This window comes from Papaver somniferum, unplaced genomic scaffold (genome assembly GCF_003573695.1).
Source record: "Papaver somniferum cultivar HN1 unplaced genomic scaffold, ASM357369v1 unplaced-scaffold_107, whole genome shotgun sequence".
Taxonomy (NCBI): domain Eukaryota; kingdom Viridiplantae; phylum Streptophyta; class Magnoliopsida; order Ranunculales; family Papaveraceae; genus Papaver; species Papaver somniferum.
Genome location: NW_020619603.1, coordinates 1,429,108 through 1,501,196, shown reverse-complemented (window position 1 = coordinate 1,501,196; position 72,089 = coordinate 1,429,108). Strand labels below are relative to the sequence as shown.

Genomic DNA, 72,089 nt, shown 5'->3' with positions numbered 1-72,089 from the left:
AGATTGACAACCCCTGTAATCGAAGCCAATAGCTCATCCACAACTGCAGCTGCTGCTCTACTCAATGCGTCAATTAAATGCTGAGCACGCAATCCATCCCGGCCACAAGAAGTACCTTTGGGGAAACCTTTTATGGCGCCAAGGACTGCTCTAGGATCGACCGTGATGGGTGCACTGCCAACTGCCACGGTTGGTATAGAGGGTGGAAGGGCATCAGGATGTTTAGAACGCAATTCCTGTAATGTATTCTCGTCACGAGGGGCTACACCGTTCGACGACAGCACTCGGATTGCAGCTGCATAGTGGCCTTGACCTATCTTATTTTGACAAGTAATTATGTTAGCACATAACGGCTTCTTCTTATCCACCTGTTTTGAGGATCCCTGCTGAATGGGCATGTGTAACATCCTGTTGATCAGTGTGTAACAACCATTGGATGCCTTCCAGGCCGTGAGAGCTTGATGTGTAGCCGCAATCTGAAGTTTCCTCCTGTTACCTGACTTCTCCTCTCTAGTCTATTTAGGTTTATAAACCAGCAGAGTACATAATGGCAGCAATAACAACCGTATCCAGGCAGTCGTGTCTGTAGGTTTACTCAACACTCTATCAAGGAAGACTTTCAATGTCCTAGAGAAGTGCAGTCTGCACTGATGAGGGATGCTGGAGACAGTGGTGAAACGTCTCTGAAACGCGGCATTGAGCAGGTCTGTTGAAAGATAAAAAGAATCATCTTCCACAACAATATTAACACCACTGTCAACAGCAGCAGATACCTCTGCAGGTCTGTCCAAACCATGAATAAGAAAGTCCGGTGAAGAGCCATTGATTGGTCCGGCAATGATATCAGTATGAATCCCCGGATGACCCTTACACGGAATTCTCCAAGCATGCAATTGCATGCACTGACCACAAAGCCACATGCGCAGGTGAAGAAGAACTCTCTCCCAGGCTCGATAGACTTTCAAATCAGTGGAAATTAAAGCTCTGCAACTGCTCCTGTTGTCCACAGAGTGAAAGTGATTTTCTTCCAGATGCTTGAAGAAAGACCCCTTGACGTAGCCTCCGCCAACCATTAAAAAATTTGAACGGACAATGGCAATGTCGTCAAACAACACATCATCTTCATTTGGAATCTAAGGCGCGACAGGTGCAGGAGATAACCCAGGCGCAGAAGAATGTAGTTGTGAGGTGCGGGATGATCTTGTTGCAGCAGGCATGATTGAAGCAACTCGATTGAAGAAAATAATAGTAAATAATGGAAAACAATAAAACCCTAAAACGTAAAAAGAAAACCTAGTTTCTGAGGCGGGAGGGCAAATAAAAAAAATCAAAAGAAAGACTCAAAAGAGGCGAGGAAAATCAAAGCAAGTAATCGTGGAAAAACTAACCTAATACTGAATCGAAAACCGATGAGAAGCTGCTGATGAAGAATCCTGGCTTTCAGTCGCCGGGAAAACTACTAATAATACTTTTTTTTAATAAATAAACAGGACTAAGCCCGAGGTTACATAACAAACAAGAACACACATACAATACGTGACAATAAGTGATTTCCGAACAGAACCAGCATTTTGTAACTAGAATCCAATCGAATCCGAATCTAATCGTAGCCAGAATCCTGTAACAAAAATCTAGTAGTAGTGACCGGGTTATCAGATAGTAGCCCTAAAATTAACGGTAGCGGTAACATCCACTACACTAAATCAGGAAATTTGTAACGCCCGGCTTTATAACGGATATTTTTTAAGTAACGTCGTATCGACGTTGGTAATTTTGTAATGTTGGATAATCGTTGTAATAATTGGAATCTCTTACATATTTTCGAACGGGTTATGGATAATTACCTTCTTATCCTCAATTTAAATTGTCAAGTTACCTTTTATCCTCTGTTATTACTATTAGCTCCCAATTACTACTATCAGCTCCCAATTACTTCTCACACTCAAGGGCTACCCAGCCTCCCTACGATTCTGTTTTTTTTCTCCAATTTTTTTTCCATTATAACTCTTCATTTTAATTACCGAAAATCAGAAGACAAACCAAAATCAATGAAATTAGTTTTTCATTTCATTTTTTATAAGTCTGAAAATAGAAGAGAAAAAATACGTCTACTTCGCCAGCAAGATATTGTGAGGCTTTTTTTTTAAAACCGTCATGATATATCATTTTGCAGGCTCTAACTGAAGGTGAGCAAAAAACCCGACCAAATGTACATCATCAATCTAAAGGTTGATTCTCTTTTAGTTCTTATTTATCTCTAAATTCTTATTATCATGGCCATCCTAAACCAAACTACCTCAGAAACACAATCCGAAAATTGTCGCGAATGAAGAGATGGGATGAAAGAACTTAAATTTGATTGGAGCAGCATGGGCAGGTACTTCATGTATTTGTATTTTAGTTATTTTAGTTCTGTCTATACATTCTTATTTTTTCTAATTGATCTAATGATGATGAGAATCAAAAGGGGAAGTAATTACTCTAAATTCCTAGATACCCATAATACTGGTGATTATAGAGGATTAGCAGAAGAACCCAGAATCTGAATTTGATTCAAGATTCAACTAGGTTCACCATAAATGGTGAAAGAGATGCAATACTAATACATTTACAGATTTCATAAACCTAATATATTGAAGATTCTTAAACCTAATACGATTCCAAAGAGAAGCAAATACAGAATCCAGTTAGAATGTTTCCTAGACAGAAATCCATTTATTATTCCATTTTGCAATTTTAAATCAGAAAAAGAAGGTGATGTATTAGTGTGAATTTCGAGTCGTTGATGTGTTGACCCGCCGAGGTTCCATAAGCCTGTAGCAGTAGTTTGAGGTGGTTGGTGCCTTCCGGAATAGCTTTATATGTTATGAAGAGATGAGCATGATCTAAGGCTATTCGTGGAAGGTGTATGATTCCAGCATGTGGGTTGGTTGTTCTCCATTGTAGATTTGTTACTGCTCTATCAAGTCTTTGTTGGATGTTGTCAGGACCTTGTTGGTTGTTAGGTGAACGGGTCTCCTCTGAAGATCAATGTAGTCCATCTGATAGAAATAATATGATTAGTTTGTACATTGATATAAGTCGACTAAGGTGTTGAATGGTTGGTGATGGTTCAAACCTTGATAGTTCCACGCGAGAATAGACATATCTTACTAATTGAAAAGCTAAGGGGAGAAGGTAAATTAGGTTGGAGAGAGCTTGACAACTGGAACGTTGTACAGGGTGATATCGAGTGTGATTGAATGGAAATGGTAGCGGGTAATGGGCTTGGGTTCTGGGCCTCATCACTTTGAAGAGATGCTAACATATACTTTTGCAATTAGTTAGACATCGCCACACAATGAAGAACATGAAAAATAGAGATATCCAGCCACCTGCAAACAGCAGTATCCAAATATCAACCCTCATAGCGTCATATCACTTTTTATAAAGAATAAATCAAGCAAGTTATCATTTCAGAAGCTAATACGAAGCTGCAGTATACTACTAGACTACTGTCGCATTTATAACTCGACACCAAAGCCGAACTGCCCTTGGTTGTCAGTCTATGGATCGAACAAACGTACAATTTGAAATTCCAGAATATAAACCTCCCTAGCTACTTGATTGCCATTAAATTAATGTAATACAGCAAAATCCACTAGCAAAATTCTAACATTTTCAACTACAGTCTGTCCAAATTTGTATGCGCGGAATAAGACGGTGCATATATGGTCCCAATAAGACGTTGTAATGATCAAGTAACGTTCACAGTTTCAAATCTCTAAACATATAAGTTAAAAGAGTTCAACATCTGGGGGAACATCTCTACACCTATGCGAACTGTCATTGCATTGAGAAGAAGTGGAATCTGTGAATATGAGGCACGACTAAAAACTGCACAAAGGGAAGGAGAGATACCAAGTTGTTTACAGAAAAGCCTCTTTCATCGTGATTTCCTCACTGTGCAGAGTAGTTGCCAACTGCGGGACCAGTTGCAATCCAGCATGATAGCATTTGTTTCTAGACATTTTGTAAAAATATGGGTACTCATGCTTTAATATTAGATATAACTCACTCCACCTGTCATGCCAAAAAAGAATAGCCTTTCAATTTCAAACAGTGCAGGTGTCGTTCTCGACCATGAAATGCTAACAAAAGTGACAAGTGGGGAGAACATCTATATCTAAGCAGTGGCGACTAATTACACTAACCCAAAAAATATTTCTAAGCAGTGGCGAACCATTAAAGTTCTTGACAGCTGTAAAAAGTTCCTGAAATGTATTGAAAACTAAATTTACAAATCACCAACACCAACACCAGCAATGTTCACCTGATGATGTAATAAACCTCAAGTCAGTTTGCATACTGGTGAAAAAATATTCAAGTAAAATTCATGGTAGAACAAGTGAAAACAACAGGTATAGATCAACACAGAAGAAAATGGGACAAGCCTGTACATAACAAACAGAACTAATTACTGATCAGGACATAGAGGAAGGCACAGAAAATGTTCATCAGAACTAAGCTTATGGTTCAGATGTATGATGTGTTGAGCAATACTTGTAGCGAGAATTTTCACCAATAATGTCACCAGTGATATACTGGGCATTTAACAGTTATAGAAACAACATAATATACTCAAACCACTATCCCAAAATTCTCATACTAGTGAAAATATAATGCCATATAAATTGAAAACAACCGCATAGTTAAAACCAACAGAAATATGAGAAAACAGGAAAGTAGATGATATGGACACAGGGCAGAAATCTTTAGTTTGAACAATAATGATTCCCTATTCATAGTTTCAAATACGAAAAAAGTAAAAATGAAATCAACCGACTTCCAGAAATATTGCCCTGTAAGAAATTTAAATAGTCCCCAGATTCTCCCAATTTAACAAATCTGCACGAGTTTATAAATATGAAGAAAAATAGGCTGAATATAAGATGGTTTTCCATGATACTAATCATGTATAACTCTAGCTTTTGTAAACTACATGCCTTGATATACCGTAACAAGTATAAGCAGATATTAAAACATACCTTGTAAATCAAGAGTAGATTCATCTACATTATTCAGCTCTTTCTTAAGGAATCTTAGATTTTCCTCATGAGCTTTGATTTTAAGCCCCAACTTCGTCAGTTCATCTTGTAATCTCTGCCATCATCAACAAGTGCATCAATTCAAAAACTCAAAACCACGACTTACACATATTAAATAGAAATGTGTCTGGCCATGGTTCAGATGACCAAACAGTACTTGCATATAAATATCGTAACCACCAAACTAACAAGGAACAAAAAGTTGCATTCATAAGGAGTAAAAGACTAGCAACCTTAGTAATGTCTACGACAGTTCCCTGTTTACTGAAACTTGCAGTTTGCATATAAGCGCCTCCAGCTCCAGGACTTGCATTCTGCGTAGAAGCTCCAACAACTGCAGGACTTGCGTTTTTCATATAAGCCCCAGGACTTGCATTTTGCATATAAGCTTCTCCTCCAACTCCAGGACCCGCATTTTGCGTATAAACACCTCCGCAATGATTCACATTGTCTTTGAAATCTATCGACGACGGGTCCTGAACTTGTAATGGTTGTCCCTGAACATGAATCTACATATACACAACACACACAAAATCACACATATCATTTTCAAACACCCATGATATAGAAAATACCAAAAAATCACATCATTTCTCATATAATCACAAGAGCTTGATAAAAATCAAAAACCCATCTCAAAAAACTCTAATCGTACCATTTTGATTGAAATGTGGTACAAAAAACATGACTCCCGAACCTCACATTACACAAACCCAGTGAAGAAAAACCAATCTAAATGCACCAAAATCAAGATCAACAGTAATTAAAACCCATAAAACAACTAATAAGACTGAATTAAACAAAAAATTCAAACATGCAGTAGAGTTCATTACAAAACCCTAGAGAAAATTCAACAGTTTTATCAAAATTGAAGAGAATAGGGGGTCGGGATTACGGTTCAAGGAAACGAACGGGGTGATGGTGCTGCTTAGGTGGGTACATGGTTAACCCCCAAAATCTGATTCTACTCAGCGAGTCGAACTAGATTCTGACTGAAGAAGATGATGATTTAATATTCCCCCTAATTTTGACCCAATTTTAATCAACAATCAATCCTCACCTGATAAAAGATGAAGAGAATCCAATTTTCAACCAACTGTTCACCATCATCTTTTCAATGGCATTGATAGATCAGCGTAATCATCTTCCGTTGCATGAAATTAACGAATAAGTCTTGATGTTTTTGACGAAGTCTTTGTCCAGTCTTTTGTATTTTGTCGGAACATAATCCAAAATAACCGTCATTAGGGGCGACTTTTTTATTCCCAATCCATAGACACAGTTATGTGATGTCTTAATTTTTGGAGATTATCTAAGTGCCCTTACACAATCGGTAGTTAGTATAGCGGTATTATCTACCGATTGTTAAAGTATAACCTAGAAATGGGACTTCTGGCCGTCAACAACCGATAGATAGGTGAAGTTCATAAATAACTTCATAAACTGCCGATTACTCTGACCCAATCTGGAAATTTTTGCCAACTTATTAATCGGATGTTTGGTGAAGTTTGTATACTACCTATTATTGTAGTTTCCAAATTCGAAAAAAAAAAGACATTTTGGCAAAAACAAAATTTGGGGCAACTTCATAATCGGAGGTTACGTTACCTTATTAACCTACCGATTATTGTAGTACCCAAGTTCCAAAAATTAGAGTGACTTCGGTAGAAACAAAATTTGGGGCAACTTTATAATCGGAAGTCAGATTAACTTGTTAACCTACCGATTATTGTAGTTCCAAAATTTGAAAAATTAGAGATTTCGGCAAAAACAAAATTTGGTGCAACTTTATAATCGGAAGTTAGGTTAACTTATTAACCTACCGATTATGTAGTCGGTCATCTACAAAATAGAGCCGTTGGTATTCTAAACTATATAAGGATGGTATCCTTTTACCCTCTATGCAACACAAATACATTTAAACTCTCTCTAACATCATTTTCAACATAATGGCCCAACCATTCATTAATCCTACGGAGTTCACGATAGAAGAAGATTTATCTTTATGTTGGCTCTATGTTCAATTTTATCCGAGACGAGGTGAAGAACATAGGCAACGAGGCGTAATGAGTATCAGTTATTTGGGGAGAATTCACGAAAAATTTTGCACCGACACCGGTAACCCAAATAACCGTCACTCCGCAGATCTTTTCTGCCGAGTTGGTTCAATAAACGGACACGCCGAAGAATTCGTCCATTTAAATTATGTTGTGAATCAATATCGATTGAGGGGTGAAACCAATGATGAGGTTATAGCTCGATCTCTCGGGGAATGACGGAGATGGAAAATCTCGAGCTTTCGTTATGAAGCTCATTTCAGAATCATTAAGGCGATGTAAAGATTTAATCCGTTTAGGGCTCGTCCAACACGTCAACGGCGTTAATCACAAGACCTTGTAATAGAATTATTGCTGAAGCTCAATCAATAGTTATGATTGTAAAATTATTATGATTTGTAAGTGAGATCGTTATGATTTTCAAATTATTTATAACACTCGGAAGTTTTAATTCTTTACCTAACTCCCTATTATACTCCAACGGCTAATTCGTTCAAAATAAACTAGTCGTGCCTCGAAAACCACACACAATCGATGAATAATACATATTGATAATCCTCCGATTATAGGTGATGAATGAAACGGAGAACTCTGTTAACAAAACTGCAAATAATCGGTAATACATAACAATACATAACGTCTGATTATGGATAATCGGTAGGAAGTTCAATCCTTGTCTAACGATTATATGTAATCATTGTACGTAATTTCAGTACACTCTTGTAAAAGTACGCATCAATGGCCATATTTTCAAAAAAAGAAAAACGTTGGGACTCTCATCTATATAAGGAGGAGGGTAAACTCTTCTTATTTATGCACCAAACAACACATATATAGCGTCGTGTATTACAAATAGATTTTCCACCATCTACTCTTTTTAATTCATTATATATCTCAACTTACAAGCATGGAAACGTTTGACGCAGCTGAAGATTTGGTCATTGTCAAAACATGGTATCACGAAACAAGACGTGAAGATGTCATAGCCAGAAGGATCGCACCCGAAATCTTTTGGGGGAGGGTATATAGACAATTTGTGTGAGAGTGCGAGAGTATGGAAATCCAAAGCAAAGATCACTCCAACAAGTTCATGATCGTATCCGACTTGTCCAAAAATGGTTAAACGATTACATAAAGATACAAAAGAGGATCTTTAACACTAGACACTTAAGCTTGTCGATCCAACAATTTGTAAGTACTTGCATACTTCTTTTACATAACACCGGGTGGCTAAACTATACGAACTTGGTATTCTTTTGTATTGTTTTTTTTATGTAGGAGACACTCGCAAAAAGGCACTACTTAGAGCAAAAAGGAGAAGAATTCATATATGATGGAAGTTATGAATTCCTGAAGTCCGTTGTCACAGTTTAGGGAAAAATGGTTACAATCGGAAGTTTTTATGTAATGTATTCTACCGATTCTGGGAAATTTTCCAATTTTAATCTCAAGTTTGGTTACAATCGGAAGTTATAATGTAATGTATTCTACCGATTCTGGGAAAATTTTCCAATTTTAATCTTAGAGTTTGGTTATAATCGGAAGTTAGTATATAACGTAATCTACCGTTTTTGGGAAACAATTTCAATTTCATTGTCAGAGTTTGGTTACAATCGGAAGTTAGTATGTATTGTAATCGATTCTGGAATATCTCAAAAATGTGGAATTTCTTTACAAAAGCTGATACAATAGGTTGATATATCATATGATATAACTACCGATTATATCATATATCTTCCCATTTTATTACCAAAAACATGTACAAAAAGGGAGGTTCAAAATACATCTTCCAAACATAACGATCATTCACCATCATCATCCAAGGGGACCAATTCGAGTAGGCCTTCCGGATAGTTGTTCATGACACGATCCCAATCCAACATGTTAGTTTCATATTGTTTCACCCAATCCTTACAATGATTTGTTGGGAAGTAATCCGTCCAACCACTCAACGGAGGTAATGAACAATCTCTCTTTACTCTTAAACCGATAAAATGCATCTCAATCACAATTTCCATAACAATTCTTCTATCTTTAACCGATTCATCGCAAATTTTCCCTGTAGGTGCAAACATCAAACATTATCCATACCTAGGAGGAACAAAAAAATGTACCACGCAATTCAAAGCGTCCGCTAGGAGATATCCGCATCTAGGCATTTTCATCCAATACTTGGCTCCGATTGTCTTCAATCCCTTTTGGCACTTTACACGTGCACATAAATATTTGAACTCTTGTTATTTGTCGTATCTATCTCCTCGGCTCATCATCTTCATATATAAATCCTTGTCCTTTATTAGTTGCACCGCCATCTTATTTCTTAAATATTGGCATTGGGTGACATCTTCGATAAACGCCTCGTCAAAATGACCCATTTGTTCTGTAGCAACGTGAAACCCACAATTTCCATCCCTATCAACCTCGTCGGTGGACAAAACAAATGGAACAATGAGTGGAGGGAGTTGTTCCATATACTCTTCTATAATCGTATACATTGATCGAATTGGTCTTCCATGAAGATCCCTAGGACAACAAAGAGTACCATACTTCTCTTTTATAGTCATCATTTCCATTGATTGGGTTAGTTGCGAGTCGCTCATTTGCTCAACAACTCCTGAGCTAGTTTGGGTCTCCACTAACACAACTTCTTCCACCACCTCGGATTGACTTACTTTAGAAGGCTTCGTAGAGACCTTTGGTTTCACTTTTCGTGCGGTTGGTCCACCTTGATCCTTTATTGGACATCCTCTTTTCTTAGGTTCCGGCTCACCTTCAAGTTCGGCTTGCACATGCTCGTGCTTATACCAATCTCTTGTTTTAGACAAATGTTCCTTCAACTCTTTTCTTTGGATGGTCCTCGACACTTCGATGTTCCGCCTACCCTCCCCCTTTTTCTTAATAAGTTCATCAACCTCCCTTAAACAAGGGTGAAGGCCTTCCTCCAAATGGTGCATCAATATTTGCTTTTTAGTGCCATTTGATGTAGAGTAACGCTCGGATATTCTTGCATACAATTCCGACTACAAGAACGACGGACCATTAACTATCGGGGTGCTTGGAGTGAAATTTAATTGCTTCCAAAATGGATGAATGTCGTTATCATATCCTTGCAAACACAAACCGTATTCTCGTCATCGTAAGCTCTATATGTTAGAGCATTGCTCGGTCGAACTCGCATACGTTGCTATCTCAAGCATGTTTGTCAATGTTAGTGATCAAAAGTATAAGTCTTGATTTCTCGCCTATTTAGCTAAAGGTCTCGGACTAGGATAAAAAGTGTAATTGAGCTCAAGACTCTATGGCAATCATCATACAAGACGAAAGACTACTCAAGGAACAGGTGGATCTTCATCGACTAAAAGGTATGTGGAGACTTGAACTTATCTGTCACTCAAAAGTCTATCTACTCTATCTCCTATTCTTGAGACAAAAGTCGTTTTGATATATAGACTTTCATTATACACATTTTCTATTTCGAGCCGAGTGTAACTCGCTTATCTATTCCTCGAAATATGTGTTGGTAAGCTTTCTCTTTAGCAAAATTCATCTTTACCTAGTGACGAGTGTCATGTTATGTTTCAATCACTTTGGAAATTTCTCTGACGAAAATGGTTTGTGAATAACGGCTATATAACGTCCTCTGAGAATGTTTCAATGATTGAAATGAGAGTTTAGACTACATAACCATTGGTAGGATATGAGCATTGTTGTGGAAACACATATATGTATAAGACCTTATTCCTTGAACCAAAGTTTGTGAACTTTGTTGATCAAGAGAAACGGAATGTGGCGTGAGCCAAGTCCGCGAACTGGCGGAAGTTCTCGACCCGAGAATTTCTGCTGGAGTTTGTGAACTCCTTCCGTGAGCTTAAGTCCGCGAACCCAGTCCGCGAACTTGAGCAGGTATGTCTAACATCAGTTGTTCTTGAACTCATGTTTATATAAACTAAGGAATGCTTTTGCAAACCGTGGATATAAAGTTCATGAACCGATTTGAGTGAATCAAACCGTTTTTACTTCGATTGTTTCTTGTGTAGTTACATAAGATCTAAGCAATTGAACAACTTTCTAACTAGTTCATTTGAGTCATTTGAACTAGTTATGGTGAAGAAGAATATGGTGGATATGAAAGTAATCATATGGCTAACCATTTGGTTAACTATTGTTGAACCAACAAATGTTAATGTTTGGGAACGGATACATAAACCCAAAATTGGACATTTCATTTGTGTGTAACAAGCTAAGTTTTCGATCCAACGGTTGAGAAATATTATCTTGAGTCTAATCAGGTTTTCATCTAACGGTGAATATTGAATGCTTTTATACCAAGCTAACATTGATTGCAAACCCTGATTTGAAAGAATATATAAAGGAGAACTCTAGCAACTGGGAAACCGCATCCCCACACCTTACGTGTGATACTAGTTGCATATCTAGAGTCGATTCTCCTTTAACCTTTGGTTTCTTCTTCTAAAACCAGGTTAACGACTTAAAGACTTCATTGGGATTGTGAAGCCAGACCGATACTACTTTTCTTGTAGTTGTGTGATCTGATCTTGCATCTTCTATCGTTACGAGTACAATTGTAATAATTGGCTCGAGATTTATATCTCCGATAGGCAAGATCGAAAAGTAATCACAAACACTTCGTCTCATAGTTTGTGATTTCAGAATATCTTTTTTCGCTGCGTCGATTAGGATTATTGTGAGGTGATTGATAATACTAGGCTGTTCTTCGGGAATATAAGTCCAGTTTATCAATTGGTTCCTGTTCACCTTGATTTATCAAAAGACGGAACAAAAATCGTAGGTATATTCATGGGAGATGGATTTATCTATTATCGTAGACTTTTCTGTGTGATACAGATTTGTTTATTAAAGTCTTCGACTTTGGGTCGTAGCAACTCTTAGTTGTGGGTGAGATCAGCTAAGGGAATCAAGTACGTAGCATCCTGCTGGGATCAGAGATGTAGGAGAATAATTTTACCTTGGATCAGTGTGGATTGATTGGGGTTCAACTACAGTCCATACCGAAGTTAGTTTGGAGTAGGCTAGTGTCTGTAGCGGCTTAATACAGTGTGTGTTCAATCTGGACTAGGTCCCGTGGTTTTTCTGCATTTGCGGTTTCCTTGTTAACAAAATTCTGGTGTCTGTGTTATTTTCTTTTCCGCATTATATTTTGTTTTATAATTGAAATATCACAGGTTGCGCATTGTTCATTCAATTAGAATATCCGACCTTTTGGTTGTTGATTTAAATTGATTAACACTTGGATATTGGTCTTTGGTACCATCCAAGTTATCTCTCTAGTATTTGATAAAGGCTCACAGATTTCTATTTGCTTGATTATATATCAAATCGAGAGATTGAGATATAAACTCTTTGATATACTTTTTATCTAGATTGAGTCTGGCTGTCTAGTTGATTCTCTAGAAAGTATATTGGAGTTTGTCCATACAGATTGCTAAGCGAAATATTGGGTGTGGTTGTTGTACCCCCACTTTTTCAATTGGTATCAGAGAGCAGGCAAACACGTTCCAAGACCTCACAAGTCTGTGTTTGTAGCGATCTGACTCTATGGACCTTCACCAGGATTAAAAATCAATCGTAGAAAAAGTTCTAATAAACTGGTTATTCTCCAGAAAAAGTTGGATGAACAAATCCGGATCAACTCTGATCTCATAGCAGAAATTGCAATGCTTAAGGATTTGAAATCTGTTAAAATCCCCTTGAACGGATTTGAATAACTCCAGTTGCTTCTCTCTGAAGAACAGTCATAAGTCAAGTAATAAACAACGTTCACATGTTGTCAAAACTGATATGACTCAGAACTTTTCTGGCGATTCCAAAAGTGATGGCCCATGTTTGTTTTGTGATTCTTCGAATCATTTTCAACATTCTTGTATGTCCTTCCAAAAGAGACTGAAAGTTGCAAGTAATCTTCACACGAAAACTAGACAACTTAGTGCATCTCTAAAAGGACGTACAAAACTATCAGGAAACCCTAAACAAGAGCTTTTTCTTTTAAATCAACATCACCCTTTCAATGGTTTCTTGATAGTGGATGTAGCAGACATATGACAGGTGATATCACATGGTTTGTTTCTTCTGAAGACTATGAAGGAGGACCAGTAACTTTCGAAGATGGGAGTTGTTGCTACATTAGCAAAAAAGGGACGATCAAACTGCACGGCGTACCTGAAATCCATGATGTAGTATACGTATAAGGTACGACTGCAAATCTTCTTTCTATTAGTAAAATTTGTGACAAAGGCCATCTAGTTGTCTTCAATGCAAATGGATGTGACATTGTAGAAAAAACTGGGAAAGTAATTTAAGGAACTCGTGGTAAAAATAACTGTTATCTTCTCGATACTCAGTTTAGCAATTGTTGCAATTTGACTAAGGTGGAATCAACACATCTTTGGCATGAACGTTTTGGTCACATCAACTTTCGTCTTCTAACTAAGATCATTAACAAAGAACTTGTTAGAGGCGTTCCCAAAATCAATGCAAAGATTGAAGGTGTATGTGGTGCCTGTCAAAAGGGTAAACAAACTAAAGTTCACCATAAATCATCTCGAGATATTCTCACTAAAGCTCCACTTGATTTAATTCATATGGATCTCATCGGACCAATTCAACAACCCACGGTTGTTGGTAAGAAGTATGCTTTATTTATGGTAGATGATTACACCAGATTCACTTGGGTTGCGTTTCTGTCTCATAAAAATGAAACCCTTGATGAATTCAAGATTATTGTTAAAAGAATCCAGAATGAACAAGGTCGCAAATTAAAAAAAATTAGGAGCGAACGTGGAACTGAATTCAAGGACACTAAGGTGTCTGAATTTTGTGACGAACTGGGAATTATTCAAAAATATTCACCATCAATTACTCCTCAAGCTAATGGAGTTGCAGAAAGAAAGAATAGGAACATTCAGGAAATGTCTAGGGTAATGCTCCATAACAAAAACCTACCTCTAAGGTTTTGGGGAGAAGCTGTTTTTACGGCATGTTATTTGATCAACCGTGTTTACTTACGGTCTAAAACCCTAAACACTCTTTATGAGTTGTGGTATGGAAGAAAACCCAACCTGCACTATCTTAGAGTTTTCGGAAGTAAATGCTACATTCTAAAAGATCGAGAACAGAGAGGGAAATTCGATACCAAAAGTGATCAAGGTATCTTTCTTGGCTATGATTCTGATAGCCGTGGTTTTCGAGTGTTTAATCTCAGAACTCAAGTCATGATGGAATCTGCTAATGTCATCACCGATGATATTAGTGATTTTCATCATGATAATCCTCCTGCTGAACTGCCTCCAACCGAGATAATTGAGAAAGTCAAAGAAATACAAGAATCAATTGAAGTTATTCAACTATTGCTGATCCTGATATTTCTAGTGACGAGGAGAAGAACACTGATTAGGCTACTCCTGACGAACAAGAACGTGTCCCTCCACGACACCTCTGGGTTCAAAGGAATCATGATCCCAACAGTATTATGGGAGGAAGAGATTTTACAGCTAAGACTAGAGGGAAACTTCAAAACATGTGCAATTTTGGTTGTTATCTGTCACAAGTAGAACCGAGAAATATTGATGAAGCTCTGAACGACCCCTTTTGGGTGAATGCAATGCATGAAGAGTTAAATCAATTTATAAGACAAGACGTATGGGAACTCGTAACTTGTCCCTCCAATGTTAATATTGTTGGAACAAAATGGTATTCAAGAAAAAGTCTGATGAATTTGGCACAATTATCAGAAATAAAGCCAGACTTTTCGCTCAAGGATATTCATAAATTGAAGGTATCGACTTTGATGAAACCTTTGCTCATGTGGCACGCCTTGAGTCCATTGGACTTTTATTAGCTCATGCTTGTTATGTCAAGGTTAAACTTTTCCAAATGGATATAAAATCCGCGTTCTTAAACGGAATTCTAATGGAACAAGTCTATGTTGCTCAACCTAAAGGATTTGAAAACCTTGATTTCCCAGATCACGTTCTTAAGCTCAAAAGGGAATTATATGGGTTAAAACAAGCACCTAGAGCCTGGTTTGAAAAACTTACCACTTCTCTTATTAGAAAAGGTTTTTCAAGAGATGAAGCTGATAAAACCTTGTTTACCAGATGGAGTGGTAAAAATGTTGTCATTGCTCAAGTATATGTAGATGATATCATCTATGGTTCAACTTCAGAGAAGCTTGCAAAGGATTTTCAAGTTTCACTTGCTAAAGAGTTTGAAATGAGCAATGTTGGTGAGTTAAAGTTCTTTTTAGGATTACAGATTCAACAACATAAGGATGGAATCTACTTATCTCAAGAAAAATATGCAAGGGATCTTGTTACAAGATTCGGTCTAGATAAGTCAAGTCTGAAACTGACACCTATGCCCACTACTGGTAAACTACACAGAGATGAGAAAGGAGTAAAAGTAGATCAAAAATTGTATCGATTTATTATTGGTAGACTTTTATATCTTACAACCACTAGACCTGATATTTCTTTTAGCGTTGGTTGTTGTGCTAGATTTCAGGCTAATCCAAAGGAATCTCATCTTGCAGCTGCAAAGAGGATCATACGATATGTCAATCACACTGTCGGGTATGGTCTTTCTTACACTTTTGATACTAACACTGACCTTTCTGCTTATTCACATGCTGATTGGGCAGGATGTGTAGAAGACATAAAAAGTACATCAGGGGGTTTCTACTATGTAGGACCGAATCTTGTGGCTTGGTATAGCAAGAAACAGAATTCACAATCCCTGTCTACATGTGAAGCAGAATATATTGCAGCTGGATCATGTTGCACTCAACTCCTTTGGATGAAACAAATGCTAGTTGATTATGAATTTGAGACTGGAATAATGAAGATCTTTTGTGATAACTCTAATGCGATTCGAATCACTGAGAATCCCGTTGAGCACTCAAGAACAAAGCACATTGATATAAGGTACCATTTTATTCGAGATCTCTGTGAAAATGGTATCATAAGTATGGAATTTGTGCCTTCCGAACAACAATTGGCTGATATTCTCACCAAATCATTACACACTGCTACTTTTCAACACTTACGGCAGTCTATTGGTGTTGTTTCGGTTCATTAATTGTTTCTATGAGTCTTGCCCCTGTGCTTATCTCAACCTTTTGGGAAATTGAGTTTGAAACTCCAGTAAGTGTTTACTTCAATTTTGTATTTGTTTCCGTAGGGTTGATTTTTCTGTCAGAGTTCTTTGTGTGTTGTGTCAAAAGAAATCCTTCTTTTCCTTCGAAATTAAGGTCGCTCTTGTTGTTCTCTCGGGAATGACATTTTATGGGGGAGAGTTCTTTTGAACTTGCGCTTAATTGCCAAATTTTTGTGGGGAGTGCGGCTGTGAAATATTATAGGGGTTATCTTGTATCTTTACAAACTCCTTGATGAATGCATTTAGCTTCGGCTTTATGATTGCATCTTAATAAGATGATATACTTTTGCTTTCTTTTGGTCAAGAAATGTCTCTTTCGGAAATTTCATTAGGATCTCGTTCTTGTACCTTTGCCAATTTTATTGACAAAAAGGGGGAGAATTAATATGTAGTTCACACTACAAATACATATGGTTTTCGGATCATTATGTAAGGGGGAGTGGTTTCCATGTGAGATGGAGTATTGACTAAGGGGGAGTGATACATATCACCATAGTATTGTTGTTGAAGTTGTGATACAATTGGGCTTTGACGTTGTATAATGATACTATGACATTGTATAACAATGATTGAGGACTATTGTTTTCTTGTTGTTATAGCTACGTATTTTCAACAACGATGATACTAAACTTACAACCTTTGGGATCATTGGTGTACTTGGAAGTGACGAATATTTCGAGTAATGTTGAAGATTAGGCATGTGGAATAGGAGCTACAAAAGTTTATTTATTTATTTTTTGTATTCCATATGTATTAATAGTTTTCTCACTAAAATTGACAAAGGGGGAGATTGTTAGAGCATTGATCGGTCGAACTCACATGCGTTGCTATCTCAAGCATGTTTGTCAATGTTAGTGATCAAAACTATAAGTCTTGATTTCTAGCCTATATAGCTAAAGGTCTCGGACTAGGATAGAAAGTGTAGTTGAGCTCAAGACTCCATGGAAATCATCATACAAGACGAAGGACTACTCAAGGAACTGATGGATCTTCATCGACTAAAAGGTATCTGGAGACTTGAACTTATCTGTCACTCAAAAGTCTATCTACTCTATCTCTTATTCTTGAGACAAAAGTCGTTTTGATATATAGACTTTCATTATACACATTTGTTATTTCGAGCCGAGTGTAACTCGCCTATCTATTACTCTAAATATGTGTCACTAAGCTTTCGCTTTATCCAAATTCATCTTTACCTAGTGACAAGTGTCAAGTTATGTTTCAATCACTTTGTAAATTGCTCTGACGAAAAATGGTCTGTGAATAACGGCTATATAACGTCCTCTGAGAATGTTTCAATGATTGAAATGAGAGTTTAGATTACATAACCATTGGTAGGATATAAGCATTGTTGTGGAAACACATATATGTATAAGACCTTATTCCTTGAACCAAAGTTTGCGAACTTTGTTGATCAAGAGAAACGGAATGTGGCGTGAGCCAAGTCCGCGAACTGGCGGAAGTTCTCGACCCGGGAATTTCTGCTGGAGTTTGTGTACTCCTTCCGTGATCTTAAGTCCGCGAACCCAGTCCGCGAACTTGAGGAGGTATGTCTAAAATCGGTTGTTCTTGAACTCATGTTTATATAAACTAAGGAATTCTTTTGCAAACCGTGGCTATAAAGTTCATGAACCGATTTGAGTGAATCAAACCGTTTTTACTTCGATTGTGTCTTGTGTAGTTACATAAGATCTAAGCAATTGAAAAACTCTCTAACTAGTTCATTTGAGTCATTTGAACTAGTTATGGTGAAGAAGAATATGGTGGATATGAAAGTAATCATATGGATAACCATTTGGTTAACTATTGTTGAACCAACAAATGTTAATGTTTGGGAACGGCTACATAAACCCAAAATTGGACATTTCATTTGTGTATAACAAGATAAGTTTTCGATCCAACGGTTGAGAAATATTAGCTTGAATCTAATCAGGTTTTCATCTAACGGTGAATATTGAATGCTTTGTTACCAAACTAACATTGACTGCAAAACCTGATTTGAAAGACTATATAAAGGGGAAATCTAGCAACTGGGAAACCTAATCCCCAAACCTTACGCGTGATACTAGTTGCATAGGTAGAGTCGATTCTCCTTTAACCTTTGGTTTCTTCTTCTAAAACCAGGTTAACGACTTAAAGACTTCATTGGGATTGTGAAGCCAGACCGATACTACTTTTCTTGTAGTTGTGTGATCTGATCTTGCATCTTCTATGGTTACGAGTACAATTGTAATAATTGGCTCGAGATTTATATCTCCGATAGGCAAGATCGAAAAGTAATCACAAACACTTCGTCTCATCGTTTGTGATTCCAGAATATCTTTTTTCGCTGCGTCGATTAGGATTATTGTGAGGTGATTGATAATACTAGGCTGTTCTTCGGGAATATAAGTCCAATTTATCAATTGGTTCCTGTTCACCTTGATTTATCAAAAGACGAAACAAAAATCGTAAGTATATTCGTGGGAGATGGATTTATCTATTACCGTAGACTTTTCTGTGTGATACAAATTTGTTAATTAAAGTCTTCGACTTTGGGTCGTAGCAACTCTTAGTTGTGGGTGAGATCAGCTAAGGGAATCAAGTACGTAGCATCCTGCTGGGATCAGAGACGTAGGAGAATAATTTTACCTTGGATCAGTGTGAGATTGATTGGGGTTCAACTACAGTCCAGACCGAAGTTAGTTTGTAGTAGGCCAGTGTCTGTAGCGGCTTAATACAGTGTGGTGTTCAATCTGGACTAGGTCCCGGGGTTTTTCTGCATTTGCGGTTTCCTCGTTAACAAAATTTCTGGTGTCTGCGTTATTTCTATTCCGCATTATATTTTGTTATATAATTGAAATATCACAGGTTATGCGTTGTATCGATCAATTGTGAAATCCAACCTTGATTGTTGATTGGAAATTGATTGATCCTTGGATATTGGTATTTGGTACCATCCAAGTTTATTATCCTTATATTTGATAAAGACTCGCAAATTCTTATTTTCTTGAGTAAAGATCAAATCAAGCGAGAGAGATATTAACTCCTCAATATACTTTTCTCTAGATTGAGTCTGACTGTCTAGTTGATTCTCTAGAAAGTATATTGTATTTTGTCCATACAGATCGATATTTATTCTCTCGGATGAAGAAGAGAAGGGTTGTTGTTGAATTGACGTGGTGAAGCTTCTCTGGTGTTGAATCGAAAAGTTAAGGTAAATTAGAAACTCTAATTTAGGGTTCCTTCGAATTGTTGAGTAATTCATTTTAGTTTATATTTGATTTCGTAAATCTTTGATGGGTTTACTCTTAATTGAAGTTGAGTTAGGTGTGTGTGATTTAATTTAAGTTTCTTAATGAAATAGAGTCTCAAATTAAGGTTTTGAATTCTTTTTGGAAATAAGTTGATTGGGTCTGTGAAGAATAAAATTGGGTTATAGGGAACTGTTGATGATGAGTTGAACAAGGGTAGTTGCAGTGGCGGTTGGGAGTATGTGATAGGGTTTCTAGTTAGATGTGCTAAATTACAAGTAGTGGTGGCGAACTGGAAGATACAGTAGATTGTGGAATTGTAAATGGTGGTTGTGTTATTGTGATAAGAGTTCTGATTGGAGAAGAAGATGATGGTATGAACTGAATTACAGTGAAGTGTAACTAAATATTGTTGGTGGTGTAGAACTGGTGGTGGTTCTAAGAAAGGATGAAGTTATGTTTGAATGGGTTTGTTGTGCTGGTGCCGAAATTGCTTAGATTGCAGTCTAGAGGTGGTGATTGAGATGAATGCTAAGAGATGGGTTGCAGGAAAAGTATTAATGTTGTTGTTATTGCTGTTAGGAAGTATGGTTGGATTACAGGGGCATGGTTTGAGTTGAGGAACTGTGTTATTACTATGATGTTTAAATTGAAGAAGCAAGGGCAGTGGTGGATATTCAAGTTCAATATTGAAGATTAAGAATCTACTCAATATGAGATGATAATTTGGATTGTAAACATCATATTAATCTTCAACAACATTCGTAAGAGTTCTCCGATAGGCAGGTTTAGTAAGTTTGAGAGTTCTTTGACAATTGAATAAGACTTATAGGTGGCATTTAATCATGATTTAACTCCAGACTTTTTAGGTACAACTGATTAAAGTACAGTCGCGTAATTTCGAGAAATAGTAATAACAAGATAAGGATATAAATACTTTTCACTCGCAGCGGAGTAGCATCGACCTATAATTCATAAAATTACATCATGAGTGGTTCTAATAGATAAATTAGTACAAACCATATCAATCTCCTTACGCGATTTTCTAGGTGCCGACCACTTGAATTCCTTAATTAAATTATCAACAAAATACTCAACATGAAGCATTGCCAAACCAGAAGCAGGGCACATTCTTCTACCAGCTCCAAATGGTATCATCTTAACCTCTTTGTTCCCTGTTACATCTGATAATTCTTCATTTAAACTACCATCATCTTCATTTAAAAATCTCTCTGGTCTAAACACCATTGGATCTTCCCATATTTTTGGATCCCATCCAATTTCTGCTACCATGATATTAATTGTAGCTTCTTTTGGTACCACATATCCATCTAACATTACATCTTTTGTAGCTGCATGAGGCCGAACAAAATGCCCAGGTGGATGACTTCTTAATCATCCAGAATTACAGCTTTTAAATATGACAATTTCTTTAAATCTTCTTCTCGTATCTCATCAGAATTTAATGTCCTGATTTCATCAAATAATTTGGATTGAATTTCCTGGTATTTCACCAAATTAGCCATAACCCATAGTAAAGCTGTTGATGTAGTATCAGTACCTGCATCTAAAAACTCAGAACACAGACCAACAATTTCTTGTTTAATCAATTTTCTTCCACCTTCATCAGGTAACTCAAGATTAAATATAACATAACCATAAAGATTTATCCTCGTGATGATTTTTGTTTTCGTTTGTTTTCTTCATCTATTCTTGTTTTCTTGATCTAATTAAGGAATTAGCACCTTTTGTTGCTCACTTCTCAACTTATAAAAATCTTGCCATTTCTTCCTGAAAAATATCTTAGTGAAGGTTGGGAAAAAATTTAGAATCTCAAATCCACCAAACCCCAATAATAAATTTCTTTGAACAGATTCAATTTCTCTAATCTTTTTCTCATCAAGTTTTTCCCTGAAACACATAAAAACAAGTAACCAAAGGGCATGTACCTAAAAGTGTGACTGAAATGTGGGTTTCTTCCAAAAGTGTGACCAATTTTAAAATCCTTCTAAAAGTGTGACCATGACCAGTCAACGGACATGTATACCCTAGTCTTTTACGGAAATACCTAATTTTGTCCTGTCCGTACGTTTAATATGTTGACATCCGATTTTTTTATTACTACTTTTTCTTTTTTATAATGTTATGGTAAGTTTGTTTTTGACTGAGGCCCCACCATTTTTTTACTGATGCCACGTGGATGTGTAGTGTGGGTATGTAGATATCCAGAATCTAGGCATAATATGATGTTTGAAGTGTAGACAACCATGTTTTTTTCTTCTCCACATCAAACACTAATCATAATTAACAAAAATATTAATCATAATAAAAAAAAGATTAATCATAATTACAAAAAGATTATACGGTATGGTACAAGAATAAATGATTATACAAGAATTATACGGGATTAAAGAAGGATTATTAGCCTAATAGTGACATTAATTTAGTCTGGGTTTCACTTCTATATCTTCGACTTCAGCTCTCACAAAGAGCTAACTCTTTTTCTTCCACAGAACACACCACACACCTTCAGAATCCTTTTTTCCTAAAGTGAAGCTCATCTATGAGATCTACATATCAGGTATGGGAAATCCCGTTTTTCAGAAATCAAAATAATGTTTGATTTTGTAAACCCTGGAAATTTGATTTCTAATTTTTTTTTAGATTTTGAACTGTAGATCGAAATATATTATGATCGGAAATTAGGGTTATCCATATAGATCGAAAATAAGTCATTTTAGGTTATGATATAGTTGATTGTGGTATTTTGTCGATATTAATTTTGCTTTAACAAATGATGATAATGTAAAATTGGATAGAAAATTTCATTTTGATTTCATGAAATAGGTTTCAAATAGGGGTTAATAGGAAGTTTCTTAGTGGGTTGGATACAGATTCTATTACGGTTTTTAAAGATGATTTAAGCAGAAGAGTTAGATTAATATCATTGTGGATCAGCGTGTTAGACAGTCTCCTGAAATGCCAGTTTCAATGTGTAAGCACTATTCTGCAGTAGTGAGAAAATGAATTTGGGTTATCTTCAGTTCACAATGAAATTTTGTTGAAGTAGTTATTCAACACCCTTTTTGTTGCACCCTTTTCTGTAATTACCATTGAAGTATTTATTTAAGCCATATCTACTTATTCAGTGGAGGCCCTTATTGGGGTACTAGTCATCTCATAGTTTGGAAATCAAGTATGTAGCATCCTGATGGGATCAGAGACGTAGGAGCATAACTGTACCTTGGATCAGTGTGAGATTGATTGGGGTTCAACTACAGTCCAGACCGAAGTTAGTTTGGAGTAGGCTAGTGTCTGTAGCGGCTTAATACAATGTGTGTTCAATCTGGACTAGGTCCCGGGGTTTTTCTGCATTTGCGGTTTCCTTGTTAACAAAATTCTGGTGTCTGTGTTATTTCTTTTCCGCATTATATTTTGTTATATAATTGAAATACCACAGGTTGTGCGTTGTTCAATCAATTAGAATATCCGACCTTTTGGTTGTTGATTTAAATTGATTGACACTTAGATATTGGTCTTTGGTACCATCCAAGTTATCTCTCTAGTATTTGATAAAGGCTCACAGATTTCTATTTGCTTGATTATATATCAAATCGAGAGATTGAGATATAAACTCTTTGATATACTTTTTATCTAGATTGAGTCTGACTATCTAGTTGATTCTCTAGAAAGTATATTGGAGTTTGTCCATACAGATTGCTAAACGAAATATTGGGTGTGGTTGTTGTACCCCCACTTTTTCACTATATAACTTTAATTTTTCCATCATGTGATTTATTGTCCATCTTGAAACTTTATGAACTACGCCCCTTAAAAGAAATCTTTCTCTATCATGTTCCATAGGGAATCTATGTGCACTAAATTGCATACAACCCCTAATCTTTATGAGATCTCGATTGGTGTATTCATGGATTGTTTCTTAGATCGACACAACTCCATTTTGACTACCAACTAATTTTTTCTTTAATCGGCCATGAGACCCCTCCGCAATGCTTGTCGCCTCATTCTTGAAATTCATATATCCATGCAAACACAAACCTCTCCTTATGCAGTTTTGAACTACCACGCACATCTTCTCCTTTGCCTTTTTGATAAGCCATTCCTTTGCCTCCTCCGTACTTTTAAATGCCTAAATGCGCATATAACAAAACAAACCTCATAAGCATAAGCATTTAACATATATTATTTGAGGAAAAGAAAAGAGTAGTCATGAGTATACCAAATAGTTTGCATAGTGGTGAGAAGTATCAGGCCTCAAATAGAATTCATCATCCACCTTTACAATAGCCTACAAACAATAAAAACAAGTTAGGCCACTATAGACGTTGCACAGTTAACAACGTTAATATCCGTTGCGCACCAGATTATCCGTTGCACAAATTATTTATATTTCATTTATTAAAGAAAATTAGTGGTGCAACGTATGTTAACGCGTACAACCGTTGTACATCGTATGGTTTTCTTGTAATATGCGAATCTTCTATGGGCTTTTAGTATTTCTTTTTTATGATTATTAATTTTTTGATTTTCAGATAAATGAAAATTGATAAGTGTCTAATATACATCAATTGAATATCGATTTTTTATGTTTTTTTCGGATATTTCTCTTGTATTTTTTGTATATTATGTTTCTTTTGAGTTTTATAGGTGTTTGGAGTCATACGGCGCAAAAGAAGAAGAAATAGGAGCAAAGATGTCACTTCATGCGAAAGTTCTGTTGGGAGCCCAGACGAGGTTAAGGGTAACCAGCTGAAGTCCAGTTGAAGGCTGCTAAATACATCCAGACGTTGGCTAAGGGCCACCTGCTTCTTGGTGCCTTAACTACAGAACTAGGTCGCGAGACTCGTGACATACACAGGACAAGAATGCCTTGGGGTTTTATCACGTCTGTAGCTTGCCTCTGCATCTATTTCTTTCTCTCATGACTGCAACAAGGGTCGATGCCGGCAAGCTCAACTCGTGGGTGTGAACGAGTTTAAAAGATTGGCTGGCAACAGAACTCAGAAGCGAGAACATCACGGAGAAAGTGGTACGAACAGGGAAGTTTGGATTTCAAACCGAGAAATCAGTGGAGGAAATGGTGTTTTGCCATCGATTTTGGGTGAGTAATGGAGGAGAATGAAGAGTAATCCAGGAGCAAGAGCAGTAGGAACAATGGGTTGATTTGAATTCGATTCTGGCAACAAAGTGGATGAGTTATGTAAGGGTTTTGGATGAATTTCTTGATGAGAATACAGGGAAGAACACAAGTTCTTTCTGCCATTGATATTGAAGACGATTGGTTGCCAATTCAGTTGTGTTTTGAATTCTTACGAGTTATTAAGAGAATGGGTTTGTGTGAATGAATTATGTATTAAGAAGGAGTTGATGTGTGTTTTCATATGCAACCAGTGCATAACTGTTATTGGTATACAAGTTGCAGACCAGGTGCTCGACAGAAGTCATCAGCCAGTTCTACTCTAGCTTTGTCTAGCTACGACCCATGGTTCTTGTGGGTACTGATTACCAAGGATTCAGATGAGTTTTCGAATACGATAAGAACACAGAGCCTGCTGTTCATTAGCGAAGTTTCAGGACAGAGTTTTACGCTTGAAAGTTAGTGGGAAAGTGAGTTTACTGCTGTAGTTCGAGCCATGGGTTCGCTGGCTTTGTTCCAAGGAGAAGTGGCTCAAGTTCAGGTTGCAGTTCAAGCACCAATTCAGCTGAGGTGTTGCGCAGTTTACAATGGGTTAAAGTTCGAATAAAATAAGGAAAGATGGGTCCTTGCCTCATACGAATTTACAGGATCTGGAAGAAGAAATTAGGAGTTTGGGTTGCGTGGGATTGCAGCAAGGGCATTGAGCTACAAAACTGAAACTAGGGTTACAACATATCCCGATACCCCCTGCTCACGACTGCTATCAACACCATCTCCAAAACCCTTCCATCCACCAGTTTGCATTCATATTTATCACCTGCATATACATCTCCATCCACCTGCATATCCATCTCCAACCCATTACCACCTGCATCTCATTTTGTATCAACAGAACCATCTCCACCAGCATACATCCGTGTACCACCCTCCATTCCATCACCAGCACCTCCATCCACAGTACCATTAAGATCAGTCTACAAGCCAAAGCAGCAACACAGCCACCACCAGAGCACTGTGCAGGCTTGAGTTCAAGACCATCGACGACAATATCAATTCGACAACAATATTCTCCATACAGACACCAGTTCACATCCATCTACCATCAGGCCATTCGGTATCTTCCACTTGTTGTTTTGTTTTGGTTTGCATAGTTGGTTTAGAATTCTAGTTTTCTGATTATTTTGCCATGAACTCCAGTAGCTAATTGCATCCTGATTAGGGACAATTTTGATGTCCGAAACATGAACTCGAATTGATATTTAAACTGCCTTGTTTTCTCGCAATTATTTCGTTATTGCTCATTCTTTACCATGCCAATATTGTTATATGAATTATTTTCCAATCGTTTAAGTTGCAAATTGAATGGTTGTTTGATATTTTTATTGCTAGTTGAGACCCCTTCGATCCGTAATTGTCTAGAGTCTTAATACAAGTAGTAATATGTGGTTATTGACGATGGGATTTTGTTAAATATTCATGTGTAGAGATTGACACTAGTAGATGAGTCGAGCCTATGTATTTGTCACTAGGAATAGCCTGTCTCAAAGAACTTAAAGCATTTGTTTAAGTCACACCTAGAGAGCGTACTTTTAGGAAACTTTGGCAAGTAGAATCCGGTAATCGAGCGCTTCCGTGTCCGGTAAATTAAGAGATTGCGGGATATTTGAGCGTACTAAATATTTTAGGGTTATTAGTAATGGGCGATTGCAGAAACATAGCTATATTGATAAGATTCATGTTTTGTGACTAAAAATTAGTCCTTGATCATTCTCATACTCTTATTTATATTAATATTCAGAAATTGAATTGAGAACTTTAGACTCAACTATCCCTTAGGAACGAACCTGCTTGTCATTGCATTAATATTCTGATTTGTCATTGATAAGATTCATGTTAGTGTAAGAGAAGTAAGGAACACCTCGTCAAAAATACCCCATATTCATTTCGCACATCTCTCCCTCTCGTTTCTTCCTGGTTCAGCCGAGAGGAGAGAAAAGCTTTTCTCTTCTTCTTCAACAAATCAACTTAGATTTTTGGTTTTTCTTGAAATTAAAACCATCGTTTCAACAAATCTTATAATCTAATCAAAACCCATCTTCAAGAAATGTCGATCTACAACTATAATTTTTTCCTAAACCTAATTTTTTTCCATAAAATCTAAAATCAAATCATACAACCTCTGATTCAGCAGAAGTTTGTGGTTAATTTTATTTTTATCTAAAATCATTTGTTAGAGTTAGGATTTTTGATATTGACCTAACTAGTATCCGAAAGAGTTAGGGTTTTTGATTTTGGTGTTCTTTTTTTGTAAAATGTAGATTGAAGTATTGGGTATGTTCTGATTCAGCTGAAGATGAAGTTTTTGTGAATGACTCAGTTATGTGTAGAGTTTTAGTTTTTCAGTCATCTGATGCTTTTTTTGATCGAATGCATAGGTTTAATATAATTGATTCGGATCTGGTTTTCTGCTTGACGAAATTGATGTTTGATACATGTTGGAGTGACTGACATGAAATTGCAGCAACCAAGTAGGCTTCGTATGTCAACTGGATTGAGACTTATATAGTAGGAAACCTTAGTTCCTTCATCAATACTTTTGTAATGAATTTGATTCCCTTGTCATCCTTGGGTTCCCCTGTGGTATTGATATTAGTTTTACACCGTGCACCTCTTTTATTATTTACATGTCATTGAACAAGCAATTAGAATACCCAATGTTAGTACAAGAGCATCAAATAACCCAACAGTATGGCTTGCAGTTTTTTCAGGCTCCAGTTCAACGAACAATGCTGATACTTCGACAGTTTCGATGCATATCTAAATATGCTTCCAATTTTTATTCCGCTCCACGTAGATGGGGTTATATTCTCCTCTTCTTATTTGGTGAAACTTCTATTACATACATATAATCTGAATTTCTGATTATCTCCTTATAGTGCATGTATTCTGGTAGGAAAGCTACTTTTAAGTTTCTGGAACTTTTAACTTGTTTTTGTTGGTGTAATTATGCTTACTCTTTGATTAGCTTATCCTGCCCACATGTACAGTCATTTCTTACTCGTGTACTTTGTATCTTATGCAGCAGGAATTTTGAAATTTCCTTAGAAGTTCTATTCCCTGGGATTCAAAGAAGGCGCTAAATGCTCTAAGGTTGAGTACTACTGTATGTGTGGTCTGATTTTGTTTAGTTTTACAGAGGTTACCAGATATTTATATTTTCATGGGGTGGAATTCATTATTTCATCCAATTGTTGTATAATGCTTCATTGTCTGGTTAGTTCTCTAATGAGAGTATAAGTTATGACTTAATGTTGGTACTGTTTCAGAACAACCTGTGGGTAAGGTAAATTCAACCAAGATAGTTCGACCAACTTTTCTGAAGTCTCCATTTCCTAGTGCTAGTGCTTTTGAGAGCGCTGAGGGATCGGATGATGTGGATTTGGCTGACAATTTTAAACTCAACTCTAGCTATTTTCTTGCTAATGGATATGCTGTGAGTTCTCTTGTTCTGTCTCTTTCTCTCTAATTTATGTATATGTACACACACCAACCAGTTTCTGTAATTGATGTAGAATCTGATGAATCATAAAATTTTGTTGTGGCAGGCATTTTCCAAACTATGCTTGGTCACATGAGTGCCATCGTGGAGCAAAATCATGTTTCTGCAGCCAGCATGATCCATTCTAACAGTGTATCTGCTGACCTGCGTGGTGTTCACCTTGATCCGATAGCAACTGACATTATTAGAAAAGAGCATACGAAAGTTTTATGCGCCTGATAATCAGTCCAAATGGTAAACGATGATCTTCCTGTGGATATGCATTATTCTTAGTCTTGTTTGAAGCTGTAGTTGGTTGCATTTAGTGGAAGAAGGTTCTGAGATGAAATGGTTAGTAATGGACCGAAGATAACTGGTGCTGTTGTTTTATAGTTGCGAACAAGGGACTAAGAGAAATGCTCGAAAACAAGACAGGAAGGAAACTAGGTCGATGTTGTTGGGGGTTCTTGCGTGGACTGAACTTCAGTTCAGCTTGAGTAAAATCAGGTCGAAGAAAGGAAGATGGAGCTTAGATATTTGAGTTGGTTACTGACGCTGGTTATCTTGTGCAGAGTCTGGGAAGTTCACGAGATTGTGCAGGAAGCAGTGATCGATGGAGCAAAGAAGTTGCAGCCATATACCAGATGGCTGTGCATCAGGGATTGAGCTGCCGACAGGATAATTGTCTATAATATGATGACAGGATAAGATCATTGTTCATGCCTTGGCGCCATTAAGTCTGTCAAATGCAGGGAGCAATGAGTACTCATAAATAATCCAACTCCCTTGCTCTCTTACCTCAAGAAGGTAAAAAGTTTCTTTATTCTAATATTAAGTCTTTATGATCTTTAATAGGTGTACCCTTAGTTTCTCATTTCTGTGTTTTACATCCGTTAGTACCTTAGTACCTTGGTTCTAAATAATCTTGTAGTATTTGCTTATTTACTGGCTGAAAATTTTAACCGGGTGGTAAGTATCTGAATGGTGTGTTGAATTAGTGGCAATCCGATATATTGATATATTTCCTTATTCTAAATGTAATTTATACAGCTCGGTATGTTGGAAACATGGGGTTTTGGTGCAGTGTTTCCAGGCTAGTGTTAATTGCTAATTAATATGCTCAGTTGTCTTATTTACGAGATTTTTGGTATGTTGTTACTCCTTTCAGTTGATACTCTTGGAACTCGTAGCTGGATGATAAGCAAGCAAAGGACCCGAAAGGTAAAACCTTATGTCCATCTTGCTGTGAGATACAAGTAAATTTTCTGTTTCTATTTACAACTAGTTTCTGTTTTTCTTTTATTGAGTTTTGAGATGAGAATGTTGTGAAATAACTAAAAGGAGTTCGGATCTGGTTGAATATAATCCTTGCAGTAAAATGGCAGGAGTATTAGTTGAAAAACCTTAGACCTCGCTATATTTTATGCTGACATCTCCAAGAATATCTAGAACTGTACACCAAGGCTAATGTTTAGATGCTATCTTTTTTACTTATTGACGTCCACATGACCATACAGTTTCTCTTGATATTGTCGTTAGCCAGGGATTAGAATCGACATTTTTTGATGTATCATACTATGAAATTTCAGGTGCTATTAATCTCTCTGGTTCTCCTTATGGATATTTTTCTCCTCCTAGTTGAGGAGGCTTATACAACTCACCAAATTATGGACCAAATGCTGGAGGAAAGTTTCAAAACAATAAGGTTCATATTTTAAACTTTCTTACGGACTGAAACCCTGTGTAAATTGAATATGTATGATATTAATATGAAAGTACTTGTGGTATACTCTTGGTTAGCATGTTCATTCGTTCTTGTACTTTATAAATTAGAAGTCGATCAATAGTTATTTTGTTATGCTGTGCTTATTTGACATTGAGATTTTTTTCTTCTGGATTGAATCTCCAGTCTACTCGTTGGATTCTTTACATTGAGCAAGCGCCTACAATATGGTTGAACTTTGCTCTATGTGGCTTGGTTGGAATTATTGCAGCATACGAGGCATGGAACCAACATAATTGCAGGCATCAATTTAGGTTTAGAATCAACTACTTTTCCAGTTCTTGTCATTAGTGTAGCCATTAATGTTGTTTCTTCTTTCTGGTTTGGTCGCACATCACGCTGGTGGAGGAAACTGGAATACCTACTGACGGTATGTTTGGGACTTCTATAGCAATAATGGGTATGCTTAGCATAACTGCATATGCTCTCACCATGGATCTGATTCTGTTCTACTTCTTGTTTGGTTTTTTTTTGTATCGGAATATGGTCACGCAGGATGAAAGGTTGACTGCAGGTGTGTGATATCAAATGCGGTTTCCGTTGACAAAATGTATCCAACATAAAGACAATCCTACACTATTGCTAATTTGTGCTGGTTTCATCACAATATATATTCATGGGTTTATGTTATTGCATTTATTACATGCTTCAATTAGTAGTTCCATCTCATTCTCTTTGTAAATTTTGATCAATCAAATGCTGATAAGAAATGGTCTTGATGATGATTTTCAATCAAATGTGTTATGTTTGTTAGAATATGTGTTGACATATATCTTGAATGGTATATTTAGGTGCATAAATTTGCCGGACTTTTTTTTTAATCTGAAAATTATTTTGCAACGGATAACTGTTACCAAACAAATAAAGCGTCAACAAAAAACCGTAGTGGGACCCACAAAAGTATATAAGTTGCACAATTAGGAAAATAAAACGTTGCACCACTTATTCTGCAACGATTATTAGCGTTGCTCAATATAATTTGTGCAACGAATGATGCGCGTTGCACATTAATGTACGACGCCGTTTTACCAACACTTATTACCGTTGCAAGGTTCAGCGCAACATTTATAAAAGTTACAAAATGGCTGTTTTGGTGTAGGGGATAGCACATTGCTACCGATTAATGCACAATCGGAGGATAATTTTTTTTTGTAAACTCCCGATTAAATATTTTGAAAAGTTTACGTTTTCTGTATGAATAAACTTGAATAATCAGTATAATTTGTATTTGTCATATGCCCGATTATTACTGAATCGGTAGAAAAACTAAAATCAACTACCGATTATGAGATATGAAGAATTCAAAAAAATTCAGTTTTGGAGGAATTTGATTTTGGGGCGACAACCATAATCGGAGGTTTAAAAATTTTCATAATCTACCGATTGTGAAAGATGAAACAAACCAATAATTGAAGTTTTGAAAAATATGTATTTGAGGCGACTTTGTCAATCGGCAAGAATGTAAATTTGCCAAACTACCGATTATTAAAAACTGAAATTTTCAATTTGGGGGTTTTTCAAAATCGTTAGCAGTCTAAGTTCCCTATTCTACCGGTTAGTGATATATTATTACACAGTAATTGATAATCGATAGATATATAACCACATTATCTACTTATTCTGGGAAGTTTATGGCATTCAATGCATGAAAAAATCAAATTTTCTCGTTTAAAAACTCATACAAACGCATACAAAGTGGGTAATGAGTTTCTTAACGCAATACATGTTTGTTAGATGCATTGTTAGCTTCGATGTCGGGTGATTCTCCGTTTTCTTCCATGAAAACGTCGTCTAGGGTTTCCTCTCCACAAAAGTTTGGATCATTCAACATATACCCCAAATCGTCTTCTCTAAACGGTATTGAAGCTTCAACATTATGTTCTTCACCTTCTTCTTCATACCCATCCATGTTTCTTGTTGATTTAAGAAAAATGGTAAACTCCCACTTCTTCTTCTCTCTCTCTCCCACCAAAAAAAAATCAAATAATGGGAAAAAGTTTCCTAAAACAAACTATGTACACATTAACTACCGATTATAACGTTAACTACCGATTGTATACACCAACACTACCGATTATGAGAATATCTACCGATTTTATACACCAACACACCCGATTATGGAATTAACTACCGATTATGGGGTTCGTAGAAAAAAAATGAGGCAGACCAAATTAAACTACCGATTGTGGAGGGTATATTTGTCATTTTAAAAAATCGGAGATAAGGGATGACTTCAATTTAGGTTTGGGTGACCATATTTTGTCTTATTAGTCGCCCCTAATTCTTTCAGGGTCGCCCCTAATGACGTCAGGAAAAATAAATGTAGTGTTTTATTTATATTTAGGTAAAAAATTATTTTTTTTGATTTTTAAAAATTTAATAAAAGTGTTATTTTTCAAATTGTTGGCATGATAGTGATAAAGAAATCCTAATAGTGGTAAAACTTGGGTTTATGTTTGGTGTTGAAAAAATATTGGGTGGAATTAGTATTCAGATGGTAATTATTAGTATCAAAAAATTTCGTTCACACATATCATTGTTACTTATTAACATTCCTGATTATTTCAGGATTTCAATTTTTTTAACGTTATAGTAGTTACATGACCTGTCACAGGTATATCTGTGACCAAAAAGAATCTGTGACTATATACTGTGATAGAATCATGATTTTGGTCTAGTGGATAAAAAAAAAATGGGATTACCAGAATGCTAAAGAAGTTGGTAGGGATAAGCACGATCAAATACAATACTAAAAATGAAGAGATACTAATTGATAAAACTAATCAGAAAAATTAAGGTGTCGTACCTGAACCAAAAGCGATACCAGAGACAGTTATGAATTAATAAGAGCATACAGAGAATTGCAAATTGATGGATAAGGCACTGCCCGACAAAATGAAATAGGATTAAATTGTACCTTTTCTTGATAAAAAGTTTCTCTTGCAAATTTTAGAAATAATTCCCTCGCACTAAAACGTTTACTAGGATATATAAGGTGGGTTAACTTGGACAAAATGATAAACTGAAGGAATTTATTTTTTATTTTTTTTTAGTAAAAAATTAAAAAGGAACTAGATTAACAAACGACATGAATTTTTTTTTTGATCGGTCAAAGAGAAAATTCATTAAAAAGAAAAGGTACTTAAGAGGGATACCTCAACCCAATGAATACAAATCGAAAAAAAAAGGATGGATTACCGAAGACGAATTCGACAATCCAAAAAACAAACAACGAGCTCAAGAAGGCCGAAATAAAGAGTCCCATAAAGATACTACCATATTCGCCGTTAGATCTAACATTATTGTGTTTGAATCGGCCCAAAAGAACGCTTGTAGTTTAACGTTTCTAATGAGACTAACCAAATTTTTTTCTTCTTTTCAAAGACTCTTGCATTTCGCTCTCTCCATATGCACCACCATATTGCGACCGGGACGTTATTCCATATTCGATTAAGCCTTTCATCTCCCCAATTAAACTTCCAAGACTTCACATTTATAGTGACATTTGAATTATAAGTCCAATGAAAGCGGCAGCCTTCAATAAAGTAATCCCAAATTCTCCGGGTCCTCCAACATTCATAGAACAAATGCGAGCTAGTTTCATCATTTTCTTCACAGAAACAACATAGACTAGAAACCTCCATACCCCTTCTTAAGAGCTTATCCGTCGTCATTATCCTATCATGAGAAAGAAGCCAAAGAAAAAAATTGAGTTTGCAAGGATAATCACGACTCCACACAACATCGATTGGAAAGTTTGGCTCATCTTGATCTTCTTCATTCCTATACCATCCTTAACCGCATATTGACCATGCTCATTTCCTACCCAAATCCGGCTATCCAAAACACCTTCTTGGATAGATATGGAAGAAAGAATATTTGATATGCTTGAAACTTCACTTGAAATATTTTGAGAATAGACATAAATCCCCACCTTATACCATCTTCATCGACTTCATACATACTAGCCACCACAAACTCCTTGGTCCTTGAAGCTTCGTATGCCAATGGAAACATATCACATAATCTTCCTTCACAATCCAAGCATATTCCCAAAATCTAGTTTCCTTGCCCGCGCCAATCTTGAATCTAATACTTTTGTTAAAATCTTCAAGTTCTTTGTAGATATTAAACCACAAGCTACCACCTTTTGGTCCTTTGGGTTTGAGAGTTTCCCAACCGGTAAATGTTTCGCCAAATTTCTCAACAACAATCTTCCTCCACAATGCATCTTTCTCCAAACCAAAACGCCACCACCATTTCTTTAGCAATGCCGAGTTCACTTGCTTAGTTCTCCGAATACCAAGACCACCTTTTTCCTTTGGTTTTCTAGCAATTTTCCGACGAATATTATGAATTCTTTTCTTATTGGGAGCATCATCCCATAAGAAATCTCTCACCACTTTATCAATTTTCTTAGTAATGGAACATGGAGCAAGAAAAATGGAGAGACAATAAATGGGAAGACTAGCCAAAACACTTTTGATGAGAGTTAGCTTACCTCCTCTTGTTATTGTTTTCCCATTCCAAATAGCAACTCTTTTCGCACAAGTTTCAAGCATCTTTTCCCATTTTTGTATTCCTCCCACTTTGTCTCCCAAAGGAAGAACAAGATAGATACTAGGAAAACTAGCAAACTTGCATCTAACATGTTAGCAAATTTTTCAATTCCCTATTCGAACCCAACCCCAAATAAGCTACTTTTAGAAAAATAAATCTTCAATCCCGAAGTTAGCTCGAAATAAAGAAGTAGGTAACGAAGGGCATCAACTTGTTCTCTTTTAGCATCAAGAAAAACAATAGAATCATCGGCAAATTGTAAGTGATTTATTTTGTTCCCCCTCCTTCACCGAAAAATCCGAAATTTGATCAACTTCTTGTGCTTTGCTCAACATACAACTTAGGACTTCACCAACAATAGTAAAAAAAAAAAGGAGAAGCAAATGACACGAATATGAAACGAAAATGGATGGAGGGGTCCCAAAAACTGACTCCTAGACTTTCACTCAGACTAATGATGACTACACACAATTTTACTCCTAGAGTTTTGCAGCAACAAACACGTCTACATTACCACCCAAGAAACCAAAGACTACAAGGGGTGCAATTCAAGGCAAAACTTGAAAACTAAGAAAACATTGAAATTTTCTTCCAGACCGAGTTGATCCGATGATTGATCTAAAATTAAAGACTGCGGGCATCCAACTCAAAACCAATTGGCGATGAGTGGAGAGGCCCTTCAATATTATATTTTAAGTTTATTAAAGGTATTAATAGTGTGAGATTATTATCCTCAACACGCCCCCTCACGTGTAGCCTCGTTGGGTCTGACACGTGGACCTACGTTGTGTGGTGACCGTTGGGCCTACTCACACACGGGCCTAGCTCTGATACCAAATTAAAGACTGCGGGTATCCAACTCAAAACCAATTGACAATGAGTGGAGAGGCCTTTCAATTATATTTTAAGTTTATTAAAGGGACACTAACAGTGTGGGACTATTATCCTCAACACAGATGTTGAGAAATTAAATCAAACTATACTAACCATTGAGAAAATAACCATAAACCTTACTTCTTTTTCTGTAAATTATTTTTTAGGCATAGAAGTCACTAGAAATTTCAATAACTATACAATACTGTTAACTCAAAACACCTACATCTTAGATTTATTTAAGAAAGATGATATAGTTGGTTGCAAGCCAAGTTCTACTCCCGTGTCTAAAGGTGTCAAGTGTTCTCTTTATGATGGAGAGTTAATTCTTAATCCTCCATTCTACACAAGTTTAGTTGGAGGACCACAATTTGGCTGTGTCAAAACCTGACATTGCTTATGATGTCGGTTATGTTTCATAATTTCTTCACCCACCAACTATTGGGCACTTGTAGCTAGTCAAGATGATATTTGGATTTTTTGAAAGGAACTCTGGGATCTAGTATTACTCTTGAGATCATCTGATCTTTCTACTCTTTCAGCTTACTCAAATTTTAACTGGGAAGGGTGCCTTACACCAGAAAAAGCACATCTGGTTATTGTGTTTTCCTAGGCCCTTCTTTAGTTTCATGAACTTCTAAGAAGCAAACAACAGTGTCAAGGAGTTCGGCAGAAGTAAAATACAAATCTTTGGCTAATGCACCAGCTGAGCTACTCTGGCTATCCTATCTACTGAAGGAATTAGGAATTGTCCTACATTAACCGTTCTTTTTCTACTATGATATAAGAGTGGTTCTGGTTATTGAATTTGACTACCACTTTGTTCGAGATCTTACTGTTTCTAAATTACTGCTTATTAAATTTGTTCCTTCTTTGAGTTAGTTTGCTGATACCTTCACCAAGTGCTTGTCTTCAGATTTATTTCTTACTTTGTTTCAAAGCCGATGTATTTTAAACATACTCAGCTTTAGGGGGAGTATAAGAGTTATGATGGTGCCCCTAAGGTCTGTCCTTATTCTAAGATCTAGTATAAGTGTAGTAGTAAATCTGTGTAATGGGTACGTTGATATACCTGTATTCTTCCTGCACATGTTATGTTATCTCTTGTCACTATTATAAGTACTCTATGGACAGTGTTGGATATTTTCAATAACATAGAAAATAAAACGGTTTTCGTTTTTTGTTTGACACTACGACGGGGGAGTGTCCTGTGTTGAATAAACACAATGAATGTTAGTTGGGGATGAAGAGATACCTCTAATAGGTGTGATTGTTCATAAAAGACACAACCACTCCTAATAGACACCTTATATGTCTTTTGGAAGTGAAAAGTCATCTCCAGTAGGCATGAGTTCCCTATAAGTAGTGATGGTTTGTTTCATTCACACAATAAGAAAACATATATAAAACATTTGATTTATTTTCTCTCTAAGCATCATGAAAATCTAAATACTGTGTGTTCTTGGTTGGGTCAAGGGAAGTACAACTCTTGAATCCAATTACGTTGTTAGGGCTTCATTGTATCCTGAAAACAGTATTTCGCTGACCGGTTGTACTCGCCAATTATTTGGGAATGGTCGAAATAATTGCTGAAAAGAATCGCAAGGTCTTGAACCTCCAGTGATACAACATTGTTTTTCTGTTCTCTGATTTTTCATCCTCAGTTTTAGCCTAATTTTCCAACAAACAATACTTTGTGCAACTTTTTTATTATCTTCAATATATCATTTTCTGTTTTTAACTCTGATTATTTTCTGATAATGAAGAAAAAGATGTAACTCTGCCGACTATGCCTTCGAACCAGAGTGGACTTTGTAATACTAGTACTGCATAAGATTTGGGGAAAATTACGCAAAACAGATTTGGTGAAAATGAAACAATGGTAACCGTGTAAATATTTTCACTAACCAATGTTCGTTATCCATTTTAAGATTCTTCAGCAAAATATTCGTTTAAAAATCGATCCTTCATTGTCAACTTACAAGATAACTAAAAATAATTTCAATATCTTCAGTGGTTACAGTTTAAAACCACCACCACGCTAAGCCATTTTCAATGTTCATCTTGCAGGCTAACCGATAAGAACTTAGCTGACATGCAGTCAGTGGATATCATAGAATTAGTGATCATTTGTTAAACAAATGAATGCACAATAATTTCATAATAATACTTAAAACCAGCTATCTTTGCTATCTTGCGTGTTAGCTGGCGAGATTGATTTCCACGTTCCCGGCAAACACAATTTTATTTTAATTTCAAAATTATAGAGTTGACCTAATTGAAATTTTAAATGTTCTATGCAATTTATATGAACTTTAAAAGATTTTTCAGATCTTTGTGGTATCTTAACTGCACCATTAAAGCGCAGATCCGGTAACCCTGTTGATCATGCCCCGGCATGAGTCTGATGAATTTTAGGATCATTCTGCATTCAACTGAAATTTGATTAAGCACTGAACATCCGTAGGGAGCAACTTCAGATAGTAGTTGCCGTTCACAAATTGTACTTGGCTGCACCATACCAAATAGGTAGCATGAAAATTGGGAGTCATATCTGAAAATTATTTGGTGACGATTGAGGAAGATTCGAAAGATGTAATTCTTAAATGATTGTTGTATTTTCTAAGAACACATGCAAGGATGATCCTTCTTTTTATTTATTTACTAAGTGCTTTCTCAATTGTTTGTAGTCGCGTCGTGGCGGACACCGACAGCATGGAATTAGACAACCGTTGACATTATAAGATGTTACTACTTTTAGTTTCTCTGTTTAAAACACACACAACTGTTGCTGGATGTAATAAGTTTAAACAAAAAGGTAATCAAAACAGAACGATTAATGTTCAATAATGGATGATAATAATTAGTGTTTATTTCTTAATCATCTTTAGAATTGAAATGCTAAAATTAGTACTTTAAATCCCTTTTCTTCTTTCCTCTAGGGGAAAGGAGCGCAATCAAACCTGTTCTCTGCTTATATCACAATTTCTTTATTTCTGAAAAGTCCTTTGGTTAACAAGCATGTCATTTTGCTTCCCTATCAAAAGGTTAAGAATTATAAGTTACACCCACGAAAATATTGCTTTTTGCATTTACCAACTGTGTAATAAACGGACCTTGCTATAGCCGGGATAGCAGGGGATAGTCCAGATTTGGGAATGACGTGTCACAATCTTAATGGAAAAGAGGAAAATGGGATTAAAGGTCTGGAGATTATCCTAGACCTGGCCCATGTTAGTTGTCCGGGTTCTAGAGTTTTCGGTAATCAACAGACAACCAAGTAACTGTTTGCCTTATTTCCTGCCCAAACACTACAAAATAAGTAGCTTCTAGGGACAGGCTGTTTCTTCAAAACCGTCCCTAAAGAGGGTTATTTGGGACGCTCATGGAGTACTCGTCCCTATTAGTGATCAAATTTTAAATTAAGGCAATAATATGACCGTCCCTAAAAGAAATGACGACCAAATAGTATTAGTGACGGTGGAACAGTGGACGGTCAGAAAAACGCCACTAATATCTTCTTGGGATGGATTTGGGCCTCTTTGGACGCTTTTTAGCCGTCCCAAAAAGCCTTTTGTTTTGTAGTGAAAGTTTTCTGAGTCAAGGCAGTGATAAGCATCACCGACACTAGACATGTGCTTAGAGTACGCTTGCAGTACTCTCGGTTTTAGAATTCATGACATGACCTAAGGAATTAGCCTACTTGTTTCTAACCATTTATTGGCTTTCCGAAGTTGGATGATGCACGTTCTGTGATTTATTTATCTTAAGAATTCAAGCCGTACGTACCGGATCCCGGATATGGTGGCTTAGTGGGCTTTTATTTTGATTTAATTTAAGTAATATACTTATCTTCGATTGAATTTAAATTTTCAGTTTATTATAAATAGCTTAGACGTATGCTTTTCAGGCATTCATTCTCTCAAGTCTCAACAAAACCAAAAGTTTTCAAACAAAAGAATTCTAGGGTGCTCGTTTCAAATGGCGGAAACCAGAAGTTTGATAATTTCTTGTGTGTTCGTTTGCCTTCTCTTCGCCTCGAGTACCGTCATGTGCACGGTAGAAGGTAAGTAATTACACTTATTTTCATCAAAAAAAAAAGAAGTGACCTTTTGTAAATGGATCGTAATTATGATTAATTGATTTGTTTTCTTCTTATAAGTAACATACGGTTATATGCATATGTAGGTGAAGAGTGCCACCTTGTTTTAGCAGATGCTGCACTTGCGGCTGTAGTAAGAACAGTCAAGGGAACTCTTGTGAAACTGGATACCAAAGGAGTTTGCTCTGGTACAGAAAAGATATGTGATGCGTGGTGCCCCGTACAAGCACAATTACTTGGTAAAGTAATCAACGGTGGGAATATTGGTAAGTGCATCTATCCTGAAGATGCCCTAAACGGTGGATATTGCGCCTGCTGCCAACTGAACTGACCATAGCGATACTATTGGTTTATTACCGGATCGAGCTGTGCTAGGGTAATCTCTTCAGAACTGATGGATCGATCTATGTGTTCGTCTGCTATCTTCAAGTGTGCCTCGTCAGTTGTGCTATCTTCGTGTGTGTCTCGTCAGTTGTACTTTTTTGTTTTCTTCCCGTTGTTTGGCTTTATGTATTTTCATTCTCGTTGAGTTTGTCAAAAATAAATAAAAAGACAGGGACATGCCGCACGCATTGCTTTGTTTAGTTTTCTGATCGTGCTTGTGAACGTTTCGTTTCTTTTATATCTTTCTATTTTGTATTTGGAAATTTATTTTTGGAAATGCTATTCTAGTCCTGCTTTCCACCTAATCGAAAGTGGCTACCTTAGTTGTACAAACTTGACAAAAAAATACGTTCCACGTAATTATGGTATCACATGATTTTATCTGTTCTTTCCGAGTCCAATTTTGAGCACGCTTTGAAAAGAGTGTGCACATCTAGTTAGCAATTCGGGATACGAGAAATCTGAGTATATATCTACCGCACTGCTTATTATGTAGAGTATGTATCTGTTGGACATATTGAACCTGTAAATGTGACCAGAATATAACAGTATTAAAACACAACAACAAAACTAACATCTATTTTAGTATTTCACATACGTACTCATGGATCAAACCAAAATAAAGTGGCAAAACTATGAATAAAACAGAATCAAAAGAAGTTTTTATCAGTACGACATATACGTACTGCGAATTCATAAACTAAAAACTCAATTGCATGTCAAGAAGTGATGAATCCATGAATATAACCAAATCAAAGCACATACTTCTGTATTTCACATACGAACTTATGGATCAAAACCTAAAAAAGTGGCAAAACTCGGAATAAAACAGAATTAGAAGAAGTTTCAACCAGTACGACATATATGTACTGCGAAATTCATGAACTAAAACTCAGCTGCATGTCAAGAAGAAGTGATGAATCCATAAAATCTAACCAAATCAAATCACATATTTTAGTATTCCATATATTTACTCCTGGATCAAACCAAAAAAATAAGAGAAAACATATAGATTCATAGTAAACACAAAAAGAAAACAGTACGTCATATATGTATTGATGGTTTATACACGAAAGAAAACTGAAAAACAAACCAAAAACCATAAGAATATCAGATCTACTAATGAAATAAACATAAAACATGATTTTTTATTTAGATCTGAACATGTTTCATCAAAATCCACCAGTATACACTAATGAAATAAACATAAAACTGAAAAACCGATACTGGACGAGGTGTTACCCCCCCCCCCCCCCCCTCCCTGATTTAGTCACTCACCTGTACACCTGATACCGATTGACTGGTTACTCGTACGTTGGTCCACGTGGTAGGCCGAGTGACTAGCCTTACATACTTGTACGTAGGTCCAGTGGTAGGCCGAGTCACTGGCCTTACACGTGAGCGGGAGTGTGAAAGGACATAGTCCCACATCGCTAGAATCCGCTTAATTAAATTAATATAAATGGAAGGGCCGCTCCACTCATTGCCAATTGGTTTTGAGTTGGATGCCCACATACTTTAACATAATATTTACCTATTTTGTAATGGCTATATATTAGGATTGGATATTTTAACATTTACCAATTTTATAAATTCTCAAGAAATAGTTGACGGGTAGTTAAGACCAACAATAAGATCAATTTATATTGTGACATTATTTAAAGGAGTGTGCAAAGAATTAGACTCGTTATTTTCAATTTACTTCTTTTTATTTAATTTCTTAAAATCTTACAAAATTTACTATCAATCAAAATCATCAACAACAAGAGACGAATGAATAAAACTAGTCGGAATCCTAGCAACAAGCTGGGTTCCAACCCCTTTCTGAATCACAATACCTAATCTATGGAAAAAGAAATTACATTTCCTTATATTATCATTGAATCTAGACAGGTGATTATACAGTCTCTTAAAAATACAACTGTGTCTTCCGAAGTTCACCAATCGTGGAAAAGGCCAAAGTACCAAACCCATAACCATGAGCAACACACTAATCAAGATATTTCTTATTTTTACGGATAACGACAGTACTTGAGGCAAGACCAGGAAGGAACGCACGAACCCCACCACCAGTAAAAGGGGAGACCCCAGTGACATCAAAACACATGTCACCACCATTGTCCCCACTGTAACCAAAAATGTCAGCAGGCCACAAAGTAGTACCCTCATTAGATATGGGAACAATGCAGGACATAGTCTCCAAAACAATCTATCTCACGGCTGCAGAATGCACACATACTGCCTTCAGAAAAAAAATGGGACACCCAAACGGTAGCATGGGACAACACTAAATTAGCGCGTACTCACTCTCTAATTGAGATTCTTGATAGGAAGATCTTTAAGAAAGTCTTGAGCATGACTAGACTTATAGCGTTGCTAAAGAGCACAATTACTTTGAGGCATTGAAAATTCCATCGGCATGTCCTTCATAACAACCTCAAAATATTTAACCACCAGTAACTTCATGGGATGCAGGAAGTAAATCGAGGAAAATTTAATCGACGTGACTAGACTTATTTCGATAATAAAATAATGGAAAATTATTTGTTACCCATTTTTTTTTTGTATTCCCAAAATCCATTATTAAGATACTAAATATGTAAAACCCATAATTAATTATAGTTGTACCATTTTCCTAAAGTGACCTTTTATAGAAAATTATATTGGCTAATCTTTATTTTGTAAAAATAAGGTGAAAAAGTCATATATCCAAAAATTTAGGAAAGTTTCGGAATTTACTTTACCTTTGTTTATCACGCAGAAAAATAATAAAAAATTATCATCATTTTTCATCCACAAAAACCATTATTATTTTTGATTCCATGACTAATATATTTTAGAGATTCATCATTCATACAGTTCCATGAAGAGATTTATATGGTTTTGTTTTTCAAAATGAGGGACAAAATCGGTATAAAATCGTTGCCGAAAATGAAAAGTGCTACTGTTGAAATTTCTGATATTGATCAACGTATGCGCAGAATTTCAGTCTTTTTCGGGTCCCTTCCTCGTAAACAGCTCTAGGTAGAGTGGTAGACCATGTCGCCACGGTACCATAATCTCATATATATATATATATATAAAATACTAGGTATTACCCCGGCCTACGGTCAGGGCTCGACCTCTTCGATTGTTTTTGTTTTAATGGATGGTCTGGTACATACATTTCATGTTTCGGTAAATTAAATTAACCAACATTATGACTTTAATGTTTTCCATAAAGCTACAATAATAGTCATGTTTAAAACCCTGTAGGGATACAAATTTTCTAAAAGAAGATGTAAAAAAAATGAAAATAATCTCTTTTATGCGCAACCAAAACAGTAAACCGGTTAACAAAAACTATTGTTGCCCATAAAAACAGTTCCTATATTCTGGTTATACAACATGATCACGGAAGACTTCCAAAAACTTACCTATCGTGATCACCAAATACTTCTGTCTGAAAGACACGTTACAAACTAATTAATGAGTGTTCCTGCTATATGAAGGTATCCATAAGGATGCCCTGCAGGTGACAATATATGATAAGCCAAAACCTGTGTATCTTCCCAATTATTTGTTTCTCATTGGGAAGGATCCATCTTGTCATCTTCTTCAGGCACGGAGCTACACCCGGTCTAGAGGGGACAGCAGTCCCCTTAGGATTTCCTAATTACATACTTAGCTTTACATAATTATCATTTCAGGCTTGAAAATCTTAAGTATTTATAGATTTACACTTTAAAAACTACTGGTATTAGGTAGGTACTTATCGTATAAAACTTGGTTTAAATATCAAAATTACGTAGGAAAGAAGTGAAAAATATCAAAATATTAAATCGAACCATCAATCTAAACATCTTACAACTTATTGGGTATTTTGGTGACACCATTTGAAGGAAAATACCAAAGCCTAAAAAAAATTGTTTGTACCGTGTATAAATACACGGGAGGCCAGCAAATCAATATATGGAGGCATGCAGGGCAGATTAATGCCAGGAGGCATGCAGAGCAAGTCAATAGGCATGTAGGAAGTTTCATGTAGAGTTAATTTAAGGAGGCATGCAGGAAGTTTCATGCACATTTAATTCTAGGAGGCATGCGGGGAGATTAATGCCATTTAAGTTTATCTTGAAATTAATTATTCAGCTGTATAAATAGGGACACCCTGGTAGAAGGAAAGCAGGGGTTTTCAGAATGAGAGGAATAGATTGTAATTCTTATCAATAAATTATCTCTCCCTAAGGGTATTTCATCCGTGGATGTAGGCATCAGTCGACGAACCACGTTAAATATGTCTTCTTTATTTTCTTCATTAGTAACTTAACCTAATTTCACATCAATCACAAAAATCATCGTGTTTAATGCCTGAAAATATTTCTTGGTGCAACCATTGACGCCGACTAAGGTGAATACGAGAAAAGGAATCATGTTTTCCTATTGAGAAAAGTTGTACAAAATACTCAAAAATCGTATCCGTCAAAAAGCAGTTTGAACGTCTTGAAAAATCACTGTTGCAGTCCAGTTTGATCGCAATTGTTGCAGTCCAGCTGATCGCAGCTGCTGCTGACCATATAATCGCAGATACTGCAGTCTAGTTGATCGCAACTGCTGCAATCCAGATTCGTTGTTCAAGATTTGCTGAAGCTATTACCTTCTGAAACCACTGAAATTGCATCACTACAAAGTCTGATGAAAATGTTGCCAGAACGTTCGGTCTGAGGCAAAAGATGGAGTGAAACACCATCAAAATTGTTGTATGTTCGATCTGTAGTACATTACAGTCCAGAGATCGAAAAAATCAGTTCCCCGATAACATAACAGCAACATATTCGAGTTCGTAGTTTGTTGAAATTACCATCACCATGTTTACCGGGTTTCCAAGCCACCCATAACTGCTTCCATCATCTACCTGCACCAGCTCACGTATGACGGAGATGGGAGACGAAAAACCTAGGAAAAACATCAAGCAGTTTCCAGTTTGGACGCCTTCAACAACCACTGCCGCTGACCAGTTGATCGTTACTGCTGCAGTTCAGTTTTTGTTGTTGCAGTCCAGCTGATCGCAGTTATGCTGCCCAATTAATCGCAGTTACTACAGTCCAGTTGATCGTAACTGCTGTAGTCCAGCTTCACAGTCGGAAGCCATCAAAACTGACTCATTACAAAGATTGCTAAAATTGTTGGCAGGATATTCGATCCGCAACATGTTCAAGTCCAAAGTTGGAAAAAATTGCTTCTAATAACGAATCATTAACATGCTCAACACAAATCACTGCTGTCATGTTCGCGGGTTTATCTAGTTGCCCACGTCTCTAGGCGCTCGAAACCCTAAAGAAGATCCCCAGAAAAGCATCTCGAAAAGTTCAGAAAAATGTCACAAAAGTATAGCAAAAACAGTGGCGGAGAAGTGCATGAGAAACGGCAACAGTATCCAGAATCGTTGCTAAAAGTCCAAAGAAAGTTTGAAAGAAATAATAACAGTCTTTGGAAAACTGTTACAAAAGTTTTGAAAAAAACGGCCACAAAAAGTTCAAAAGAAAAGACTACAGTTATAAGAAAGCGTCGCGGAAGGTTTCAAAAAATAATGAAAAAAAAAAACAAAAGAACAACAAATGGATCACGTCATCAACATGTTAATCCCATGTCGTCAACCGGGTACCACGTCAGCTAACTTCATGCCATACAAATAGCCACATTAGCAGCTTGCCATCTTAGTAGTAGAAGTTGCGCCACATCAACTGCTCCTGCCCCGACAACAATCTATTTCTCGACTTACTCCACATGCAAACTAGTTTGTTCGATATCTTCTTCATCGTACGTCCGAATTGGATTATTTTTGGCTCGTTGCGATCGCATGTCAATTTCCAACAACATGAGAGCGCAATTTCAAACGTTTAAAGAAAAAATATTTTTGAGATTGGAGCGGCGACATCGAAGAGGGGCGCATTTTAAATCACCACATGAAGCCATAACAAAATCCTCAAAGATTCATGTTGTGTCGATTTAAGTCCACAACATGAAAAGTTCGTGCCTATTGTGTAGATTTCCAAATATCAAGACACTTATGTTCGGTGATCATCATAAATACTGCAGTCCAGTTGATCGAACTGCCGTAGTCCTTTTTTGTATAATTATTACAGTCTAGTTGATCGAACTGCTGTAGTCCGGTATTCCTTAAAATTGTTTCAGTACTGTGTTCCTCACAACTGCTTCAGTCCAATATGATCAAACTTTTGTAGTTCAGTTACTCAGCAACTGCTTCAGTCCAGTTTTACTTATAACTGTTACAGTTCAACTGATCGCAGCTGCTGAAATATAGTTCCATGGTGACTTTCTTCAATCCAGTCTTGATTCAGCTGGTGCATTCCGGTCCCGCAGAAAAATCTAGTTGCTGAGTCAAGCCGAGACGCTAAGGCAACTACACTAGTCATCGCCGCTGGAAAACATCAACATAGTCAGTGGACATCCAAAACACCTCATAAACGAAGTCGCAATACTACATCTCATAAGGTACTAATACAATTAAATATTTTTGCATCATTTCATATAATCATGCATACTTTTGTTCAACGAGACACCTTCAATGTGGCGAGAATTTTCTCATGAGGAGATGCACACATTTCAATTCTGCACGCATCTGGAATAGTGGGATTGGCCCCCTGCGCGAATTCCGGATAGCATACACAGTCAACTTCGTTCCATGCGCGAGCAAGATGCAGCAAGGAAGTGCATCCTTGTGAGAGCATTAAGTAGCATGATAACCACTATCTTCTGGGGATGAGTTGCATATCACTTCAACGTGGATGACCATCACTTGGGGCGAGATATGTAACACCTCATGGTCTAAAATAACTCTTTTGGGGAGAGCTGTGTAACATTCCACACGCTTGGGGGCGAGTTACGTGGCACCTGAATACAATGTGAAATTCAACTGCTGGAAATCGAAACAAAAGGTAACCCGAATTTTTTATCCTCCAACGAGTTACAGGATTAAGAGGGGGCGAGCACTCTCTAATATTTTGATGCAATTATTTGAAACAGTAACATTAATAATTACTACAGTTAAGTTGATCGAACTGCTATAGTCCAGTTCAAAAGAAACTTCTGCATACGGTTGGACGCAACTGATGCAGTCCAGTTTTGCTCATCAATTCTGTACTCAGTTGGACGCAACTGATGCAGTCTGGTTTTATTTGTAACTGTTACACTCAGGTTTATCGAACTGTTTAAATCCAGTTCCTTAGCAACCGCTGCAGTTCAGCTGATTGAACCTGCTGCAGTCCAACTATGTTCGCAGCTCCTGCAGTCCAAGCAGATCACAGCTGCTGCAGTGCAACTTTGATCGCATCTCCTGTAGTCCAAGCAGATCACAGCTGCTGTAGTGCAACTTTGCTCGTTGTTGTTGCAGTCCAGCTGATCGAAGCTGCTGCAGTCCAGCTCAGTTCGATTTTTATCGCCGCTGCTGCATTCCATCTGATCGCAGCTGCTGCAGTCCAGCTATGTTCGCAGCTCTTGCAGTCCAAGATGATCGCAGCTGCTGAAGTGCAGCTTTGCTCGTTGCTGTTGCAGTCCAGCTGATCGAAGCTGCTGCAGTCCATGTCAGTTCGACTTTGCTCGTCGCTGCTGCATTCCAGCTGATCGCAGCTGCTGCAGTCCAGCTATGTTCGCAGCTGCTGCACTCCAAGTTGATAGCAGCAGCTGCAGTGCAGCTTTTCTCATTGCTGTTGCAGTCCAGCTGATCGAAGCTGCCGCAGTCCATCTCAGTTCGACTTTACTCGCCGCTGCTGCATTTCAACTGAACGCAGCTGCTGCATTTCAACTGATCGCAGCTGCTGCATTTCAACTGATCGCAGATGCTGCAGTCCAGCTATGTTCGTATCTCCTGCAGTCCAAGCTGATCGCAGCTGCTGCAGTGCAGCTTTGCTCGTTGCTCACTAGTACAAATATGGGCTTTGGTGACAGTTCAGAATCTAAAACAATGACAGTTCACTAATGAACTGTCACCTAAGAATAGGCTATCAGATATATGTAACAGTTTTTTATCAGAACTCACACCAATAATGGGGAAAAATCGTGACAGTTTTCAAACTGTTACTGAACAGATATACAACGACAGTTTTTGTAAAAAAACGTTAATGTATTCTGATGTATATTAACAGTTTATAAATTGTTACAATTCTCAAGCTATCGTAATTGTTCTATATAAAACCTGGCATAGAAGTGTAATCTTTTAGGCAAAAGTTTTTTTAATTACAGTCACATCCATTTAAGTGACGATTCTGATTCAAAACTGAGACTATTTTTATAATCCCCCTAAAGCATTCACAAGCGCACGATCGTGTCAGCTTGAGCTCGTTATTATCTAGTGGTTTCTGTTTTTGTTAGTGGGTCTCTCCCGACCTCTTCTCATTTTGTTGTAAGCCCCAGAAGAAAAGGTTCAACTCAATTTCTCAAAACCATCAACCGTCTCTCTGTCTTCCCATAGAATTCTTATGCTTAATCAAGCAGATCTTATTCCTCTCTTCTCATGGTTTTCTTTTGTTAGAAAAATTTGGGTTCTCATTTATTACTTCAATCTAGGGTTTCATCTCTTGCTTCAATCCTTATCTCTCAATCACTATCTCGATTGCTCTGAAATTGAATAATCAGTATAATTTGTATTTGTCATATGCCCGATTATTACTGAATCGGTAGAAAAACTAAAATCAACTACCGATTATGAGATATGAAGAATTCAAAAAAATTTAGTTTTGGAGGAATTTGATTTTGGGGCGACAACCATAATCGGAGGTTTAAAATTTTTCATAATCTACCGATTGTGAAAGATGAAACAAACCAATAATTGAAGTTTTGAAAAATATGTATTTGGGGCGACTTTGTCAATCGGCAAGAATGTAAATTTGCCAAACTACCGATTATTAAAAACTGAAATTTTCAATTTGGGGTTTTTTCAAAATCGGTAGCAGTTTAAGTTCCCTATTCTACCGGTTAGTGATATATTATTACACAGTAATTGATAATCGGTAGTTATATAACCACATTATCTACCGATTCTGGGTAGTTCATGGCATTCAATGCATGCAAAAATCAAATTTTCTCGTTTAAAAACTCATACAAACGCATACAAAGTGGGTAATGAGTTTCTTAACGCAATACATGTGTGTTAGATGCAGCGTTAGCTTCGATGTCGGGTGATTCTCCGTTTTCTTCCATGAAAGCGTCATCTAGGGTTTCCTCTCCACAAAAGTTTGGATCATTCAACATATACCCCATATCGTCTTCTCTAAACGGTAGTGAAGCTTCAACATTATGTTCTTCACCTTCTTCTTCATACACATCCATGTTTCTTGTTGATTTAAGAAAAATGGTAAACTCCCACTTCTTCTTTCTCTTCTTCTTCTCTCTCTCCCACCAAAAACTAAAATCAAATAATGGGAAAAAGTTTCCTAAAACCAACTATGTACACATTAACTACCGATTATAACGTTAACTACCGATTGTATACACCAACACTACCGATTATGAGAATATCTACCGATTGTATACACCAACACACCCGATTATGGAATTAACTACCAATTATGGGGTTCGTAGAAAAAAATGAGGCAGACCAAATTAAACTACCGATTGTGGAGGGTATATTTGCCATTTCAAAAAATCGGAGATAAGGGATGGCTTCAATTTAGGTTTGGGTGACCATATTTTGTCTTATTAGCCGCCCCTAATTCTTTCAGGGTCGCCCCTAATGATGTTAGGCAAAATAAATGTAGTGTTTTATTTATATTTAGGTAAAACAATTATTTTTTTGATTTTTAAAAATTTAATAAAAGTGTTTTTTTACAAATTATTGGCATGATAGTGATAAAGAAATCCTAATAGTGGTAAAACTTGGGTTTATGTTTGGTGTTGAAAAAATATTGGGTGGAATTAGTATTCAGATGGTAATTGTTAGTATCAAAAAATTTCGTTCACAAATATCATTGCTACTTATTAACATTCCTGATTATTGTCAGGATTTCAGTTTTTTTAACGTTATAGTTGTTACAAGGCCTGTCACAGGTATATCTGTGACTATATATACTGTGATAGAACCATGATTTTGGTCTAGTGGATAAAAATAAAAATAGGATTACCAGAATGCTAAAGAAGTTGGTGGGGATAAGCACGATCAAATACAATACTAAAAAGGAAGAGATACTAATTGATAAAACTAATCAGAAAAATTAAGGTGTCGTACCTGAACCAAAAGCGATACCAGAGACAGTTATGAATTAATAAGAGCATACAGAGAATTGCAAATTGATGGATAAGGCACTGCCCGACAAAATGAAATAGGATTAAATTGTACCTTTTCTTGATAAAAAGTTTCTCTTGCAAATCAAATTTTAGAAATAATTCCCTCACACTAAAACGTTTACTAGGATATATAAGGTGGGTTAACTTGGACAAAATGATAAACTGAAGGAATTTATTTTTTATTTTATTTTTAGTAAAAAATTAAAAAGGAACTAGATTAACAGATGACATGAATTTTTTTTTTTGATCGGTCAAAGAGAAAATTCATTAAAAAGAAAAGGTACTTAAGAGGGATACCTCAACCCAATGAATACAAATCGAAACAAAAAAGGATGGATTACCGAAGACGAATTCGACAATCCAAAAAAACAAACAACGAGCTCAAGAAGGCCGAAATAAAGAGTCCCATAAAGATACTACCATATTCGCCGTTAGATCTAACATTATTGTGTTTGAATCGGCCCAAAAGAACGCTTGTAGTTTAACGTTTCTAATGAGACTAACCAAATTTTTTTCTTGTTTTCAAAGACTCTTGCATTTCGCTCTCTCCATATGCACCACCATATTGCGACCGGGGCGTTATTCCATATTCGATTAAGCCTTTCATCTCCCCAATTAAACTTCCAAGACTTCACACTTATAGTGACATTTGAATTATAAGTCCAATGAAAGCGGCAACCTTCAACAAAGTAATCCCAAATTCTCCGGGTCCTCCAACATTCATAGAACAAATGCGAGCTAGTTTCATCATTTTCTTCACAGAAACAACATAGACTAGAAACCTCCATACCCCTTCTTAAGAGCTTATCCTTCGTCATTATCCTATCATGAGAAAGAAGCCAAAGAAAAAAATTGAGTTTGCAAGGATAATCACGAATCCACACAACATCGATTGGAAAGTTTGGCTCATCTTGATCTTCTTCATTCCTATACCATCCTTAACCGCATATTGACCATGCTCATTTCCTACCCAAATCCGGCTATCCAAAACACCTTCTTGGATAGATATGGAAGAAAGAATATTTGATATGCTTGAAACTTCACTTGAAATATTTTGAGAATAGACATAAATCCCCACCTTATACCATCTTCATCGACTTCATACATACTAGCCACCACAAACTCCTTGGTCCTTGAAGCTTCGTATGCCAATGGAAACATATCACATAATCTTCCTTCACAATCCAAGCATATTCCCAAAATCTAGTTTCCTTGCCCGCGCCAATCTTGAATCTAATACTTTTGTTAAAATCTTCAAGTTCTTTGTAGATATTAAACCACAAGCTACCACCTTTTGGTCCTTTGGGTTTGAGAGTTTCCCAACCGGTAAATGTTTCGCCAAATTTCTCAACAACAATCTTCCTCCACAATGCATCTTTCTCCAAACCAAAACGCCACCACCATTTCTTTAGCAATGCCGAGTTCACTTGCTTAGTTCTCCGAATACCAAGACCACCTTTTTCCTTTGGTTTTCTAGCAATTTTCCAACGAATATTATGAATTCTTTTCTTATTGGGAGCATCATCCCATAAGAAATCTCTCACCACTTTATCAATTTTCTTAGTAATGGAACATGGAGCAAGAAAAATGGAGAGACAATAAATGGGAAGACTAGCCAAAACACTTTTGATGAGAGTTCGCTTACATCCTCTTGTTATTGTTTTCCCATTCCAAATAGCAACTCTTTTCGCACAAGTTTCAAGCATCTTTTCCCATTTTTGTATTCCTCCCACTTTGTCTCCCAAAGGAAGAACAAGATAGATACTAGGAAAACTAGCAAATTTTTCAATTCCCTATTCGAACCCAACCCCAAATAAGCTACTTTTAGAAAAATAAATCTTCAATCCCGAAGTTAGTTCGAAATAAAGAAGTAGGTAACGAAGGGCATCAACTTGTTCTCTTTTAGCATCAAGAAAAACAATAGTATCATCGGCAAATTGTAAGTGATTTATATTTGTTCCCTCTCCTTCACCGAAAAACCCGAAATTTGATCAACTTCTTGTGCTTTGCTCAACATACAACTTAGGACTTCACCAACAATAGTAAAAAAAAAAAGGAGAAGCAAATGACACGAATATGAAACGAAAATGGATGGAGGGGTCCCAAAAACTGACTCCTAGACTTTCACTCAGATTAATGATGACTACACACAATTTTACTCCTAGAGTTTTGCAGCAACAAACACGTCTACATTACCACCCAAGAAACCAAAGACTTCAAAGGGGTGCAATTCAAGGCAAAACTTGGAAAACTAAGAAAACATTGAAATTTTCTTCCAGACCGAGTTGATCCGATGATTGATCTAAAATTAAAGACTGCGGGCATCCAACTCAAAACCAATTGGCAATGAGTGGAGAGGCCCTTCAATATTATATTTTAAGTTTATTAAAGGTACATTAATAGTGTGAGATTATTATCATCCTCAACACGCCCCCTCACGTGTAGCCTCGTTGGGTCTGACACGTGGACCTACGTTATGTGGTGACCGTTGGGCTTACTCACACACGGGCCTAGCTCTGATACCAAATTAAAGACTGCGGGTATCCAACTCAAAATCAATTGACAATGAGTGGAGAGGCCTTTCAATATTATATTTTAAGTTTATTAAAGGGACACTAACAGTGTGGGACTATTATCCTCAACACAGATGTTGAGAAATTAAATCAAACTATACTAACCATTGAGAAAATAACCATAAACCTTACTTCTTTTTCTGTAAATTATTTTTTTAGGCATAGAAGTCACTAGAAATTTCAATAACTATACAATACTGTTAACTCAAAACACCTACATCTAAGATTTATTTAAGAAAGATGATATAGTTGGTTGCAAGCCAAGTTCTACTCCCGTGTCTAAAGGTGTCAAGTGTTCTCTTTATGATGGAGAGTTAATTCTTAATCCTCCATTCTACACAAGTTTAGTTGGAGGACCACAATATTTGGCTGTGTCAAAACCTGACATTGCTTATGATGTCGGTTATGTTTCATAATTTCTTCACCCACCAACTATTGGGCACTTGTAGCTAGTCAAGATGATATTTGGATTTTTTGAAAGGAACTCTGGGATCTAGTATTACTCTTGAAATCATCTGATCTTTCTACTTTTTCAGCTTACTCAGATTTTAACTGGGAAGGGTGCCTTACATCAGAAAAAGCACATCTGGTTATTGTGTTTTCCTAGGCACTTCTTTAGTTTCATGAACTTCTAAGAAACAAACAACTGTGTCAAGGAGTTCGGCAGAAGTAAAATACAAATCTTTGGCTAATGCACCAGCTGAGCTACTCTGGCTATCCTATCTACTGAAGGAATTAGGAATTGTCCTACATTAACCGTTCTTTTTCTACTATGATATAAGAGTGGTTCTGGTTATTGAATTTGACTACCACTTTGTTCGAGATCTTACTGTTTCTAAATTACTGCTTATTAAATTTGTTCCTTCTTTGAGTTAGTTTGTTGATACCTTCACCAAGTGCTTGTCTTCAGATTTATTTCTTACTTTGTTTCAAAGCCGATGTATTTTAAACATACTCAGCTTTAGGGGGAGTATAAGTGTTATGATGGTGCCCCTAAGGTCTGTCCTTGCTCTAAGATCTAGTATAAGTGTGGTAGTAAATTTGTGTAATGGGTTTTTTGGATATTTTCAATAACATTGAAAATAAAACGGTTTTCGTTTTTTGGTTTGCCACTACGACGGGGGAGTGTCCTGTGTTGAATAAACACAATGAATATTAGTTGGGGATGAAGAGACACCTCTAATAGGTGTGATGGTTCATAAAAGACACAACCACTCCTAATAGACACCTTATATGTCTTTTGGAAGTGAAAAGGCATCTCCAGTAGGCATGAGTTCCCTATAAGTAGTGATGGTTTGTTTCATTCACACAATAAGAAAACATATCTAAAACATTCGATTTCTTTTCTCTCTAAGCATCATAAAAATCTAAATACTGTGTGTTCTTGGTTGGATCAAGGGAAGTACAACTCTTGAATCCAATTACGTTGTTAGGGCTTCATTGTAACCTGAAAACAATATTTCGCTGACCGGTTGTACTCGCCAATTATTTGGGAATGGTCGAAATAATTGCTGAAAAGAATCGCAAGGCCTTGAAGCTCCAGTGATACAACATTGTTTTTCTTTTCTCTGATTTTTCATCCTCAGTTTTAGCCTAATTTTCCAACAAACAATACTTTGTGCAACTTTTTTATTATCTTCAATATATCATTTTCTGTTTTGAACTCTGATTATTTTCTGATAATGAAGAAAAAGATGTAACTCTGCCGACTATGCCTTCGAACCAGAGTGGACTTTGTAATACTAGTACTGCATAAGATTTGGGGAAAATTACGCAAAACAGATTTGGTGAAAATGAAACAATGGTAAACGTGTAAATATTTTCACTAACCAATGTTCGTTATCCATTTTAAGATTCTTCAGCAAAATATTCGTTTAAAAATCGATCCTTCATTGTCAACTTACAAGATAACTAAAAATAATTTCAATATCTTCAGTGGTTACAGTTTAAAACCACCACCACGCTAAGCCATTTTCAATGTTCATCTTGCAGGCTAACCGATAAGAACTTAGCTGACATGCAGTCAGTGGATATCATAGAATTAGTGATCATTTGTTAAACAAATGAATGCACAATAATTTCATAATAATACTTAAAACCAGCTATCTTTGCTATCTTGCGTGTTAGCTGGCGAGATTGATTTCCACGTTCCCGGCAAACACAATTTTATTTTAATTTCAAAATTAATTATAGAGTTGACCTAATTGAAATTTTAAATGTTCTATGCAATTTATATGAACTTTAAAAGATTTTTCAGATCTTTGTGGTATCTTAACTGCACCATTAAAGCGGAGATCCGGTAACCCTGTTGATCATGCCCCGGCATGAGTCTGATGAATTTTAGGATCATTCTGCATTCAACTGAAATTTGATTAAGCACTGAACATCCGTAGGGAGCAACTTCAGATAGTAGTTGCCGTTCACAAATTGTACTTGGCTGCACCATACCAAATAGGTAGCATGAAAATTGGGAGTCATATCTGAAAATTATTTGGTGACGATTGAGGAAGATTCGAAAGATGTAATTCTTAAATGATTGTTGTATTTTCTAAGAACACATGCAAGGATGATCCTTCTTTTTATTTATTTACTAAGTGCTTTCTCAATTGTTTGTAGTCGCGTCGTGGCGGACACCGACAGCATGGAATTAGACAACCGTTGACATTATAAGATGTTACTACTTTTAGTTTCTCTGTTTAAAACACACACAACTGTTGCTGGATGTAATAAGTTTAAACAAAAAAGGTAATCAAAACAGAACGATTAATGTTCAATAATGGATGATAATAATTAGTGTTTATTTCTTAATCATCTTTAGAATTGAAATGCTAAAATTAGTACTTTAAATCCCTTTTCTTCTTTCCTCTAGGGGAAAGGAGCGCAATCAAACCTGTTCTCTGCTTATATCACAATTTCTTTATTTCTGAAAAGTCCTTTGGTTAACAAGCATGTCATTTTGCTTCCCTATCAAAAGGTTAAGAATTATAAGTTACACCCACGAAAATATTGCTTTTTGCATTTACCAACTGTGTAATAAACGGACCTTGCTATAGCCGGGATAGCAGGGGATAGTCCAGATTTGGGAATGACGTGTCACAATCTTAATGGAAAAGAGGAAAATGGGATTAAAGGTCTGGAGATTATCCTAGACCTGGCCCATGTTAGTTGTCCGGGTTCTAGAGTTTTCGGTAATCAACAGACAACCAAGTAACTGTTTGCCTTATTTCCTGCCCAAACACTACAAAATAAGTAGCTTCTAGGGACAGGCTGTTTCTTCAAAACCGTCCCTAAAGAGGGTTATTTGGGACGCTCATGGAGTACTCGTCCCTATTAGTGATCAAATTTTAAATTAAGGCAATAATATGACCGTCCCTAAAAGAAATGACGACCAAATAGTATTAGTGACGGTGGAACAGTGGACGGTCAGAAAAACGCCACTAATATCTTCTTGGGATGGATTTGGGCCTCTTTGGACGCTTTTTAGCCGTCCCAAAAAGCCTTTTGTTTTGTAGTGAAAGTTTTCTGAGTCAAGGCAGTGATAAGCATCACCGACACTAGACATGTGCTTAGAGTACGCTTGCAGTACTCTCGGTTTTAGAATTCATGACATGACCTAAGGAATTAGCCTACTTGTTTCTAACCATTTATTGGCTTTCCGAAGTTGGATGATGCACGTTCTGTGATTTATTTATCTTAAGAATTCAAGCCGTACGTACCGGATCCCGGATATGGTGGCTTAGTGGGCTTTTATTTTGATTTAATTTAAGTAATATACTTATCTTCGATTGAATTTAAATTTTCAGTTTATTATAAATAGCTTAGACGTATGCTTTTCAGGCATTCATTCTCTCAAGTCTCAACAAAACCAAAAGTTTTCAAACAAAAGAATTCTAGGGTGCTCGTTTCAAATGGCGGAAACCAGAAGTTTGATAATTTCTTGTGTGTTCGTTTGCCTTCTCTTCGCCTCGAGTACCGTCATGTGCACGGTAGAAGGTAAGTAATTACACTTATTTTCATCAAAAAAAAAAGAAGTGACCTTTTGTAAATGGATCGTAATTATGATTAATTGATTTGTTTTCTTCTTATAAGTAACATACGGTTATATGCATATGTAGGTGAAGAGTGCCACCTTGTTTTAGCAGATGCTGCACTTGCGGCTGTAGTAAGAACAGTCAAGGGAACTCTTGTGAAACTGGATACCAAAGGAGTTTGCTCTGGTACAGAAAAGATATGTGATGCGTGGTGCCCCGTACAAGCACAATTACTTGGTAAAGTAATCAACGGTGGGAATATTGGTAAGTGCATCTATCCTGAAGATGATGCCCTAAACGGTGGATATTGCGCCTGCTGCCAACTGAACTGACCATAGCGATACTATTGGTTTATTACCGGATCGAGCTGTGCTAGGGTAATCTCTTCAGAACTGATGGATCGATCTATGTGTTCGTCTGCTATCTTCAAGTGTGCCTCGTCAGTTGTGCTATCTTCGTGTGTGTCTCGTCAGTTGTACTTTTTTGTTTTCTTCCCGTTGTTTGGCTTTATGTATTTTCATTCTCGTTGAGTTTGTCAAAAATAAATAAAAAGACAGGGACATGCCGCACGCATTGCTTTGTTTAGTTTTCTGATCGTGCTTGTGAACGTTTCGTTTCTTTTATATCTTTCTATTTTGTATTTGGAAATTTATTTTTGGAAATGCTATTCTAGTCCTGCTTTCCACCTAATCGAAAGTGGCTACCTTAGTTGTACAAACTTGACAAAAAAATACGTTCCACGTAATTATGGTATCACATGATTTTATCTGTTCTTTCCGAGTCCAATTTTGAGCACGCTTTGAAAAGAGTGTGCACACCTAGTTAGCAATTCGGGATACGAGAAACCTTCGGAACCGAATACATACGAGTATTATACGGATTTGTAAAATTCAAATTCGGTCAAAAATACAGTTCGCGATTCGAGAGTAATACGGAACGGCATATGTACGTGTATAATTCGTTTAAGACATATGAATTCGGCGTACGAAATTCGGCATATATTAACCTGTTAAAAAGTCATTTTTAATATAATTCCTTCTTAGATACAATAATTTAATAGTGACATGAACTATATATATGATAAATGAATTACAATCAGCAAATAATATGTATGTTGGTGGTATTGGAATTAGATTCATGTATGTAAAATTTTAAAAGTCAAAAATATAATAAAGAATGATAATATAGTGATGATGTGGCAATGTATTATACGGGCCGTATGATTCGATAATTCGTAAATACGCGTATAATTCTTTTTGAGCTGGGAATTCGCGAATCTAAGTCGGGGTTCCAGTTATACGGCTGATACATACGGATTCGGTCGATATGGACGGATTCACGAATTATACTAGCTATCTAGGTGTGCACATAGGAAAATTTCTTGTTTGGTCATAAGCCCATACGGTTATTTGTAGTAGGGTCGAACCAGATTTTATCCTTATCCTAGGGTCCACAGTTCTTTGAAAACATGGAAATGACTAATATACTCTACTGTTTAAATACGTGTGAAATAACATACTTCTACCAAATCGGGATTTTATTTATCTGGAGGTCCAAATTTAATTAAAACATATAAAGGACCACAAATTTGAGTACATATCTGCCACACTGTTTACAAATTTGAGTACATATATCTATCACACTGCTTACAAATTTGAGTACATATCTGCTACACTGCTTACAAATCTGAGTATATATCTGCCGCACTGCTTATTATGTAGAGTATGTATCTGTTGGACATATTGAACCTGTAAATGTGACCAGAATATAACAGTATTAAAACACAGCAACAAAACTAACATCTATTTTAATATTTCACATACTTACTCATGGATCAAACCAAAATAAAGTGGCAAAACTATGAATAAAACAAAATCAAAAGAAGTTTTTATCAGTACGACATATACGTACTGCGAATTCATAAACTAAAAACTCAATTGCATGTCAAGAAGTGATGAATCCATGAATATAACCGAATCAAAGCTCATACTTCTGTATTTCGCATACGAACTCATGGATCAAAACCAAAAAAAGTGGCAAAACTCGGAATAAAATAGAATTAGAAGAAGTTTCAACCAGTACGACATATATGTACTGCGAAATTCATGAACTAAAACTCAGTTGCATGTCAAGAAGAAGTGATGAATCCATAAAATATAACCAAATCAAATCACATATTTTAGTATTCCATATATGTACTCCTGGATCAAACCAAAAAAATAAGAAAAAACCTAAAGATTCATAGTAAACACAAAAAAAAAACAGTACGTCATATATGTATTGATGGTTTATACACAAAAGAAAACTGTAAAGAAAACCAAAAACCATAAAAATATCAGATCTACTAATGAAATAAACATAAAACATGATTTTTTATTTAGATCTGAACATGTTTCATCAAAATCCACCAGTATACACTAATGAAATAAACATAAAACTGAAAAACCGATACTGGCCGAGGTGTTACCCCCTCCCCCCCCCCCCCACCCACCCCCCACCCCGATTTAGTCACTCACCTGTACACCTGATATCGATTGACTGGTTACTCGTACGTTGGTCCACGTGGTAGGCCGAGTGACTAGCCTTACATACTTGTACGTAGGTCCACGTGGTAGGCCGAGTGACTGGCCTTACACGTGAGCGGGAGTGTGAAAGGACATAGTCCCAAATCACTAAAATCCGCTTAATTAACTTAATATAAATGGTTGGGCCGCTCCAGTCATTGCCAATTGGTTTTGAATTGGATGCCCGCATACTTTAACATAATATTTACCTATTTTGTAATGGCTATATATTAGGATAGGATATTTTAACATTTACCAATTTTATAAATTCTCAAGAAATAGTTGACGGGTAGTTAAGACCAACAATAAGATCAATTTATTTTGTGATATTATTTAAAGGAGTGTGCAAAGAATTAGACTCGTTCTTTTCAATTTATTTTTTTAAAATCTTACAAAATTTATTATCAATCAAAATCATCAACAACAAGAGACGACTGAATAAAACTAGTTGGATTCCTAGCAACAAGCTGGGTTCCAACCCCTTTCTGAATCACAATCCCTAATGTATGGAAAAAGAAATTACATTTCCTTATATTAGCATTGAATCTAGACAGGTGATTATACAGTCTCTTAAAAATACAACTGTCTTCCGAAGTTCACCAATCGTGGAAAAGGCCAAAGCACCAAAACCCATAACCATGAGCAACACACTAATCAAGATATTTCTTATTTTTACGGATAACGACAGTACTTAAGGCAAGACCAGGCAGGAACGCACGAACCCCACCACCAGTAAAAGGGGAGACCCCAGTGACATCAAAACACATGTCACCACCATTGTGCCCACTATAACCAAAAATGTCAGCAGGCCGCAAAATAGTACCCTCATTAGATATGAGACTCAAGCAAACTTCTTTCCTGGCGGGAACCCCAGCACGAAAACACATGTCAGCAACGGTATCTCGAACAAGATCGTGCCGAAATTTAAGTCCCACCTAATGGGAACAATGGAGGACATAGTCTCCAAAACAATACATGTCACGGCTGCAGAATGCCTACATACTGCCTTCAAAAAAAAAATGGGACACCCAAACGGTAACATAGGACAACACTAAATTGGCGCGTACTCACTCTCTAATTGAGATCCTCGATAGGAAGAGCCTTAAGAAAGTCTTGAGCATGACTAGACTTATAGCGTTGCTAAAGAGCACAATTACTTTGAGACATTGAAAATTTCATCGGCATGTCCTTCATAAGAACCTCAAAATATTTAACCACCAGTAACTTCATGGGATGAAGGAAGTAAATCGAGGAAAATCTAATCGGCGTGACTAGACTTATTTCGATAATAAAATAATGGAAAATTATTTGTTACCCATTTTTTTTTTTTTGTATTCCCAAAATCCATTATTAAGATACTAAATATGTAAAACCCATAATTAATTATAGTTGTACCATTTTACTAAAGTGACCTTTTATAGAAAATTATATTGGTTAATCTTTATTTTGTAAAAATAAGGTGAAAAAGTCATATATCCAAAAATTTAGGAAAGTTCCGGAATTTACTTTTACCTTTGTTTATCACGCAAAAAAAAAATAATAAAAAATTATCATCATTTTTCATCCACAAAAACCATTATTATTTTTGATTCCATGACTAATATATTTTAGAGATTCATCATTCATACAGTTCCATCGTAGATATTTATATGGTTCTATTTTCCAAAATGAGGGACAAAATCGGTATAAAATCGTTGCCGAAAATGAAAAGTGCTACTGTTGAAATTTCTGATAATGAACGACGGATGCGCAGAATTTCAATCTTTTTCGGGTCCCTTCCTCGTAAACAGCTCTAGGTAGAGTGGTAGACCACGTCGCCACGGTACCATAATCTCATATATATATATAAAAGACTAGGTATCACCCGGCCTACGGTCAGGGCTCAACCTCTTCGATTTTTTTTGTTTTAATGGCTGGTCTGGTACATACATTTCATGTTTAGCTAAATTAAATTAACCAACATTATGACTTTAATGTTGTCCATAAAGATACAATAATAGTCATGTTTAAACCCCTGTAGGGATACAAATTTTCTAAAGGATGATATAAAAAAAATGAAAATAATCTCTTTTATGCGCAACCAAAACAGTAAACCGATTAACAAAAACTATCATTGCCCATAGAAACAGTTCCAATATTCTGGTTATACAACATGATCACCGAAGACTTCCAAAAACTTACCCATCGTGATCACCAAATACTTCTGTCTGAAAGACACGTCACAAACTAATTAAGGAGTGTTCCTTCTATATGAAGGTAGCCCTAAAGATGCCCTGCAGATGACAATATATGATAAGCCAAAACCTGTGTATCTTCCCAATTATTTGTTTCTCATTGGGCAGGATCCATCTTGTCATCTTTTTCAGGCACGGAGCTACACCCGGTCTAGTGGGGACAGCAGTCCCCCTAGGATTTCCTAATTACATACTTAGCTTTACATAATTATCATTTCAGGCTTGAAAATTTTAAGTATTTATAGATTTACACTTTAAAAACAATTGGTATCAGATAGGTACTTATCATATAAAACTTGGCTTAAATATCAAAATTGCGTAGGAAAGAAGTGAAAAATATCAAAATATTAAATCCAACCATCAATCTAAACATCTTACAACTTATTGGGTATTTTGGTGACACCATTTGAAGGAAAATACCGAAGCCTAAAAAAATTTGTTTGTACCGTGTATAAATATACGGGAGGCCCGCAAATCAATACAAGGAGGCATGCAGGGCAGATTAATGCCAGGAGGCATGCAGGGCAAGTCCATAGGCATATAGGAAGTTTCATGCAGAGTTAATTTAAGGAGGCATGCAGGCAGTTTCATGCACATTTAATTCCAGGAGGCATGCGGGGAGATTAATGCCATTTAAGTTTATCTTGAAATTAATTATTCAGGTGTATAAATAGGGACACCCTGGTAGAAGGAAAGCAGGGGTTTCAGAATGAGAGGAAAAGATTGTAATTCTTATCAATAAATTATCTCTCCCTAAGGGGATTTCATCCGTGGATGTAGGCATCAATAGCCGAACCACGTTAAATATGACTTCTTTATTTTTCTTCATTAGTAACTTAACCCAATTTCACATCCATCACCAAAATCATCGTGTTTAGTGCCTGGAAATATTTCTCGGTGCAAACATTGGCGCCGACTATGGGGAATACGAGAAAAGGAATCATGTTTTCCTATTGAGAAAAGTTGTACAAAATACTCAAAAATCGTGTCCGTCAAAAAGCAGTTTGAACGTCTTGAAAAATCACTGTTGCAGGTTGATCGCAACTGCTGTAGTCCGGTATTCCTCAAAAATCATTAACATGCTCAACACAAATCACTGCTGTCATGTTCGCGGGTTTGTCTAGTTGCCCACGTCTCTAGGTGCTCGAAACCCTAAAGAAGATCCCCAGAAAAGCATCTCGAAAAGTTCACAAAAATGTCACAAAAGTATAGTAAACACAGTGGCGGAAAAGTGATGGCAACAATATCCATAATCGTTGCTAAAAGTCCAAAGAAAGTTTGAAAGAAATAATAACAGTCTTTGGAAAACTGTTACAAAAGTTTAGAAAAAACGGCCACAAAACGTTTAAAAGAAAAGACCACAGTTATAAGAAAGCGTCGCGGAAGGTTTCAAAAAACAATGAAAAAAAAACAAAAAGAAAACACAAATGGATCACGTCATCAACATATTAATACCACGTCGTCAACCGGGTACCACGTCAGCTAACTTCATGCCATACAAATAGCCACATTAGCCGCTTGCCATCTTATTAGTATAAGTTGCGACACATCAACTGCTCCTGCCCCGACAACAATCTATTTCTCGACTTACTCCACATGCAAACTAGTTTGTTCGATATCTTCTTCATAGTACATCTGAATTGGATTATTTTTGGCTCGTTGCGATCGCATGTCAATTTCCAACAACATGAGAGCGCAATTTCAAACGTTTAAAGAAAAATTATTTTTGAGATTGGAGCGGCGACATCGAAGAGGGGCGCATTTTAAATCACCACATGAAGCCATAACAAAATCCTCAAAGATTCATGTTGTGTCGATTTAAGTCCACAACATGAAAAGTTTGTGCCTATTGTGTAGATTTCCAAATCTCAAGACACTTATGTTCGGTGATCATCATAAATACTGCAGTCCAGTTCATCGAACTGCCGTAGTACTTTTTTGTATAATTAATACAGTCTAGTTGATCGAACTGCTGTAGTCTGGTATTCCTTAAAACTGTTTCAGTATTGTGTTCCTCAAAACTGCTTCAGTCCAATATGATCGAACTTCTGTAGTTCAGTTACTCAGCAACTGCTTCAGTCCAATTTTACTTATAACTGTTACAGTTCAACTGATCGCAGCTGCTGAAATATAGTTCCATGATGACTATCTTCAATCCAGTCTTGATTCAGCTCGTGCATTCCGGTCCCGCAGAAAAATCTAGTTGCTAAGTCAAGCCGAGACGCTAAGGCAACTACACTAGTCATCGCCGCTGGAAAACATCAACATAGCCAGTGGACATCCAAAACACCTCATAAACGAAGTCGCAATACTACATCTCATAAGGTACTAATACAATTAAATATTTTTGCAACATTTCATATAATCATGCATACTTTTGTTCAACGAGACACCTTCAATGTGGCGAGAATTTTCTCATGAGGAGATGCACACATTTCAATTCTGCACGCATCTGGAATAGTGGGATTGGCCCCCTGCGCGAATTCCAGATAGCAGACACAGTCAACTTCGTTCCATGCGCGAGCAAGATGCAGCAAGGAAGTGCATCCTTGTGAGAGCATTAAGTAACATGATAACCACTATCTTCTGGGGATGAGTTGCATATCACTTCAACGTGGATGACCATCACTTGGGGGCGAGATATGTAACACCTCATGGTATAAAATAACTCTTTTGGGGCGAGCTGTGTAACACTCCACACGCTTGGGGGCGAGTTACGTGGCACCTGAATACAATGTGAAATTCAGCTGCGGGAAATCGAAACAAAAGGTAACCCGAATTTCTTAATCCTCCAACGAGTTACAGGATTAAGAGGGGGCGAGCACACTCTAATATTTTGATGTAATTATTTCAAACAGTAACATTAATAACTACTATAGTTAAGTTGATCGAACTGCTATAGTCTAGTTCAAAAGCAACTTCTGCATACGGTTGGACGCAACTGATGCAGTCCAGTTTTGCTCATTAATTATGTACTCAGTTGGACACAACTGATGCAGTCTGGTTTTATTTGTAACTGTTACACTCAAGTTTATCGAACTGTTTAAATTCAGTTCCTCAGCAACCGCTGCAATTCAGCTGATTGAACCTACTGCAGTCCAGCTATCTTCGCAGCTCCTGCAGTCCAAGCAGATCACAGCTGCTGCAGTGCAACTTTGTTCGCATCTCCTGTAGTCCAAGCAGATCACAGCTGCTGTAGTGCAGCTTTGCTCGTTGTTGTTGCAGTCCAGCTGATCGAAGCTACTGCAGTCCAGCTCAATTCGACTTTGCTCATCGCTGCTGCACTCCAGCTGATCGCAGCTGCTGCAGTCCAGCTATGTTCGCAGCTCCTGCAGTCCAAGATGATCGCAGCTGCTGCAGTGCAGCTTTGCTCGTTGCTGTTGCAGTCCAGCTGATCGAAGCTGCTGCAGTCCAGGTCAGTTCGACTTTGCTCGTCGCTGCTGCATTCCAGCTGATCGCAGCTGCTGCAGTTCAGCTATGTTCGCAGCTCCTGCAGTCCAAGATGATAGCATTTGCTGCAGTGCAGCTTTGCTCATTGTTGTTGCAGTCCAGCTGATTGATGCTTCCGCAGTCCATCTCAGTTCGACTTTGCTCGCCGCTGCTGCATTTCAGCTGATCGCAGCTTATGCAGTCCAGCTATGTTCGTAGCTCCTGCAGTCCAAGCTGATCACAGTTGCTGCAGTGCAGCTTTGCTCGTTGCTCACTAGTACAAATATGAGCTTTGGTGACAGTTCAGAATCTAAAACAATGACAGTTCACTAATTAACTGTCACTTAAGAATAGGCTATTAGATATATGTAACCGTTTTTTATCAGAACTCACACCAATAATGGGGAAAAATCGTGACAATTTTCAAACTGTTACTGAACAGATATACAACGACAGTTTTTGTAAACAACGTTAATGTATTCTGATGTATATTAACAGTTTATAAACTGTTACAATTCTCAAGCTATCGTAAATGTTCTATATAAAACCTGGCATCGAAGTGTAATCTTTTAGGCAAAAGTTTTTTTAATTACTGTCACATCCATTTAAGTGACAGTTCTGATTCAAAACTGAGACTATTTTTATAATCCCCCTAAAGCATTCACAACCGCACGATCGTGTCAGCTTGAGCTCGTTATTATCTAGTGGTTTCTGTTTTTGTTAGTGGGTATCTCCCAACCTCTTCTCCTTTTGTTGTAAGCCCCAGAAGAAAAGGTTCAACTCAATTTCTCAAAAGCATCAACCATTTCTCTGTCATCCCATAGAATTATTATGCTTAATCAAGCAGATCTTATTCCTCTCTTCTCTTGGTTTTCTTTTGTTAGAAAAATTTGGGTTCTCATTTATTACTTCAATCTAGGGTTTCATCTCTTGCTTCAATCCTTATATCTCAATCACTATCTCGCTTGCTCTGAAATTTATTCCATTTTCTTTATGTATACAAGAATTCGAATTTTAAATCTCTTATTCTCTTTATCTCCAGTAGAAAACTAGAAGAATCTCTCGATTCCTTCTCTCAGGAGAAATTATGGTCAGCGATCGCGAAGATTGGGTTCTTGATGGTAGTCAGCGATACAAGGTATAGGTTTTCAAAAAAAAATTTATGTGAAATCTCTAGTTTTTGATATGTTGAGTCTTTTTGTTTAATTGAAATACTAGGAATAACATCAAAGTAAGCAAACCTATGAATTTAATTTAAGATTCTTAATCCATAGAATGGATTTTCCAATGGCAGATTCAAGTTTTCTCCATAATGAGTAGATTATACATAGAAATTTATCAAACCCCACACAGTAATAACAAAATTTGATCCCTAATTGACAATTTTCAAGCTCCAATTTGAAAACTCAGAAATTAGTATGAGAAGATTAAGAAGAAGAAGAAAGTACCTATATGAAACAGAGTTCTTATTCTCTCACAGTAATAAGAATCAGAAATTAGGCTTTGAGATTTAGAAAACCAATAAGAAGCTTGAATCCAAATTTTGAAGCAGCTATTGACCGAATCATGGGTTTGTTGAGTATCTGTGACGGGAAAGGTGCTGAATATATTCAGAAGAAGAATAAAGTACCTTTATGAAACATAGTTCTTCTTCTCTCACAGTAATAAGAATCACAAATTAGGCTTCAGGATTTAGAAAATGAAGAATGAGCTTGAATCGAAATTTTGAAGCAGCAACCGGCAGAATCATGGGTTTTTTATTAGTTTCTGTAATGGGAATTTGTTAGTATCTGTAACGGGAAAGGTGGTGAATATTTTTTTTGTCACGGCAAGTTAATTTTTTTAATATGGTAGGATTTCAAGCTTGTCATTCATCATTCATCAGTTGTAGGATCTTTGTATTTGATGCCTCAAGGGAGTTTCGTATAAAAAAAATTCGCTGGTTCAAACTTCACGCTTTTAGAGTGTTAATATGGTTTGGTTAGTGATAAGTGAAAGTGGTACACTAGAATGTGTGTTGTTAAAAAAAAAAGTGGTTTTTATGCTTCTGTACTAGGTTTAGTTATAGCTGGTGACTTAATTTCTAATCTTCCTCTAGTTATGTGAATTTTATCTGTAGCTATGGTTATATATATGTGAAGGTGGTTTTAGATTTTGTTTGAATAATATTTATTCTCATTTTTTTTGGATTTAGATTTCGACGCAGTTATTTTTCTTAGTGCCATGTGGATCTTCTGAATAACATATATTATTTGTTTTGTAATCCAAAATCTCAATTAATCTTATTGGCAGAGGTACTGTCCAAGAAGTCTGCAGATGGGGAGTGACTATATCTTATCATTCTCGGTTTGGGGGATTGATTCTAAGATGCGACTTAGGTACAAGTGATCTTCACTGATGTTTCGTTTACTTGTAATTTTTGGTTTTGTAAAATAAAGCTTGATTTTCTGAGGAATGCATTCCTGAGTCCATTTAATATTTCTGTACAATATTATTCTAACATTTTTAACTTTACAAAAACGGATTTAGAAATGGGTACAAGAAGGAACTTTTCAAGATTTGGATGGATGGTACCTCATTTGTATGTCAGTATGATTTCCATATCTTGTATACTTAATCATATAAGAGTATTTGGAATGGTCTGGTCTCAAATTGTTTAGGTAAAACAATTATTTTTTTGATTTTTAAAAATTCAACAAAAGTGTTATTTTTCAAATTGTTGGCATGATAGTGATAAAGAAATCCTAATAGTGGTAAAACTTGGGTTTATGTTTGGTGTTGAAGAAATATTGGGTGGAATTAGTATTCAGATGGTAATTGTTAGTATCAAAAAATTTCGTTCACAAATATCATTGTTACTTATTAACATTCCTGATTATTGTCAGGATTCCAATTTTTTTAACGTTATAGTTGTTACAAGACCTGTCACAGGTATATCTGTGACCGAAAAAGAATCTGTGACTATGATAGAATCATGATTTTGGTCTAGTGAATAAAAATAAAAATGGGATTACCAGAATGCTAAAGAAGTTGGTGGGGATAAGCACGATCAAATACAATACTAAAAATGAAGAGATACTAATTGATAAAATTAATCAGAAAAATTAATGTGTCGTATCTGAACCAAAAGCTATACCAGAGACAGTTATGAATTAATAAGAGCATACAGAGAATTGCAAATTGATGGATAAGGCACCGCCCGACAAAATGAAATAGGACTAAATTGTACCTTTTCTTGATAAAAAGTTTTTCTTGCAAATCAAATTTTAGAAATAATTCCCTCGCTCTAAAACGTTTACTAGGATATATAAGGTGGGTTAACTTGGACAAAATGATAAACTGAAGGAATTTATTTTTTATTTTATTTTTAATAAAAAATTAAAAAGGAACTAGATTAGGAAATGACATGAACTTTTTTTTGATCGGTCAAAGAGAAAATTCATTAAAAAGAAAAGGTACTTAAGAGGGGTACCTCAATCCAATGAATACAAATCGAAACAAAAAAGGATGGATTACCAAAGACGAATTCGGCAATCCAAAAAGACAAACAACGAGCTCAAGAAGGCCGAAATAAAGAGTCCCATAAAGCTACTACCATATTCGCCGTTAGAACTAACATTCTTGTGTTTGAATCGGCCCAAAAGAACGCTTGTAGTTTAACGTTTCTAATGAGACTAACCAAATTTTTTTCTCGTTTTCAAAGACTCCTGCATTTCGCTCTCTCCATATGCACCACCATATTGCGACCGGGATGTTATTCCATATTCGATTAAGCCTTTCATCTCCCCAATTAAACTTCCAAGACTTCACATTTGTAGTGACATCTGAATTATAAGTCCAATGAAAGCGGCATCCTTCAACAAAGTAATCCCAAATTCTCCGGGTCCTCCAACATTCATAGAACAAATGCGAGCTAGTTTCATCATTTTCTTCACAGAAACAACATAGACTAGAAACCTCCATACCCCTTCTTAAGAGCTTATCAGTCGTCATTATCCTATCATGAGAAAGAAGCCAAAGAAAAAAAATTGAGTTTGCAAGGATAATCACGATTCCACACAACATCGATTGGAAAGTTTGGCTCATCTTGATCTTCTTCATTCCTAATACCATCCTTAACCGTATATTGACCATGCTCATTTCCTACCCAAATACGGCTATCCAAAACACCTTCTTGGATAGATATGGAAGAAAGAATATTTGATATGCTTGAAACTTCACTTGAAATATTTTGAGAGTATCTTTGTCTAGACATAAATCCCCACCTTATACCATCTTCATCGACTTCATACATACTAGCCACCACAAACTCCTTGGTCCTTGAAGCTTCGTATGCCAATGGAAACATATCACATAATCTTCCTTCACCAATCCAAGCATCTTCCCAAAATCCAGTTTCCTTGCCCGCGCCAATCTTGAATCTAATACTTTTGTTGAAATCTTCAAGTTCTTTGTAGATATTAAACCACAAGCTACCACCTTTTGTTCCTTTGGGTTTGAGAGTTTCTCAACCGGTAAATGTTTCGCCAAATTTCTCAACAACAATTTTCCTCCACAATGCATCTTTCTCCAAACCAAAACGCCACCACCATTTCTTTAGCAATGACGAGTTCACTTCCTTAGTTCTCCGAAGACCAAGACCACCTTTTTCCTTTGGTTTTCTAGCAATTTTCCAATGAATATTATGAATTCTTTTCTTATTGGGAGCATCATCCCATAAGAAATCTCTCACCACTTTATCAATTTTCTTAGTAATGGAACATGGAGCAAGAAAAATGGAGAGATAATAAATGGGAAGACTAGCCAAAACACTTTTGATGAGAGTTAGCTTACCTCCTTTTGTTATTTTTTTCCCATTCCAAATAGCAACTCTTTTCGCACAAGTTTCCAGCATCTTTCCCCATTTTTGTATTCCTCCACTTTGTCTCCCAAAGGAAGACCAAGATAGGTACTAGGAAAACTATCAAACTTGCATTCTAACATGTTAGCAAAATTTTCAATTCCCTCTTCGAACCCAACCCCAAATAAGCTATTTTTAGAAAAATTTATCTTCAATCCCGAAGTTAGCTCGAAACAAAGAAGTAGGTAACGAAGGGAATTAACTTGTTCTCTTTTAGCATCAAGAAAAACAATAGTATCATCGGCAAATTGTAAGTGATTTATTTTTGTTCCCCCTCCTTCACCGAAAAACCCGAAATTTGATCAACTTCTTATGCTTTGCTCAACATACAACTTAGGACTTCACCAACAATAGTAAAAAAGAAGGAGAAGCAAATGACACGAATATGAAACGAAAATGGATGGAAGGGTCCCAAAAACTGACTCCTAGACTTTCACTCAGATTAATGATGACTGCACACAATTTTACTCCCAGAGTTTTGCAGCAACAAACACGTCTACATTACCACCCAAGAAAGAAAAGACTACACAGGGGTCCAATTCAAGGCAAAACTTGAAAACTAAGAAAACATTGAAATTTTCTTCCAGACCGAGTTGATCCGATGATTGATCTAAAATTAAAGACTGCGGGCATCCAACTCAAAACCAATTGGCAATGAGTGGAGAGGCCGTTCAGTATTATATTTTAAGTTTATTAAAGGGACATTAACAGTGTGAGATTATTATCCTCAACACGCCACCTCACATGTAGCCTCGTTGGGTCTAACACGTGGAACTACGTTGTGTGGTGACCGTTGGGCCTACTCACACACGGGCCTAGCTCTGATACCAAATTAAAGACTACGGGCATCCAACTCAAAACCAATTGGCAATGAGTGGATAGGCCTTTCAATATTATATTTTAAGTTTATTAAAGGGACATTAATAGTGTGGGACTATTATCCTCAACACAAATGTTGAGAAATTAAATCAAACTACACTAACCATTGAGAAAATAACCATAAACCTTACTTCTTTTTCTGTAAATTATTTTCTTAGGCATAGAAGTCACTAGAAATTTCAATAACTATACAATACTATTAACTCAGAACACCTACATCTTAGATTTATTTAAGAAAGATGATATAGTTGGTTGCAAGCCAAGTTCTACTCCCGTGTCTAAAGGTGTCAAGTGTTCTCTTTATGATGGAGAGTTAATTCTTAATCCTCCATTGTACACAAGTTTAGTTGGAGGACCACAATTTTGGCTGTGTCAAAACCTGACATTGCTTATGATGTCGGTTATGTTTCATAATTTCTGCACCCACCAACTATTGGGCACTTGTAGCTAGTCAATTTGATATTTGGATTTTTTGAAAGGAACTCTGGGATCTAGTATTACTCTTGAGATCATCTGATCTTTCTACTCTTTCAGCTTACTCAAATTATAACTGGGAAGGGTGCCTTACACCAGAAAAAGCACATCTGGTTATTGTGTTTTCCTAGGCCCTTCTTTAGTTTCATGAACTTCTAAGAAGCAAACAACAGTGTCAAGGAGTTCGGCAGAAGTAAAATACAAATCTTTGGCTAATGCACCAGCTGAGCTACTCTGGCTATCCTATCTACTGAAGGAATTAGGAATTGTCCTACATTAACCGTTCTTTTTCTACTATGATATAAGAGTGGTTCTGGTTATTGAATTTGACTACCACTTTGTTCGAGATCTTACTGTTTCTAAATTACTGCTTATTAAATTTGTTCCTTCTTTGAGTTAGTTTGTTGATACCTTCACCAAGTGCTTGTCTTCAGATTTATTTCTTACTTTGTTTCAAAGCCGATGTATTTTAAACATACTCAGCTTTAGGGGGAGTATAAGAGTTATGATGGTGCCCCTAAGGTCTGTCCTTATTCTAAGATCTAGTATAAGTGTAGTAGTAAATCTGTGTAATGGGTACGTTGATATACCTGTTTTCTTCCTGCACATGTTATGTTATCTCTTGTCACTATTATAAGTACTCTATGAACAATGTTGGATATTTTCAATAACATAGAAAATAAAACAGTTTTCGTTTTTTGGTTTGACACTACGACGGGGGAGTGTCCTGTGTTGAATAAACACAATGAATATTAGT

The 72,089-nt window shown here is 36.5% G+C and overlaps 2 protein-coding genes and 1 long non-coding RNA gene across 3 annotated transcripts; all 3 read left to right on the top strand.

Annotated features, from left to right (window-relative positions):
• Positions 1-25,166: 25,166 nt before the first annotated feature.
• Positions 25,167-30,669, top strand: LOC113327639. Its single transcript, XR_003349103.1, has 8 exons — positions 25,167-25,841; positions 27,810-27,877; positions 28,054-28,220; positions 28,333-29,072; positions 29,434-29,486; positions 29,855-29,970; positions 30,175-30,418; positions 30,544-30,669. It is a non-coding gene; the product is annotated as an uncharacterized LOC113327639 (long non-coding RNA).
• An 8,727-nt stretch (positions 30,670-39,396) lies between these two features.
• Positions 39,397-39,914, top strand: LOC113328333. Its single transcript, XM_026575447.1, has 2 exons — positions 39,397-39,547; positions 39,670-39,914. Exons 1-2 carry the CDS (start codon positions 39,463-39,465, stop codon positions 39,912-39,914), a joined length of 330 nt encoding a protein of 109 aa, XP_026431232.1. The 5' UTR covers positions 39,397-39,462.
• A 16,749-nt stretch (positions 39,915-56,663) lies between these two features.
• On the top strand, positions 56,664-57,443 carry LOC113327679. The gene is made up of 2 exons (XM_026574829.1): positions 56,664-56,814; positions 56,937-57,443. Exons 1-2 carry the CDS (start codon positions 56,730-56,732, stop codon positions 57,182-57,184), a joined length of 333 nt encoding a protein of 110 aa, XP_026430614.1. The 5' UTR covers positions 56,664-56,729; the 3' UTR covers positions 57,185-57,443.
• Positions 57,444-72,089: the final 14,646 nt, after the last annotated feature.

What these genes read in the sequence shown, in the direction of transcription:
- LOC113328333 (XM_026575447.1), top strand. Translation starts at nt 39,463, where the DNA reads ATGGCGGAAACCAGAAGTTTGATAATTTCTTGTGTGTTCGTTTGCCTT. An exon ending in CGTCATGTGCACGGTAGAAG is followed by an intron (nt 39,548 to 39,669) that starts GTAAGTAATTAC and finishes ATGCATATGTAG; the next exon opens with GTGAAGAGTGCCACCTTGTT.
- LOC113327679 (XM_026574829.1), top strand. Translation starts at nt 56,730, where the DNA reads ATGGCGGAAACCAGAAGTTTGATAATTTCTTGTGTGTTCGTTTGCCTT. An exon ending in CGTCATGTGCACGGTAGAAG is followed by an intron (nt 56,815 to 56,936) that starts GTAAGTAATTAC and finishes ATGCATATGTAG; the next exon opens with GTGAAGAGTGCCACCTTGTT.